Source organism: Chaetodon auriga, chromosome 18 (assembly GCF_051107435.1).
Source record: "Chaetodon auriga isolate fChaAug3 chromosome 18, fChaAug3.hap1, whole genome shotgun sequence".
Taxonomy (NCBI): Eukaryota; Metazoa; Chordata; class Actinopteri; order Chaetodontiformes; family Chaetodontidae; genus Chaetodon; species Chaetodon auriga.
Genome location: NC_135091.1, coordinates 17783548 through 17855636, shown reverse-complemented (window position 1 = coordinate 17855636; position 72089 = coordinate 17783548). Strand labels below are relative to the sequence as shown.

At 42.9% G+C, this 72089-nt stretch overlaps 2 protein-coding genes across 2 annotated transcripts; both read left to right on the top strand.

Annotated features, from left to right (window-relative positions):
• Nucleotides 1–24901: 24901 nt before the first annotated feature.
• Nucleotides 24902–47728, top strand: emilin1a (elastin microfibril interfacer 1a). Its single transcript, XM_076755497.1, has 12 exons — nucleotides 24902–25204; nucleotides 36417–36533; nucleotides 38295–38491; nucleotides 39144–39243; nucleotides 39738–39846; nucleotides 39939–40112; nucleotides 41367–42644; nucleotides 43638–44052; nucleotides 44380–44505; nucleotides 44689–44706; nucleotides 44806–44940; nucleotides 46019–47728. The coding sequence occupies exons 1-12, from the start codon at nucleotides 25089–25091 to the stop codon at nucleotides 46336–46338; spliced, it is 3105 nt and encodes a 1034-aa protein (XP_076611612.1). The 5' UTR covers nucleotides 24902–25088; the 3' UTR covers nucleotides 46339–47728.
• A 1026-nt stretch (nucleotides 47729–48754) lies between these two features.
• ankef1a (ankyrin repeat and EF-hand domain containing 1a) lies at nucleotides 48755–61732 on the top strand. The gene is made up of 11 exons (XM_076756661.1): nucleotides 48755–49018; nucleotides 49602–49809; nucleotides 50255–50416; nucleotides 54910–55109; nucleotides 55281–55430; nucleotides 55629–55752; nucleotides 56092–56914; nucleotides 58173–58399; nucleotides 58557–58705; nucleotides 60618–60773; nucleotides 61202–61732. Exons 2-11 carry the CDS (start codon nucleotides 49620–49622, stop codon nucleotides 61355–61357), a joined length of 2337 nt encoding a protein of 778 aa, XP_076612776.1. The 5' UTR covers nucleotides 48755–49018; nucleotides 49602–49619; the 3' UTR covers nucleotides 61358–61732.
• Nucleotides 61733–72089: the final 10357 nt, after the last annotated feature.

The following is a 72089-nucleotide window of genomic DNA, read 5'->3' as shown; positions in this document are numbered from 1 at the left end:
ATTTATCAAACCCAGTGTAACCGTATGATTATTTCTTTATCTAATACTGAGCACCTTGGGGCTGCACAGAGTCACTCTGGGTACATTTCAAATAAACACCAGCTTATTTTTCTCAAGTTAACTGTTGTCAGATGTAAAATGTGCAAAGTAACAGTGCTGCACTTCAGCTTGTTTTGTATCCACCTGTGTTTCTAAACTAAACTGAAGTATTGTGGCTGCGGTGCTCTGTCACCCTCTTGTGCCTGTAAAGTGGATGACTCCATTTTCCACCAGCCAAAGCTGACTTCATCATAAATCCAATGATCGTTACTTCCCCACCGCAGTTAGAGCATCCACTGCAGGAAAATATTTCCTGATGTAATAGTGATTACCCACAATGACGGGGTCATTACTGAGCAGTTTAAATAGGAATTAATCAAACACAGTCAGCAGTACGTACAGTGACCAGCTCCTCTGTCAGTATCTAATTGTATTTTGTCCAATGTGAGAATTTAATACTCCAGTGTTGCGGGAATGTACAGAATTTATACAGAGAGAGGAAAGTTCCTGTGAGAGTATGATTATGATGACCTAATTATATCAACGTGTTAGTAAAAGTTGTATTAAAATGCACTTTATGCATAGTCTCATCCAGTGAAAATGCTTCATAAAACTGTTTGGAATTCACTGAAAACAACACAAAATGACAATGGATGGCTAAGAAGCAGTTGTGTTTAAATGCAGTAGCCATTTTTAGCTCACAAAAGCTGTCCTCAAGTGCTTTTGATTCATCTGAAGGGAAATGTAAAAATAATTGTGGCACTCACGAGTCGATCAAATCCAAACACGACTCGTTAAATATAAGCAAACTACAGTAAGCACTCTTTGGTGTGCCCACAAGTTGTATCCACATGAAAAGACTGAGGGCCACTGCTTCTGAAGAGCTGTTTTCAAGCTGAAATTGTTGTGGAAAGCGTAGAGTATGAGTGAGAGAGCTGACCCATGTTGCATCAGTTAGCCATCACAACCACATGGACGCCATATGGATCGAGGCTCTCTGATGTATTCACAAATATAATGCTTTTTATTAGCCAGAGGGGCGGAGCAGGTCAAATCTATTTATATCCCTGACCTGACGCATTAAAATGCACCATGTAAAAATATGTTTGTGCATCATGGACTGAGCTGCTTCAGTCCAAACAAGCAGATCATAAATGTGCGATTCACAGCCACACCGCTGTGTTAAGACAAACTCTTCCACACACATGGAGTCTGCAGCTGCTTCTTTTCACCTGCCAGTGAGTAGCTTCCCCGCACCGTCTGCACGGGTTGCCACGGCAAGTCAGCAGGGCGTGACCCCTCACTGGCTTCCCACTGACCAACACTGCCGAAGCTGTGGACCAGGTGCTGAACCAAAAACTGAGCTGAACTTCAAAAAAGTGATGCAAACACAATGTTAAACTCACCGGCTAGCTGATAACTTCATCTATGTTCTGTTTCCTGCTGGGAGCAGAGCCAAAGCAGTGAAGCTGCAGCTGTAAAGCTAAAACAATGAGCTGAAAGACAGAGAAAGCTTCTGCAGAGCTGAGAGGAAGCGCAGAGTCACATGATGATTCTCTGTGGTGTTAAGGTCCTTTATGAGTGAGCCTGTCCACATTATACACAGCAGTTTCATCTGTTGCTGAGTAGAGCAGCTTTAATATCATAAAATAACACACAATCTAATCATCCTTTCATATCCTGCTCTAGTGAGCCTGACCAGCTGATCTGTTGTTTTAAGTGGCTTCGACAACAGGTGGGGCCTGCGTTTGTGTTGGTTTTAGGATAACGAGATGTGTGTTTTAGGCTAATCAATGAGGCTGCTTAGTTAGGAGGAGAACAACACTCCAGTGTGTCTCTCTGCGCCTGTGAGCGTCTGATGACGGCCTCAAGAGGTCCGCGATGCGTTTGAGAAGATGCACAGCGAGCAGAATGGTGAAAGGCTAACAGACAAACACCTCCCCACCGAGACTGCGACGCTTCTCTTTGTTCTCTTCCATCAAGAGACAGCTGACCGGGACGAGTGACGTCTGAGCAGCAGGGGAGAAGGCAAGACAAAAAGACAGAGAAAGAAAGACCGGACCGTTAAAAGACCGAGAAAGAGAAGCAGAGGAAGAAAACAGCAGGGGACAGAAAGAGAAGTGATGCAATGATAATAAAACCTCCATGAACTCACACGCGTACTCTCCTCCACCCCGGCTCCCACTATCAAACACAACAAACTGGCTTGTCAACTTGTTTCCCCCCCCCACCTCGTTTAATAAATGACTTCGACTTCCCCCCACCGAAACAAAGGCATATTTTAAGTCAGCGTCCACAATTAGAAACAGATCCAGGTGGTGACACACTGAACAAACAAAGAGTCAGGGTCACACTGGGCTCACCTTTGACCCCCCTGGCAAAAAGGTTTAACATTTTCTTCAGGGGATGGACAAGATCTTTTCTTCTTGAGGCTCAGCGTGTGTTTTGGGGGCTGCTGTCAAGGCTCATTTAACAAAACGTAGCCTCCATTTATGACTACTGTTAACCTCTTGTCTAGCGGCTGTGAGGGAATAATGATGTTGAACCTCAGCTGTGAAGCATGTTGAGATTCTAAACATGAACAGTGAACTGAGGGGAAATGTGGGAGCACATAACAAAGTCAGTGGGCTTATCTTGTATGATGACTCATGTTTATATATTATATTAAAGCTGCACTGATCAGTGTATATTTAAGCTGCATTAATCACGAGTTCTATATCAACAATGACTACATGTTATGTGAAAGGTCTCATTCATAGCGATAAACCCAGGAAGAATTACCGCCCGGTTCTACCCTCCGCTCAACACATTTCAGCTCATTGTTTTGGTTTTACATTCCGCAACTGCAGTGTTTTGGTTCAGTCTCACGGCTCTCATCAGTGTTGTTTCCAGCAGCAGCAGGAAGCTGCTTTCAGAGGAAAAGCTCTAGAAACCTACAGTACACTAACTGCCGAGCGCCGATCGACAGCAGTCAGAGACTAGCTGGTGAACACAGCGCAGCATTTAGCAGCTAAAGGGCCGGATATTTCCCCCAGACACTGGTGCAGACCAAAACAGAGCTAAAAGGAGAGCTCTAAATAAATAAATGCTCTAATCTAATGTATGTAGCTGTAAGTAGATTGAGGTTACACTATTATTCACAACTCTATTTTAATATCATGCTATTTATCATTTCATTTCTGTTTATCTCGTTTATTATTGTTAGCATTATATTCATTTTCTCACTGGCCTGATCTGTTATGTGCAGGATGCAGCTCCCTGCAGGGCCCCCTGCAGACTTGAGCGGTGCATCCTAAGCTGTTCTGTAATAAGCTCTGTTAAAATTCATCATTACAGATCTATTTGTTGGCAATTCCATGTGTGGCTATAGTAGTTTGCTAACCAGCAGTTAGCTAAACGGTTCAAACATGATTCCCTGTGTTTGTGTGTTGTGGAGCTGAATAAGCCAGAGTAGACAGACCAGAATAAACAGCTAGTTGGGGCAAAGGTGTGACCTTGTGCCTCGTTCATTACGTTGCTCAAGAGAGACTACGCAAATGCAACACTAACATGTTTGCCGTATCTACTTAATTATGATTAGATTATGTCAGCGTTGTGTTGGCAACGTGTTTTGTGCTGCAACAGACTGGCCAAGAAAAGCACAACGCTGGTTTAAACAAAAGACGGACAGTACATTAGATCAGACACTGGCCACCGTGTGATGAGAGACAAATGTGTCGCATTAAATTAGATGCACTGTGTGAGCTTTTATTTTTAGTGCAGATATAAAGACGAAGACATTTTAATGCTTGATTTGGGATTCGGTTACAATATTGCAGAGATATCGCATGCAAAGAGAAGAGAACAAAAGAAACCAAACAAATCCCCTCTGTATCTGTTTTTCTCCTCTCTCTGTTGATCATGTCTTGGTCTAAAAATATTGTGTTCTCCAGTGGTCCAGCAGTGAATGCTGGGTAGTTGGATCTGCAGTACAGTATAAGCAGTTCCAGTGTCTGGGCTCCTTTTCAATCATCTGCCCAATAAGTAAACTTCAACCTCAGACATTCCTCTGCTCTGTCAGTCAGGGGTCGGTGTTTTCTTTTTAGATATGATCGTATTCCATCAATTAACCAATTCAGTAAAAATCTATACCTCATCTTGTCAACCAAAACGAACTGAACTACTTCATTTCAGGTTGGCCATGTGGTCTGAATTAAGCATGCTCCTGTTGCTTTCGGCTCAATGGAACATGCCAACCTATAATGTTGTGCAACAACAACAGATATTGTTTCATAATGCGGAAGTGTGTCCACATCTTACCTGAATCTAAGCCACCTGAGATTAAATATACTACATTTGGCTTCTGTGAGAAAATACACAGACTTGGGGCTTATAAATGAAAATCACATGTAACTGACCTCCCATGAGTACAAACTGTTTCCTGTCAAAAGCACAAAGCCAAACCTACATAAAACTGTTGGCATCTTCTGAAAACACTGTTCCTTTGGGACAGCAATGGTACCGTATGAGGACAGGAAAAACATTTAACTATGTGGGTGATAACAGAAAGCCTTTTGAGGATGATAAGCCTCCCTAATTCACAGGAACTGGGTGACGAAGTCTGAACAGACCATTCTGCATTAGTTCAGCTCATTCATGGGGGCCAAACCCAGATGTGTGGCTGTGGAAAAGTGAATTCCCCCCTCTGATCCCGGGGTCTGTCAGCTGACCACCACACTCTCATAAACCAAGGCCAGACCTCTGCCACGCCTTTGATCACCTTACACCTTGAAGAAGTGCTTCACATTTATCACTGCTTTAAAGGGGCGCTCAGAGATCTGATGATCCGCTGCATTCCTCATGTGTTCCATCATTGTGTTCTCTTAGACGGTATTTCTGAGTGTTCCTTCAGCACAAATGCACCGTGCTGCAAACAAGCACGTATCAGCTTTGAAAAAGAGAGTTACCTGCTGTTTGGCAGAGGCCTTTCAGAGCACATGAGAAGGCCTGTTTGTTCTCCATGCTGGAACAGGACAAGCTTATGCTTGAATAGTTTATGTTTCCATGCAAAATGTTCAAAACTATAGCAAAATACATTCTTTTCACTTTATTGTTTCATGCTGCAGTTGCAAAATTACCCTCAATATTACTTTGCAATGTGAACGCTTTGGTTCATAGTGACAAACCCACAGAGAATTATCACCCGACTCCAACTGTTTTATTTGTGGTCTGTTTTGCAATTTTACTGTTTCGGCCCACTGTCACTGCTCTCCTCAAGCCCATTTTTGGTTGGAGGCAGCTGCTTTCTCTGATAAACCCGCTGCATGCTAGCGTCCCAGCACCTGACTGGACACAGTGGAGCATTTAGGAGCTAAAGAGCCAAGAAAGAGACCAAAACAGAGCTAAAAGGAGAGTAAACGTTGGACTTGTGCCTAGTAGAGAAATATGACTCTTAATGACCGCTTATGTTTTTCACATCTATAATCAGGTAACTGTTAACCATGCTAATTCAAAAAAGTAACAATATGTCAATAAGTACATTTCCATCAACCTATCTTTTTTTAGGGAAAATGCTGGCAAAAAAATAGTAAAAGTTGGTGAATTAGAACAAAACGCAAAATTGTGTAAAAACTTCCTTGAAGGAATACATGAAACATCACATGTAATGTTATATTTCCATCTCGGCGTGCCCTCTCCTTCGACAGCAGTTTAATGGAGTCTGATCATTTGCGTTTCCTTTTGCCAATTTTCTGGAAATTCCATTAAAATCTATGCTATGTATGGATGGAAACTTCATTAACGTGGTGCTCACAGCTTGTTTTGCTGCCCCCAAGTGGCCAAAAAATCTTTATCACTTAATATTTTTCATTCAGTCATTTTCCTTTCAGGACTGAAATACTATCTATAATTTGTGTTTGACTTTAGCACCATAAAGTGAACAACATTCCAGATGAACAGTATGAGGGCCTTTAGAAACTATGACCCCACTTTGTTTTTCTGAGTAAAGCCCCTGTTGTGTGTCTCCTAACATCTCAGATCTTACCTTTACAGGTCCCGGCTGGTGTTTCCCCAGCGGTACCCTTTAAAAGCAGGAAGGATGGAGGCCTTCCTCCATCCAGGGCCCCCCCCCTGCTCTCACCTCTTTCTCCTCATGCTCTAAATCACAGCAGGCAGGACCTGCAGGGGGCAGAGGGGAACATAAAATTCTGCAGCTCTGACATGCATGACAGACTGTGACAGTGGTGCTCAGTGCAGGTAGGCTGCTGAGAGGAGAGCCGAGACAAGACAGATACAGATGAATAAATGGATGAGGGATGGATGGATACCCTGAACTCATGCCCACCCCTCTGACTGGAACACGTGCAGGGAGAAAAACGGAAACGTGAGGAAGCCTGTTTACTGATCAAATAGTGCCTCAAATACATTTCTACAGTTTCAGTGAAGCTGCGTCATAATATTGTTTTTAATGTGAGAATTTGCAGCACGGATATCTTAAGCCTCATTAGGAGCCAGATATGAACATACAACAAATTCCAGAAATGTATGCGAGTCTTACCTGATAAAATCTATAATTGCTCCGATAAGCCTTCCCATCTGGTTGCCCGTGGAGCAGGAGAAACATGCTGAGAGTTATTGGCTGTTTGGCCGAGGCCTGCTTCGAATCACCTTCAAAAACACACCACTGCTTCTTCCCAGAAGTTCTCTGAGGCTTATCATATCTGCCTCGCTGCTTTTGTTTTCAAAGGCTGATAATTTCATTTTCACTCACTGCCTCCTTTCACCAGGCAGTTAAATGTGTCAGGACGGACACGGCAATCAGTAAGGACAGGAGCAGCACTTCAGTCAGGACAGCGTGTGTGTGTGTGTGCGTGTGTGTGTGTGTGAGCGCTAAGAATGAGGCATTACAGTAAAGCTCAGACACCTGGTATAATGTGAGTGTACCGACATGAAACACCACTGACAGATCTATGTGGATTTAGTGCATCTTATAAGGAGCTACAAAACAGATTAGTTGAACAAAGTGAAGGAGTGACTGCATGAGTAATAACCTAAACCGGCAATAGAGGTAAAATTAGAAACAGCTCGTGTTCAGCAAGTTCTTTCATGCTGCCAGGAAGTCCCATCAAGTGCATTTATGAGAATGGGAAAAACCACTCTGCCTTTCTCTATGTGCAGGTGACCTCATTTGATGTAATTTTCACCAGCTATATTTGTTTTATGTTGTTTTCCAGTCTGGCCTAAGTTGCAAGGTGCTCTGAGGCCCCAGATTCAAACCCAGTAAGGGACCCTTTTCTTCATGTCACGCCTGTCTGTCTTCATATTTAGCATCGCTATAATCAGGGATGCCGTCCTCCTTGGCGTTTCCATCACTGTCCTCCCCTGTATGGTAGATGATGAAGATGTCCCTGGTTGAGCGTCAGATTAGCTCTGTCCATCCACAGGTCAACAGCGAGCTTTGGGTGAAAATGTCTTTGTGGTCATCTTGAACAGATCAATGTGCACTTTGTCACACACAGAGGACGCAGCCAAGTGTTCCTGTTTGCTTTAAGGGCATCATTCTCTGTCAGTCTTCCAGGTGGTCTTTCGTGATGTCCACCAAAAGTCAGAGGACTGCAACTTAGCTCTTCACTCCCTGCTGGTAGTTTGTGGAACATTATCTGCGCTCCTCCTCACGTGAATGATATGCACCTCTGACATTCACTCTTTGCTGCTTCAGTAAAGCAAATCTTCAGCAGAGGAAGACACGGGGCATGTGTGCTTAACCTTATCAAATGCTCGGAGAAAAACATTACAGAGCTTGCTGTTGAGTTTGAAAGTGGCCGACTGGACTTTTTAGCTTGACTAGCTTGTGCATTAGCTTTAGCTTGTGCTACAACTGTGTGCTCCTTGTTTCTTCTCATGTTTATCAAATTATGGATGATTTATATTCTCTCAGCCTGGATAAAATGCATCTGTTTTGTCTTCCAGATGTGGATGCGAACTTTTAAGAGAAAAGTGTTTTTGTTTGCTCAGTTTCAGCTTGATGTTTCTTTGTGTACAGCTGAACGGAGAATTAGTACTAACATCTGTTGTTTTTTGGACATCTCTCATAGTTGCTTACTTCGTTTGGTAAATGTGTTGACAGGAACAAGAAATGCATGGCTACTGTCTTCTTCTTCGGATGATTTTCATGACACTGTTCAGTCTATAATCCAGACTCAATTCAGCTGCTGCCTGGTATGCAAAGACACCTTTTCAAACAACTGACATTACGCATTTCTGATTTTTGTTGTTTTTGAGTTGTGAGTAGCTCTGGTGAAGAAATTTACCCATTTTCCTAAATATGTTTTTGCCATTTTTGCCTACAGTTGACAAGGGAAAGTCTGTCATGCTTTTGGTTGTTAGTTTCGTTAGTTCCTGCTTTATGTTGAAAAGTTTTCCTCCTTGTTTCACTTCCTGTGTTTGCCCAACTTTATAATTGTTGATTTGTCTCACCTGTCCCTCATTAGTCCTCCCTCCCAGTGTATTTAAACCAGTGTTTTCCCTCAGTCTGTGCCTGTTTATCCATGTACTTTGTGTTTCTAGCCCTCTGGTCCTTTACTGGGTTTACTTGAATTCTCCAATGTTTTTTTTGATTATTGCTTTGTTTTTCCCTGAACCTCACCTGTTTTTGGACTTCTGGATTTTGTTCCTTTTTTTTTTGTTTTTTTGTTTTTTTGTTTTTTTTTGCCTGTTTGGATTTTATTTCTTTCATTATTTCTTCTTTTGCCTTTTGCCAGCTTAACCATCCTCTAAGCTTTTTTTTTACTGGCCTTTTGTCAATAAATATTATGTGAACTACATCTGCTGCTTTGTAGTCTTCTCCAACCATTGCTTGCTTGTTTCCCCCACAAGAGTGACAAAATTGGGTTGGAGTTTTAAGGGTTCTCTTGATCGGATGGAGAACGGCACTAAGCAACCAAGGAGCCAGAAACTAAAAGATAGACAAAGAATAATGTATTTCAAACCTAATAAAGCAAATAAAGACCACTAAACCCAGTTAATAGTACTGCAAACAGTGCTGCTCTTCCCTCCATGAATCTGTCACAGTGTGTTCATATGAACGCTGAGGGAGATACTTACACAAGCCATCACTGACCACCTGAGCCTCACCTGAACCGCAGGCAGAGCGTAGTGCTACTTCCCAGCTAAGCTGTTCCCCTTACTGAGAGCTCACGCCACCATCCTCTCCTGCTTCTCTGCTCTGCTCTCCTCTTTCCGAGGTCTGGAGGTCTGGTCTATGAGGCTATTATCGATGAAAAACTACTCTGCAAACTCTATTTGAACTTTTATCCCATAAGCTTGAACTACATCTGGCACATGACAGCTAAAGACAACGCTGCCGTTTTTAGACCCTGAACAAGTGACTTATTGGAGATTGGAGGTTTTCAACTGACAGCAACCGTAATTATCAAGTGACCATTGGCCAGGAACATGAATATGGCTGTTATTCAAACTGTCACCCCGGCAGCTCAGAGGAAGCGTAGAATGATTATACTGCACTACAGGGAGTGTGCTTCAAGCACTGGGTATTTATTGGGGAGAAGCTTGGGAGGACAGAGTGTGAAATGTGCTGGTGTGTGTGTGTTTGATGCGTGTACTAACGTGTGTGTACCAGTGTCAGTCAGATCTGTTACTCCAGCTCTGCTTTGTTGGCTCTGTGACTATTGTTGCGTGTGTGTGTGTGTGTGTGTGTGTGTGTGTGTGCTCGTGTGTGGTAAATTAACTTCTGTCTCCTTCCATTTAGTCTCGGGGCTAAACGTACATGACAGCCCCTCACTGCTGCTGCTGACCTCCACAGCCAACAGTCTCCTGCTTCTGATCCCAGACCAGCAGGACTCCTCTCCTCAGTGCAGCAGGGAGAAGCAGCCACTGAGGCTGCAGTCACACGCTTTAATGGCCAGACAGAAGAGGGCCTGTTCATATATTACTTCAAGTTTTTAAGTTAAACTTTAATATGGAAAATAATGCAAATATCCTTGCTTTTCATCACAGATCAGAATTATTGGAAAGGACATAAGCATTGCACTCAATTGTGTGGTTTCATTTAGTGACAATTTTCCTTTATTTCTTTTATTTCAGGCTTCTTCACAACTATCGCTGATCTTATCTCCATCTGTCTAGCTCAGCCATCACTTGAGACACCAGCTGTCTGCAGCTCTCCTCCTCCACACTTTCATGGCTGTGATCCTGATGTGAGTCAGTGGGACGCTTCATAGTAGCAGATGATTAGATGAAAACCAAGCTGGAATCCATGTACCAACTCCTGTGAGCAACCCACCGACTCAACACGAAAACAAATAGTTTGGCAGTCGTAGCACAACCGTACTTACTCAGTACAGTCAGTCTCAAAATGAGCTCCTATGAGTTATGATAAACTCAGACTTTGGAGACCACATGATGATTAAAATTGCCCGCAGCTGTAGCATCAGAGACTTGTTATAAAGACAAAACGTAGACATAACATAGTGACCCACAAAGAACAAAACAGCATGAGTTGTCCTTAGTGATGGCTGAATTTCTGAGGCCATGCCTGCAGGTATATGCACTTCAAACAGATAAAGACTCATAATTTCATGAACTCACCAGTAGTGACATTCATACGTGGACATGCTGCAGATGGAGGTACAGCTAACAGCTAGCAGCTGTTGGTCAGACAGAAATGAACAGCTTTGAATGAGGAGGGTCCACAAAAAGAAAAAATACATTTAATATTTTGAAAAATGGAATGCAGGACTTAAAGCTGCTATTATTGATGTGTTTTAGAGTGGGTGGAAAGAGTGTGTACGTAAGTGATGAACCCATAGAGAATGAACACTCTGCAGTTCTCCTCAGCTTTACAGAGCCTTTTAGAATCTTTTACCTCTGCCAAAGGCTGTTTTGGTTTTACAGCCTGCAACTTCACGGTTTTGGTTCACTCTCACTGCTCTCTCATTGGCACTGTTTTTTTTTTTTTTTTTTAGCAAAAAAGCTCTGGTAATCAAACAGTACACTACCTGCCCAGCACCAACCAGCAGACAAAGTCAGCAACTAGCTGTTGAACATAGTGGAGCACTCATCAGCTGAAGAGATATCATCAGAGATGAGATAAGCACACTGTCTGGAGATCACAGACACAACGAATGATTGCTAATGTTACTGTTTGTGAACATGGACACCACATCAGCTTAAAGATGATAATATCAACATGATGTCAATGTTGCATTTACAGCTTGCTGCATTGCCCCCAGGTACCACCCGCAAAATACCCCCAACTCTGTACCAGCTCATGCCGTGCTCATTGCAGTTTGCAGCCAACTGAACACTGTCTCACTGTCACATGCATTGGCTGCAAAACTCTAGAAACACAGCAGCACAACATGGTTGCTTCTGCTGAAGAGGACCCACTCCCTTTATAGAGCTCATTCTAAGTTAACAAAAACACTTATTTTCAGGTTATTGTAGACATGAAAACCAGCTAAATCCTACACACTGGACCTTCAAGTGTCCTACAACTATGACTTAATACTGAATACACTTCATATGCTCAAAATAGCCAGATTGGGAGCTAAATACCACTGACTGCACTACTTCTTATGATACAAAATAAGCCTTAGAACCAACGATGGTGGCAGAAGTTAATAATGCACTCGAGCAAATGAAATTCCTCTGTAAACAGTCTCACTGTAGGTCATGAGCAATTGATGGCAGGCCAAGGTCAAGTCAACAAGTTAGCTGGATTCCTCTGGCTCCCCAAAGAGTCAGTCGATGACCACCTGCTGCTAATCTGTTGGCTACTGGGCCTCTAGAAGCATAATAGTTTCTGTCACTGATGCTATATATGCAGAAACACATTAATTCACACTTAACTAAGCCTCCTTACAGAATAATATTTTGCATGCACAGCACACGCACACCCACATAATTTGCTAACCTTGTTTTATGTTATTTGTCGCCTTATTTTCCCTTGATAATAAATTAGTTAGATAAAAACGTTTGGACAATAAGTTATACCCAAACATCATCTCTCCACCACACCCACAATTTCATAAACCTACGCACAAAAACACACACAAAGATCCAATGCTACGGACTTGGCAAACGTTCATCAGCTGGCCCCTGTGCTGCTGACTGTGAAAAGGGAGATTCCCAAAGTGCAGCGTGAAATTAGAAAGAAGAAATAAGGTAATGTCAAAGGAATGTTTTACCATAACACTGGGCCTGTGGAAGGAGGTGCTGACTCAGTGTGTATATATCCCACAATCCAGCGAAGCATAAAGATAATGGAGTAGCTTGACAACGATGGACAAATTAAGGCATAGAAGTTCAAAGGGAAACTTAGCAGCACTGCATGAATAATCACCTAAAGTAGAAATGAGAACGTTTCCAACTGTTTTTATTCTTTCACTTGGACACTGTAAAACAAATTTATTTGAGATGTATCCGGTGTTGGGTGAGTCAGACGAGGTGATGTCATGGCGTTTCATGAGAAGAGTCCTTGATAAGCTGAGCTGCGCTGCCTGCCAGTTCTCAGAGATAAAAGGAAATCTTGGTCACAGATCTGTGAGCCCTGCCTATCTCTGACTTGTTGCTTGGGTCAAGGTGGCCGGCCTTCCCACACAGCTGGCACACACAGCGCTCTGCTCTGGACAAAGTTCCTGGCAGACACATTGAGGGAAAATTCTGATGCTTTTTCAGTCTGAAGGGCCCAGTCTGAAGGGCTATTCACGTCAGCTTTTAAAACAGCTAAATTTAGTTCAATGCAATGGAGTTGCCAATTTCTTACATAAACTAATCTAGTAGTCCGTAGTAGTCACTTCTCTTGCATGTACATGCTAAACAAGCAGCAACCCACAGCCTCACATATGTATGTAAACTAGCTGACGTACTGAAATGGTTAAAGTGGTAAGTCAGCAAGTAGCCCCGGATACAGATCCCTATGCAGCTTTTATGGCTAACCCTGGCTACTTTCCTCATTTGCTTTCGTTTGTTAAAATTCTGTTTATCTGAGAAGCTGACTGAGGCTCGTGCTGCTTGCTCTTGTAGAAGTTGTTTTGCTGTATGTAATAGCTGACGTGGTAAATGCAAAGTTAGCCAAAATGGCCAAAATTATGAGTAAAACCTGCTGGAAAGGGTCAGTTCCAGTTGCAATCAGCTGGTCTTGAGATTCAAAATCATCAGCTGAGAATCTGAAGAGGACATGGTGCTAAAACTCCCATGTATAAATCTTCAACCAAAAGCCTTCTTCACACTCTTCTCTACAGTATAAACAACTTTTTCTTCCACGGGATACACTGCAGTAGCAGTTAAACCTTTGCTTTTCTTGATAATTAAAAGCGGTGGAGCTTGAAACACTGGTGTGTTGTCCTAAAACACTACCCCTTCAGAATTCAAAGCTAAAAACTCGCCGCATTGAGGGGACTATTCATTCAGTGCAATTCATGTTTTTCCTTTCCATGAAATATCAGCTCTACGTTTCTCTCCATCCTGTTGGCTGCTGCTTTCTGTATGCTGTCAGAGCTGTGGGCGTTGAGGATGGCCGACGAACGTATGAATGCCGGGCTTTGTATGCTGGCATGTGTGGGCTGCGATCACCTCTAGTCTTACCATTTAGGTGGAGGCGTGAGAGGGAAAAAATATATGGTTCGCCTTACTACTGGTGCATAAAACCTTACTTTTAATAGGGAATTCTGAACATTTCCAGACTGGTGCTTATGATTTTCAAAGCTGAAATGGGTTTTGTTGAGCTCATTCACGTCAAACTGCAGGGACGACATGGAAAAGTTGTAGCTTAAGTAGAAAATATGGTGTTGCAGTTGGAGGTACAAGCAATAGCAGTCATTTTTATTTCACTGCAAAGCCTTGGGCCTCTCGTTTCAGGGGAAATTTTACAGGACGGAAGGCAGAGGAGGAGGTGTGGGGAGCACAGAAAGGTCTTACTGGCAGCTCTGTGAGGGCCAATAATCAACTTTGCTACTAATCGTCAGTGTGCATATTCAGGTGGCTGTATCTGTTTCAGCCAAACAGCCCTCCTGGGTCAGTTTTAAGTGAGGGCGGACTCCCACGTGCCTCACCAGATCAATACACATCAGTGGGGACAAAGAGCGCCTTTTAGAAAACAAAAATTCCAAGTAGCGGGAACCCGAAGTGAAACAGAGGTATGGTGGTGTTTGCTTTGGATGAGGTTTCACTGTTCCACCGCTGCCTCTGCAGCTGAACCTGCTGCGAAGGGCGGTGGGTGGTGTAGGTGGTGGTTTCTAAGATGGTGTACTCCTACAAACAAGTACACAGAAGGAACCAACACATTCAAGCTTATTTTCTTTCCCTTTTGTCTCTTTCTTTCTCTCACACACATCCACACACACACACACACACACACGCACACACACACACACACACACACAAAGGAAAGCTTTCTTCACTCGGGCCTTTTTGCTTTCTTAACTCCTACTCTCATTAAAGCCGCTGCTCCTGCTGCAGCCCGGCTTGCTGGTACATGAAGGACTCAGCTGAGCGATCAGATTGGGATGTATGCAGTCAGGCATGCGCTTGGCCGCAGATGACCTTAAATTCTCCAGGCTGGACATGTCCTTCTACGGAGTTTGGAAACAAAGCAAAGGGTTTTGAATCACTTCAGTAATACATTTTGACATGTTAAAATGGAATTATGCAGGATTAATTCACTTTGGTGACATCTTTGAAAGATGATCATCTCTTTGGTGTATTGACACAGTGAATATTGCACATTGTATGTCATTATTTTGTTTATCTTCTTCATTTTCTTTCCTGTTTTTCAGCTACCAAAGCCATAATAGCTATCAATGATCTGCCATATTCTTTTGATTATCCTGTACGGGCCACTGTTGTTGCTGCTGGAAACATAAAACATGTGACTTCCTGTGGGTATTTTTGCTGAGAAAGACCTACCTGTCACCAGATTTTGGAACAACAGTGTAAATGTTTTCCTGAACCGGATATAGGTGGAATCACAGCTGCTGTGTTAAATGAGTTAGCAGCAGAGAGCAGAAAACAGCGAAGTGGACATTTTCTATGAGAATGTCCCAGGTTATTGCTTATCTTTTGCTCAAGGACGCTTCTGCAGGACAGATCATCAGATTGAAGAACAAGCACTGCGTCTCCGCCACTAAAGAGGAAATGCAACACTGAGAAACAGTTCTCACCTCTTTCTTTTTTGTTCAGTACCCAAACTTTTGACCCTCCATCTCTATTTATCAGCACAACACACAAAGCAAAAATAGAGCCTTTGGTAAGTAGAGCACAGCGTAAATGTCAGAACAAGTTGTTACTCAGCCAAAACCTAGCTGCTGTTCTGAGTTCAGACTAATGTTTTTCCCAGGAGTGGTAGCCTCTGAATGAAAGTTCAAATGAGGGGCTGTTGCACTGAAAATGCACCTAACTGGACAAAATAAGTTGAGCACAGATAACAAAGGCTGCTTAGTTTCAAACAAGAGTAAGGCTTAGGGGTTTTTTTTTCCCATGGGAGAGCAACACAATGACAAAACCGCGGCTGCAAGATGCGTGCAATTGCTGCAGACACATGGTAAGCATTATGCAGCAAGTGGAACGCTCATAAATGTAGAAAATGTGAAAATCTGTTGTTTTTATTCATGTGTTATCACTGTGTGTTGCAGTGTTGGATTCCTGGTTTGGTTTCAGACTAAAAACTTTGCAGACGGGTACTGGACTGATGGACTCTCTGACCGGTTTAGTGTCCCTTGTCTTTCTGTTTCTCTCGTGCAAAACCTCACCATCTGGCCTCCCCTGCAGATAGTGTGAGAAAATTACTTTTATAGCTCAGTAATAGAGCACACCAGCATTAAACAAAACTTGTTAAGGTTATTTTACTGAATATAAAAGTGGTGCTGCTGAAGTTAAGGAGTGGTTTGTTCTTTTACTGGGCTTTGAGGATATACAGAAAGTCTAGTGTTGCACGGCGTGTGTATCTGTATATATACAGTATGTGAATGATCATGCTTGTGTGTGTGTGTGTGTGTGGCAATGGCCCCGGTGCTTAAACCCCTGCGGTTCCTAATTCATTCTACCTCACATCCCCATAAACATCCTGCTGCAACTCTCTCGTGGTTTGTTTATGAGCTCAGCCTCTTCAAACAAAGCCCACACAGGAGGTCAGTTTCATCTTGAATGACACGGGATTCGCAGCAGAAGCCATCACATCGTTCACACAGCGCACCATCACTGGCAGCTATTAAGTAGCTTACAAAGTGTCATAAAATAAAAGGAACAAAAACACATCAGCAATTACCTAAAACATGCAAATTCTTCATAGAATAGAAAGGTGGCCAATAATTGCTTTAATCGAGGCATGTGGCACTTATAGTAAATTGTCAAACCCTGAATCTATTTTCATTTGTGCTGCATGATGTCCCTCACGATCCCCTCCCTCCCTGCTCTCATACAATATGAAACCATTTGTATGATTTGCAGAGCGGCGTGTTGCAGAGCTGCTTTCTACTGAATAAACAATGAATGAACGCGCAAGTTCAGCTTACAAACCTCCTGAGACGAAACCAGTCCAAGACGTCTTCATTCTCACGAGGGATAATACCATCCTCATCCTCACAAGGACTGTGCTAATGCAGGATTTCTTCGATAAACATCCGCGATGATAAGGGGCAGAGGTAATGACTACAGTGATAGGGAAATTGTTTCCCCTGCACCCCACCCGGCATCGCTGGGACACCAGTTTCAACAGTGCAGAACAGAGCGCCCGGGCCAAGACCCAGGTCGGGGTATTTATTTCTGCACATGATAGTGACGAGACATTATCTTGGGAAAATAAACGGAAGCATGCCTGTGTTAGTGTTGGAGGGTATCAGATTTTACAAGCTTTTAAAGAGAAAGTACAATAATGAGTACTTGCTTGAATTTTTGGTTTGTAGGCAGTAAAAATCACACAAAAACCTGCTCCGATCAAAACTTTTCTAATACCAGTCAGCCAGATGAGTACTCAACTTTGCAGGGCTTTTTAGTGCCTTTCACCTCATAGGGCCTCACACATGAGCCACTCATACGAGCAAATTTGTTCTTAAGTGACACGTATGAGTTAGGAGTTTGTGATATTTTCTCATACTTTGAATTTGCTCTTTCGTGTGAATGACGTTTATGTGGGTCCAGACCCGTCGTATAAGTCGTAGACGCACACTGGTCATTAAATATGAAACTGAAATGAACTAAAATTAGATAGCCTATATAAGAGCTCAAATAAACATAAAATGCAAAAATAATATTTTTTGCATGCCAATTTTCTGACAAGTTTTTTAGGTTCTGTTACTTTTATTGCCATATTTTGGCACAGAAACTTCTACATTTCAGTAGTTTTTAGGGAAAATGATCTCACTCCAGCTGCCTGAGCGTCCACAGTGTCTGCAGTCTCTGTCCAGCATCAACACCAGCAGTCAAAAAGCTCTAATGAAGCCACCATGCACCACCTGCCCAGAGCCAAATAGACTGACAATGTTAGGTGCTAGCTGGTGGACATATTGGAGCATTTATTCTCCGTTCACGTATCATTCAAACCTTAATTACAAGCAGCTGAGTGGGAAAAACTGTCAGCCTTCAAGTTGTAATTGAGTATTATTATATATATATTGTGGATTTCTGACAGCTATGACGTCTTTGGTTGTACAAATGAGGGAAAATAGAAATTAGCCTCCATCTAAATGAAATCCAATAGCCACACTAATGCATTTTTTCAGTTAATTTAAAAGCAGCTAGAGACTGTTTGGATCTGGTTTCACTTCACTCTAAATATGCAACACAGAAAAGTAGCTAATATAAACTTTTTAAATGGTTCGACTACAATGCTAGCAGTGGGGTTTGCAATAATGTATGAACACTCCAGAGTCAGAATAATGGGGGTTCTTCCTATTCTTCTCATTCTGCCAACATTGTATTGATGCAAAATTAGCAGCTAAAGAGCCATGTGTCCCTCAGGAGTTGGTGGAAACCAAAACTGAGCTAAAATGAGATTGATACTGGACTATAAGTCAGATCACCTGAAACACAGTTCCAAGTAAATGCTAATGTTGCTTGATGTTTGGTCTATGTGTAAATAGGGGCCAATACATTTTTATCTTTGCTACACTTTGGAAAGTCTCTAAGTGCTATCAGGCAAGGCAGTCGGCCCGCTAGTTGCGGTTTATTATTTTATTGTTAAGTGTTACCAGAAAATGTCTGATCACCTCAGTTGAATTGAGCAGGATTAAAGAAATGAAACGTAACATTCATCACCCTAACAGCGCAGTAGCACCTTGATTATGGTCCAAGAACGCAGCTCAGGTTATGGATCATTACTGTGGGATTTAAATCATGCTGCCATTTGCCTCCATATCTCTGCATCATAAATAATTCCTGTCATCACACAGAGGCGAAGAAGTGAAGTTCAGGTTAATGAACTTGCGTTTTGCAAGGGCAGGGTGGGGGTGGGGGGGTCACTACAAAACTGAGTGCACTTACATTACCTTTGTTGGAATGTGAACGCACCACATTGTTATTGCCCATGAAACAGCAGCTTTGTCATGATAGTGACTCTGATGATTAGCTCTGAAAGCACCTCCTCAGTCAAAACATGTGACCACGCTCGCATCTAAGTTTGCTCCTTGTTTGTCTTTGTCTGACAAGGATTTAAAGTAAAGTAACTTTTTGTTGGAGGACGATGAAAGTCGAGATACGTTTCAGGGACAGTGGCTGCTGCCGTGAGTGGAAAGTCTGGAAAAGCATGAAGGTACTTTGTGTATAAGGGACCTGGGTTTGCTTAGGACTACTGTATGTTTGCAGCACACACACACTGCAGTGTGACTTATGAATGTGGGCTGTCTTGTAAGTACATGTGGTCTGGGCATTTAAGCCCCAGAAGAATAAAGTAAGCCAGTGAGTCCAGAGCTTGACTGTAGCCTGACAGAACTACACTCTAAAGACACCTCCCACCGAGCCTCAAGTCTTTTCTGTGCAGCCGAGCATACACACGCAGCAGCGGAGGCATTTTAAAGGTTCCTCCAAAGTGCGAAATAACAACTGGGGGTCTCCCATAATAGTTAAAGCAAACAAAACACCCTGACCTGCACAAATGTGAAATGCAGGCCAAGCCTCAAAGAATGTCAACATGGCAGCCGCAAAGCATCGGAAACATGCGTAAAACACACACACACACACACACACACACACACACACACACACACACAAACAAAGTCTAGATAAAGGCTATAAAGGAAGCAGTGGGAGTAGATAGAAAAGGAATGGGGTACAATGGGGACAATAGCAGGGCACAGAATTGAAGTTTTTCAAAGTACACACAGTTCAGAGTTGTACACTAACGGTTTAGAGGAATGGTGCCCTCATCGACACATATTGTATGTTGCTACAACAGAAAGCTTTGTTGTTTGTTTTGTTGTATGGCCTAATCCTGCCTATTTATAATGGCAGAGAAACAGTCCTACCCCCCCCCCACCCCGCAGGAATGTTAATCTTCCCGAGGACTTTGGTCAAGAGTCCAGTGGCCCAGCCAACAAACGCCACACAGCTGACAGGGTCGATCCAAGTACATCCCAATGCAAGTTGTCTCTTTAAGGGAGATGCAATTAATCGAAAGCCACAGGAAAGGAAAGAAATGCTGTCCAGTTGCATTCTTTCAAAGCAGCCTCACAGTGCAACCACATAAACCGATGAAAGTGCCAAAGATTCCAGTGAATTGAGGCTAACTGTGAGCAGGGAAAGCAGAAGAAAGTCATCGGCAAGTTTCCCCCTGCAGCATTTGCAGGAGAAAAGAAAAGTTAACAGCACATAAACTGAAAGAAATAGCCTGTCACACTGTCGAATGGTACAGAGCTCCCCTTGGACGGGGGCTCTTGGGTATCTTTATCATGAACGTTATCACCGCTTGGGAACTCGAGGAGGGGCAAGCTGTGTAGACCCTGAGAGACACGGAACATGGAGACAAGAAACACTTACATTCAAACGCTTTCAAAAAAGCTTATTTTTGGGCGTATTATTTTAGTCTTATTTTTATTAGCCATGCTAGCAGCGTGGCTATAGGGATGTCTGATTACTCTCTGAGCCGGTACACCACTTTGGTCCAACTAAAATATTTTCAGAGACTATTAGATGGATTGTATTGCACATTTTTACAGACATTCATGGTCCCCAGAGGAAAAAACTGTCTACTGACTTTGGTGATCCCGTCTCTCTTTTTCCATGACATTTGAGGCTTTGAGTGAAATATCTGCTCTTGTATAACTATTCCATGGATTGACATTAAATTTGGTTCAGACATTTATGAGCCCCTCTGCAGGCCTGGATTGGCCATTGGGAGCACTGGGAGAATCCCTTGTGGCCTGGCAACCTGATTGGTGATAGGCCAGTGTTAAAAAGAGAAAACAACCCAGGACAGTTACAGTCCCTCACAACTGTCAGCTGGAAGTGTCTCCAGAAGTCCAGTCAGAGCCCTGAGGAAATAACAAACACTGCAAAAGTGCACAAGAATGATATATGTAATCTTTATTCCTGTTGCCTTAATCATGTGCAATTGATGTACTCTGGAAACTGAAGACACTTGGCTGTTTTGATGTTTCTCTAAACTAAAGATGTTACTGGCATAAACAGGAGACAGGAAATATATTTCAACAAAACACTAACCGTATACATGATCTGTTGTGAATGGAGTGAATGTGGACATTGGCCTGGACTGATGTTAGACTCCCAGCCTGAGTTACCGTCCCAGTCAGGCTCTCTCTGGATGAACAGTAATATCTTGATCCATTAACTTCTCAACCAGCACCTTCAGCAGGTCAAATTTAAAATCTGTCCAATACTTCAGTTTATGCCCAAATACCTGCAAAACTGATGACAATCCCATCAGCCTCAGCTGTGCCAGTTATCAAATGTTAGCATGCTAACACACTAAACTAAGATGATGAATATGGAAACAAAATATCTGCTAAACATTGCCACGTTAGCATTGTCATTGTAAGCATGTTATTATGCTAACTTTAGCAATTTACCACACACCTGTGCAGTGCAGCCTCATAGAGATGCTAGCATGGCTGTAGATTCTTAGTTTGTGTATGAAATCAATCCCTTTTTAACATACAGTGCAATAGATGTCCTGTTGTTACCCTTTTTTGAACTGTGTGAATTGACTGACTGCAGCTTTATCCACTATACAGTAGACCTACCCTCAAAATGTTCAATGATACAAAATGTTGCATGACTGAAATCTCAATCTAATGCTCACTATTGAGTAAGCTATTCATTGTTGATCATATATGGAGTTCTGACTGAGTGAAGAAATGAGTGATTTCAGACACAGTTGCAGTCTGAGAGCAGCACATGGAATGACTTGTGTTACTGGTGTTACTGTACATTCATTCAGTTCAGTGTTTTGTTTGTTTATGATGGGTGATTTCCACACTTAGCTTGCAGGCAGTCTTATTATAGGAGCTATCATGCTCCTCTCGCATGGTAAAGGGAGTTAAAAGTTATTAAGTTGAAAACCAGCTTCAAAAAGTGCTCCACGCACTCTGTCAGCAGCCTCCTGGATGATGAAATAGGCTGTGTTATGCCCTGCACAGCTCACAGAGGTTGAATGAACTTCAGTTTGTTTGAAATGTGCAGTAGATAAGCTGGCGACACCTGTCTCTAATTGACACACAGGCTAATACCAGAACTCTCAAACTCCAAGTGGTACTAATTTCCACGTCTGATTCTGGAAATGTGACAGATTAATCTTGGCAAGCTTTGGCTTCAGAGAAGGAAGTCATTTAGGGCAGGAATTTGGCTGAATTTGAACAGGGTGTGACAGTGTCCATATGTATCTCTCCAGATTCATTGCTTTTTTTCAAGATCTATTGTTAACAAAGGGGAAATGTGAACAGCAATTTGAACATTCTTACAAGATGAATGTCACCCTTCTTCACAGCCTTCATCCTTCACCCCTTCTTTCAACTCACCCCCATCTGAGTTCTTCTTCTATCTGGATTTTGTCACGGATCACGTGGTTCGTGAGACTTCCCGTGTATGCTCAGCCTTATCACTCACACTACAGCTCGGCCAGCTTCTCACACAAGGCACAGATCATTTGAAAAGTGCAGCAGCCAAGTAGCAGCCTGTAGCTACACTTAATGAGCCATAAGCCTTTTGAACTAAGTACAGTGGGCCTCCGTTCACCAGGCACAGGTCAACACTTCCCAATGCGCTTCATATATTCCAACTTTTGTCTGGCAAGCATTTTAATGCATTGTTTTGTGTCGACCCAAAAGGGTCAAGGGTTTGTGTGCTGGAAATCCACTTTACGAGTCCTAACTTAATGTGTGCGCCAGATACTGTCAATCTGTCAACTAGATTTAGACTGATAGTGGGTTACCTGCTACAGTGGATATAAACCACCAAGACAAATACGGCAGTCATGAGCAAATGTGGCTTCTACACTGGCACTGTAATGTAATGTCTTGGGTTTGTATAGTTGAGGAATACTGGAATTAGATACCAGATAACTGCTTTACATCATGCATGAACGGGTAGTGGTCGAATGCTTCGTTAACGGTCTCATCCTCCTCAGTATGCCTGGATATGCTCTCAGTGGGGAGTCGCAGAGTCTGTGACAGAGCAGCTGGGAGAGCTGATCTCATTAGTGGGCTGATGGGAGGATTGCTGAGCTGGGCATTCCACTGTGGCAGCATTGGAGGAGATGCACAGCTTTCTGTGGGTAAAACGATGGAAATAAACTGGGAGAACAAGGCAACACTGGGAAAAGACAATAACCCTGACAAAAGTTCTTATAAAGGTTGGTCATGAGGAAAAAGAAAGTGCCCAGGCCTCTATGAACATGAATAATGAAACACAGTGAAGAGTCAGCCGGTTTGTCTTTTTGTTTCCTTTTGACCCACAGAAAACTACCCTGACACATGGCCAGATGTGGTTTAACATGCTGTACTTTACTGAAAATGAACTGGAATATCAAAGAATGCAAACTGGCGTTGAGCACTGTATCTCTGAACTGAGACTGCAGTAGTCTATTTTTAACTTTTTGGCATGTACGCTATATTTGGATACAGATAATGACAGGAAAGAGGTGCAAGGGGAACTGAAGAGCAATGTAAATCATAGCAAGGAGTCAAACTGTCTCTTGGCTGCGGAGCACAGCATCAATCACACCTCGGGAACAGCCTCTTTATCCAGCAGATAAGAAGTTGCTACTACGTGCTGTGTGTGTCTGTCCCATGAGCGGGGTCGTTACACGTCGTCCACTGACTGAAATCTGCTGTACTGATCAAAAGGGAAACAGGGCAGACAAGCTGATTGTGTTAAAATTGACTGTGATTATGGACACACACACACACACACACACACACACACACACACACTCCTCTCTTTGCTAAATGTATTTGAATCTATCCGCTGCTCAATGCTTGCACTTTTGGTTTTCTTTTTGCTGAATTATTCACCAGTGCCAAACTCTGGCCACAGTAAAAGGAAATGAAAGTAAGTTATTGTGAGTCTAGAGAAAAAAAATATCCACCGGAGGTTGAAAGTTCATTCTTGAGCTTTGGTTCACATCACAAGATCATCGTCAGCAGATGGAGTCTGACCAGCTGTCGTTACTGTAGATGGTAAAATTTACGTATCTTTGTGCATTTTAATGAATTCTTGTCCACATTGATTTAAGAGTTGAGACTGATGGTTTACTTGGTTTAGAAACAGCAGTTGACGAAACAATCTCATGTTGACTTGTTGTACTTTTAAAGTGAGACTGTGTTACTTTGAAAAGAAGAAAAAAAAGGTTCGGTACAGTCAGAGATTCGGCTCTTAAAGCCGGACCTGGTCTGGTATGACCAGTAGCTTCTGTTTGCTACTGTTAACTAGCTCTCCATAGATATAGCTGTGGGAGTGACTTGATGGCTCTCCTCCATCTCTGTTACATCTAATCTACATTTTAGGTTAGTCAGCGCTGATGTCTCTGAAATGCCTAAATCAAGCAAAGTCACATAGAGCCTTGCTTTAAAGTTAATATGTGACAAACCCCTTAAGTGCTCTGAAAAATGGAAATTTAAACGACAAGAAATAGTATCTTTAATTTAAACTACCTACATTTCTACGACAGCTGGGCAAAGTCCATCTGCAGAGGAAGATCATGTGACACAATTGAAAGCTGCAGAACATCTATAGACTGTGCTGTTTTGCCAATATTGTTCAGAAATGCATTTGAACATAGACTCCATCCACAAAAAAATAAACTCTGGACAGCACATTTATGTCCCAAAATCTGTAGATATAAACACTGAGAGGAAAGAAGCAGAGGTGGACACATTCAGGCTGAGTGTTATGGAGTCAAATATAGGAAGACACATGAGACCTGAATTATTCAACACAATAAAACAATACAGATGTCATTGCTCATAACAAAATATATAATACTACCACCCTAGCACACCTGGACAGTTGGAGACAAGAAAACATCTCTCATACAGAAGATGTGCAATGTTCCCATAGTGGAAGTTTGTTGAAAGTTGTTGAAAGTCTTCTGGAGTTTCCCTCCTTCTCTTGGACCATCCTCTTTGTTATTTGTTGTAAAGTTGCTTTGGCAGAGCCAGAAATGACCTGACAATGGCCAGGAAGCATGCTCAGTGGAATGGAGCTGAAATGAGCTGAGCTGAACTGAGTCTTTAAGAGAAACAGAAGAGGTGAGGGTAGAGGGAAGGAGAGGGACACACACACACACACACACACACACACACACACACACACAGAGAGAGAGAGAGAGAGAGAGAGAGAGAGAGAGAGCCCCTGAGCGGGCATGAGTGCTGTTGGAGCTCTGACAGGAAACTTTCCTCTTGTTGCTGCTCTCTGCAGCAGCAGTCAGACTCTGAAATGCACTTGACTGGACCGAGCGGAGCGTCTCACCCTGTCCCCCAGCCATGGCTCTCCATCATCCCCTCCGGACAGCGCGCCAGTGAGGACGACAAGTAGTGCCCGGGAGACTTTTCGAGGATCAGCTTTGGGACTAAATGACATTTGTTTGTTTTTAACCCACGCTGGACATGAGGATGGAGACGGTGTTTTACCTGCTTGCCTTCGCGTTGGCCCGGGTTTGTTGGGGTCTTGGGTATTCGGAGTCCAGTATTCAGGCGGGACAGAGAGCGGCCAGCCGACACAGGTAGGATCAACACGTGTGGAACTGTTATGAGCGGCGGCGCGTTCACTTTTAGCCGTGTTTTTACCAGAACAAGAGCATCGGAAGAAATGTTTATTTATGAAGAATTATGATTGGTGATGAGGGACCCCCTCGCTGCTCCTGTCACGTGGTTCCCAAAGTGCGGACCCTCTGGGGAAACAGCAATTAATTAATTTATAAAGTGATTGCACGATCCAGCTACACACGTGAGGATTTGCTGTTTTTCCTCAGTTTTTAGATAACTATAATTGTGTTATCTTGTTTTGGACGTTAGTCTGATAGAAAATGATATTAAAGACGTCTGTTGTTCTGGGAAAATTGACGGCGTGAATGAAAATAATCTTTAGTTGCAGCCTTAATGTGTTAAACTACTAAGAGTGATATTATCAGCACCTACAAAATCTGAATGGGTCCAAATATGTAGCAGTAATATTATCATATCCTGAATGAACGTCTTTGTGTCCATAATGTAAAAATATCACTGATATCAGAGGAAATATTTTGTTGGTGATTACGTCCATTACTTATCACGGGGCCCCCTCCTTGAACTGGGGGGTGATGGGTGGGTCGATGGCTGTCTGTGATGATTCAGGGGGCCCAGAGCTAGACAGGGCTTACAGGGATTATAGATATTTACTGTTTCAGGGCCCCAAGTGAAACATTTTCAGGGGGCCTAGAATTCTAGCAGCACCCCCCAGCTTCAGCCTTGTCAGAGGGAAATTTATCATTGTGGCAAACAGCATCTTCCAGTCAAGTAAAGGTGAATGGCTCTGCGGGCGGGTGACAAGTTGCAGGGATACTGAACTTGAACTCATAGTTATTAATCCAGGCGACTGATAACATATAATGTGGAGTTTTAAATTGAGTGACTCAGATTTAGGAGTCTTGAACTGCCATCTTGACCTCTTTTATGGGACAGTAAGGAAATCATTTAGATCTGAGTAACTGTTGATTAATAGTCGCTCATAAATCGGTGACGGCCGTTAGAGCCCCTGCTCATAAAGCTGTTAATATTGTCAGTGAGCCAACACATGTATATTTTTATTGTGCTGTTGCAGCCCCATAGTGTGTTACTAGCATGTAATTGAGCTTCTGCCTGAGGGCCCCATGTGTGGACGACCCCTTCACCTCAATGGACAGATGTGTGTGTGTATTTGTGTGTGTGTGTGACTTGTTTGTGTGCTTGAAAATGAATGAATGAGGAAGTTTTGGTAAACTGAATGACTGATAATGTATGTGTGTGCACGTGTGTGAATAAAAGGGGTCACAACAGAGTGAATGAATGACAGAGCCTCTCACATGTGGTATATGTCTGCCCGCATGTGTTTGCACTTAGCGTGTGTGTATGTGAGTATGCAAGGCAGGCCAAGCTTCTGGGAGCTGAGCTCCTGCAATATGAGCTTCTATCAGGTTTCTCTCCACATCAGAGCCCAGTGTGCTGCTGCTGCTGCTGCTGCTGCTTTGGCTGCCTGAGTCATGAGATGACGACGGTTGGCCTCTTTGGTGTATGGTGAAGCTGAACTGTTAGCTAAAGGAAGTGAGCGATAAGAAGTCAAGAGGAGGCACGGTAGAGAATAGAAGAAGGAAAAACACACAGTATCTGAATGAGAGAGGGCTAGATTAGTGAGAGGAAGATAAGGAAAAAAGAACAACGATGGGGAAAACTGGCAAGACAGTAAAAGCAAGAGAAGATCTGGAGAGGAGAGGGAACCCGAGCAGGCGTGACAAGAGAGGATGAAAGAGTGAGAAAAGATGGGGAGGAGCAGCACGACAAGAGAAAAGACAGGAGACTGGATCTTTAAATGCCTTCCCCCTGCTGAAACCAGTAGGCTATGAAGGAGTCGGCATGGCTGGCCTATGACATACACACACATACAAACCACACACGCACACACAAACACAAAGTGACGCAACTGGGAGAAGAATGCGCTGGCCCGTGGCAACGCGGTTTGCCCCTCTGACATCTGTTTGAACTCAATTGATCTGTTTTGACAGATGTGTGAAGTATTCCATAAGTGGTAAAGGCTGCTGAATGAACTGAAGACATCCAGCAGGGGCCTTACCGGCAGCTCAAGAGGACCCAGAGCTGTCCGACACATCTCCTGCCAAAATGTCAGAGCTGCACGTCATCCCGTCAGCTCCAGACAGTGACGGAGGAGAAGGGACGGGGCAGTGTGTTTGGGACTGGATGAAGGTTGACTGGTGATCTGCTTTGGCTCATGTATAGTGTGAAGGAGAAGACATTCGATCGCCACCGGAGGGGAGAAAGGAGTAGATACAGAGCATCTCTTTCTTTCTCATTAATCATACTTATTTCCCCTTCCACTTTTTTTCTGTACATTAGCAGGGGCCATAAATAAATCCACACACATTACGCTTAGTCAGTCACTGGAGTTCCAGATGTTGTGTTGACGTGGATTTTTATAGTTGTTTAAAATATAGGCTGTTTTTATGGCCTTCTGCCTTACACATTGGAACGGGAAAAACAGGAGAGCCAAGGAGGTGATTCAGGCCAGTCGTCAGAATAAAGTGTTGGCTTTCTATGTTTCTGCAAGCCATGGACACATTAAATATATATGTTTCATATGTATCATATCAACGTTTCTACGAGAGGCATCAAAGTGACATAGTTTACAGTCAGATGATCGCCAAGCAGCAGACTACTGTTTGAGCCATGTTTGTGGCCAGAAGACCAGCTATTTTAAACCAAAACATGACGAGCTTTTGTGCCTAAACCTAACCAGACCTAAACCACGCATTCATAACTGAAAACATTAAGAAATGTAGAGTTTGAACATAAAGAAACAGAAAAGTTTCAACATTTGCAGAAACACACAATGCCAACATTTATTCTGGTGAGTGGGTTTGGGTGATGAGCTCTGACAAACAGTATGTTGTTGGGCCATTAATGCAGTTGTGCATGTACACTATGTGGACATGCTCACATGATTTTGGCTAGGGCTTAGTTCAATGAGTGAATGCTATACGCTAAAGCATGTATTTGTATATAACAGAATGCTTCCAGCCTGTGGAAAGAGCTTAGAGAAGACCTGTTTCAGTGTGACAGTGCAACCGTGCTCAAAGCCAGGCCAAAAACAAATGGTTTTCCCACTCTGGTGTGGAGGTAGTTGACTGACTGACACAAACTCCTCACATCATCATCCAACACCTTTGTATGACTGTATCACCAAAAGTCAGGGTACACTAGCCTTTGTCGTACACTATGTATCAAAGTCCTGTACAGATAGGTCTCCTGAACTAGAAAACTTCAGTGACCCTGATAACACCATAACATTTGTTTCAGTAAGAATGTTAGAAATATAAAATCACCATGGTAGACAATCTTCTTACTGAGCTAAAAGCTTGGAAAAAACAACATCAGGGGCTTATAAAGTACTAAAAGACACAATTTATCCTGACGGAGAAAGGAGAAAAGTCTCTTCCACTGAAGACAGTCCAAACCATGTCAAATCAAAGATGCTGCAGGACTTTTGACTCTTTGCAATCAAGTCTCTCCAGACACTCACTGCTCCTCTCGTCTACTCTTTTTGCTGACTTTGGTAGATATTTCCCTCTCTCTGCCTACATCCAGTATGATCAATGGCACTTACCTCATGCCTTTTTTTTCTTTTTTCTTTTTTTGGTGGGGGGAATGTAGGAGGTCAGGAATTCATATACGCTAATGGTGATAGAGTATCTAAGGAATTACCCTTGAGAATCCAGCAGGGTTAAGCAATCTGTGAGCGAATAATTGTCCGTAATTAAGCTTCTTTTAATAATTGCTCTGGAGCAAGCTAATTGACCCCAATGGCTCCAGCGCAGCACAAGTAGACTGCTGGCGCACAGTCTGCTGTCGTGGAAGCTCAGACTTTAAGCTTTATTGCATGCAGAAACCTACTGTGGGTCACCTAACAATGCCTGTAAATTCGCTTTGTGTCCATCACAAGAAAAATAGTGGACCTTTATCTGCACTTCAGGACAGTGATTCAAATGTCAGCCGCATTTTTTGGCTCTATGGATGATAATGTCAGTCTGTCAGCCAGTTGGTTGGTTTGGCCACCCCTTCCACACTGAAATATCTCAACAACTACTGGAGGACCACCATGAAGTCGAAATGTGTGGTTTTTAGTGAAATGTCTCAACGACTGTTGGATGGATTGCCATGAAATGTACTATAGAAAATCATCCCCTTCTGGGTGAAATGTAATAGCTTTCATGATGCAGATTACAACCAACTAAATACATACGTTGTGAGCATGTTAGCATGCTGATGTTGGCATTGAACTCAAGTAGCTCAGTAAGTATAGCCTCAGGAGGTGTTAGCATGGCTGTAGACTCTTAGTCTTGTTTCTTAGCTTTCCACAAGACGCAGCTGTGGCAAAACTTTGAGAGCATTAGCACCCGTATTTCTCACAACTCGCTATAAGATGGTGCGAAAGCCTGGTCACTACAATCGCAATAGCACACCAAAATGTGTCACCAGGCAATTAGACTGTAATAGGATTGTCCTCTTCTTGACCAAACCTTGGAAAGTATCCAAACTCACTTCATCTGTGTGATTTTCTGCTTTCTGCTAATTAGGGCAGTGAATAAATCTCATTATATATGGTAATGAAAATGTGGGAAAAGGGATCCTGTTCAGGCACAGCCATTGTGCCCTGTTTGCCATAGTTCCAAAGCATGCATTTCATTTGGAAGCTTTCTTAACTTGTTTAAATAAGGAGCACTATTAGACATTTGGATCCCTTCCCAATACTCACCCTGTCCTGCCACATGTGAACAACAGTAAACCTCCTCTGAACTTACTGGTTTGTACTTTAGAGCGACTAATAAAGCTTTACCTGCATAAATAGCCTGTGCTATTTTGAGCAGCTGTGATTTTAAGGCTTTGGGGGAGACTTGTGTTTCAAATGCACAGGCCTCCATAAATGGTTAAAATTCAAGTGAGCCACAAAAAACCCTGCAGACGTCGGAGCCCTGACGTATCTGGGCAATAATGCTAAAGCAAATGGCAGTATCGTGGACATTCAATGTATATCATTGTGACCGCCAGGCTAAACAATCAGAGAGAAGTTTACACAGTCACACTGTCCACCGAGAAAATGGCGTGTGTGAGCGAGTAAAGCTGCATTTTAAGACAGCGCAGAGAGCCCGGAAGAATGCGCGTGTCTGCCTTTGTGTGTGTTAGTCTGTCGTTGTGCGATCGCTCAAGCGTGAGTGAGTGCACTCGAGTGTGCGTGTTGTCGTCTGTGACAGTCTGTGTGCTTTTGGGTGTGTGTACAGGGGTATACCTTTACAAGGATGTTGGAGGGGTGCTTGACCTTTGGGTCACAGTTCAAACAGTGAGACACACCCCCTTCCATCCTGCCATTCAGGCTGCTGTCGAAACCTTCCCTTGAAGCTAAATGATAGATCCCTCAACAATAGATGCCGCCAAGTGATTTCTTTGTTTAAGTATTAAACCTTAGCCCCCCCTTTATTCTTTCTTTCATTCTGTCTTGCACCTATTTACTCACCATGTTTTGTCACTGGCTATTACCCACAATTCTTCTCTGCTGGGCTCATGCAGAGACACTGTTGAATAAAATGAACCTGGTATGTGTGGGTTGAGATGTCAGACCGCAACTTCCTGCCTGACTATGAAGTGTCTGTCTGCTGTTTTATAAGGTGGGGAAATTTATTGGGAAATAAAGTGATGCTCAGACAGGTGCAAGAGTTCCACTCACGCTGAGTAATGGCCCAATAAATAAAAATAAGACGTGTACAATGGAAGTTTCACTGCTTGGTGCCCAGCAGAGAAGTAATGAAAACGTTCTTTGTATGTATGTGTTGGTAGGTGAAGGACAAAGTGTATGTGTATTCATTAACATGCATGTAAGTGTGTTTAGGCTTGTTTCCTGTGCTTGTTTGCGCATCTGTCTGGGTGCACTTTATCATCATTTTTACATGGTAGGAAATGCATTCAACTCAGTACTTAGGTCTCAAAGACATACACACAGTGAATTTAGGTCCAAAACACTGAATGTAAATATTAATGTGTTCACAATTTCTGAGAGGTGTTGATTACATCTCAACAGAGTTCAAGTTGAATCAACACCTTTCTGAAACAGATTCAACAAAACCTCAACATTATAACTTTCATGCAGGTAAGATTCAAGTTGGGACAGGAGCATCTAAAGACTGGGAAAGTTGTGGAATGCTCCAAAAACACCTGTTTGGAACATTCTACAGGTAAACAGGTGATAGTATCATGATTGGGGCATCCTGGAAAGGCTCAGTCGTTCACAAGGAAGGATGGAGCGAGGTTCACCACTTTGTGAACACATGATTGATGTCTTCCCACTTGTAAAACTACAACATGGTGTTAGACAACCCTTTTGATACAAATTGTTTGGGTTTACAAGAGAGAAGGCATTAAGAAGGAGGACTAACCGGCTGGTTTGTCAGTCCATGTCTGGTTAACTTTCCCTCCTGTGATAAAGAGCAGCACACATCTGCTTCCGCAAGTTCTGTAAGGTTAACATGAGACGGTCCCAAATGGGGCTAAACATCACTCCAAAATTCAGCCTGGTGTTTTTGGCATATTTAGAAACTTGGCATCTTCACTTGAATTTCAAATAAAGTTCTGCAGGTTTTAATGATGTTTGGTTGCACAGCAGGAGTCTGAAATGAGCAGTCCATGAGTGAGTCAGTGAGGTTCAAAGGCTTAAAAAACTTTAAAGAAAGCATTGTACGTTGTAGTTTTACATTTCTGTCTTTATCTGCAGCTGTCTGATACACATTCTACAAATACATATTGTGGTTAGAAACACGCAGTAATATGTGCAGGAACTGGACTGTTTATGTGCAGTGTTTTCCTGTGGTGCTGATATAGTAAAGGAAACAGGGAGATTAGCTACTGAATGTGCCGTGGAAGGGAGAAAAACACACACACACGAACACACACACTCTCAGATTTCTATTAAGGTTTGATTTTGAACTGTAATTTTCATGTTTAATTGGCATCAGTGTATAAAGGTGTATGGTTTTATGTTTAAGTGAAGTGTGTGTCTGCTTGTGTGAGTCTCTTGTGAATGCATGAATGTGTTTTGTACTGCGTTCTTTCTTTTAAATGTTGTGTGTGCGCTTGTAATTGTATTTTACACTTATTGAAAAGATGCCAAGTCGGGTTAGTGGACTTTCATCCGAGCAAATTCTCTGCTGCCATTTGGATTAATGAGATTTTATTGGATTACTGTTTGGAATGCTTAACATCACGCCAGTTAGACAGAGGGACAGAGGGAGGCCACAGGGTTTGGAGCAGAAATGTTCTGAAGGTGTCACCCCCCTGGTGCAACACAAGGCGTCCAGGGAGGCACACATAAACAAACTCACTGTAGGCTCTTTTGTGAAGGGCGTACGCCTACCCGCAAGCACACACACACACCCACAGACACACTCTTTCAAAACTAACACTTAGTCATCCTCCTGCAAATATAAAGGCTCCTCTTATGTATTTCAGCGGAGTGAGAAGCCCATGATGGAAAGATGGAAAATGAACCAGCAGGGAGGGCGGCATGTACACTAAGTGGGTGTCTGGAGGCTGCAGAGATGGAGGAGTTGTATGCATCTGTGTCTGCCCAGTAGTGAAAAAAGAGAGATGGTTAGGTTTATTTATATGTGACACAGTGCCTGTGCTCCATCAGCGGAGATAGGGTGTGAACGTTGCCAACTTTATGCTTTATCTGCTGTGTCTGTGACCCCGAGAGTTAGTAAGTCATGATAATAGATCGGCAGAGCTGCCCCACTCAATCACAGTGACAAAAAACCCCCCACAAAAAACAGCGTAGCTACAGGGGGAAGAGGCGGAGTTGTTTTGATTTTTCACCGCTGTCTTATTTTACATGTTCCTGATCCCTTCTGTGTTGGTCCAACTCCTGATGGAGACGTTAGATTCCCGTTTCTCAAAATCTTTGGGTCCAACATACACAGTGAAGCATAACAAACCGCAGATCAAGATAACCCAGCAAACCCGCACAGGGTATAATGCAATAAGGATCACTGCGATGAACCGCAAGACTCTGGAAAGACATGAGGGGAGAGACAGCTGTGTTTGGAAGCACTGACGTTGGCTGATTTCAGATGTGAGGCTGTGAAACACCAGCGCACCAAGCTCTGATAGAAACATTAAATAGAATACAAACCACAGACCAGCAAAGCACAATGTAATACAGTCCAATACTAAGCCAGAGGGAGGCCATGCGGAGCTCTGGGAAGACGCATAAATCTTTGCAAAGGGAGTTACAGAACTGCTGGATACTGCTGGACGCTGGTTGTTTGCAGCCAAATGACATTTACCTATGCTCGATTTGATATGACTCCAGGCTCGGCTGAATCCCTCCAAATTTCATGTTTATTTCAAATCAGCTCAGAGCAATACTGTGCATGCTGTGAGTATAGAGTTTCAGGAAGGGATTTTAACTCTTTAAAATGTGAACATCTACCAGCCAATGACAGGCAAATGTTCAGTCACTCAATAGTAAATTGTTATTTTGTGATACTGTTTCAATATTTTTCTAATATCCCACCCTGTGTGTGGACATTGTTGATAGGAGACAGACAGACTGTGTGTTGTTATTGGCTGTAATAAGCTCAAAAAGGAAACACAATCTAAATAGTACAGTATTGCAATTTACTCCTTTGCCACCTCGACAGAAAGTACCAGACTCCCTTAAGAAAGCTTTGAGTTTTTTGGAGTTAGGGGAAACTTTCTATACGTTGTGAAACGATGTCAAACAAGCTACGTCAAGTTCTCAAGCATTTGTCCCCTCTTGTCGGCAAAGTAATACATGATGTTATTCCTTTGTTTGTGTAAAAATTTGTCTCCCGGCATGTTGCTGTGATGGCCTGTGGGCTCCTCTGCTTCTAAAGTATGTTTTAACGTTACCTGCCAAGATACGCAGCAGATATTTGTGAGCACGCTATTTCAACTGATGTTTTTTGAAAGGATCCAATTTTCAATGAGGGTAAGATTGTCACATCTGACAAAAACAGTAACTGCAGTTTGATCTTTTGTTGCGCAGGGATAAAGTCCCCACACTCCCTTAAGAAACTGTGGAGTTTTGTGAGTTGTAGAGGCAGGGGAGACTTTAGCAACTTTGTGAAACACTGCCTATGACAAATCCTGAAATATGTGCCTGCTTGTATAAATTCGGCACTTACTTGAATGCTGACTTCTGCTCTCTGTCTTTGTTTTCTTCATTCATCATTCATTCATTTGGTAGTGCCAGAGGAATACTTTCTCATTTGCATCATATCTTACTTTAGCAGCATAATGATTGATTGGACCTTTGCTGCAGCACTTGTGCCAATTAAACCCACCCACGTCCATTGAAATAGGGCCCCCCTGTGTCAGGCTTGACATGATTTGTCCATTGCAGAAGTGCCCCCCTGTGCTGGGTCTGTGGGGGTCTATTTGTGCAGTCAGCATATCAGGCAAGCAGGCCCTGATTGGGGTAGAGGCAGAAATCACTGAGGCAAACAAATTCTGTAAAACCAAAGCTAACTGTGTGGCTAAACCAAGATCGACCAACCCTTTGAATGTCCCTCGTAATTCCTGAGACAAACCTTTACAGGAGAGTCTGACAGTTTATTAGTCCTGTTCACTTTCCCACGTACAGTAGCAACAGGAACAGGAGGTCATGAGGGGCAGGGGAGGATCGAAACATGATAAACTCTTTCTGTCAGTCGGACAGGCTGTGGAATGAAGGGGAGGATCAGGGTCTCGGGGGAACAGGGCAGAGGTGTAGTCACACAGGGGAGATCGAGAAAAAAAAAAACAAGTGGAAAGGACGAGAGGGGAGGACGAGATAATAAGCAGAGATGTACAGGGAGAAATGCAGGTGGACAGGGATGAAGTGAAAGTGACAGCAAGGGTGAGAAAAACAGTGAGATGGGAAGAAACTGATCCACACAGACAAGGAGAGCCTGAGAATGAAAATAGAATGAGTTCCACGGGAGACGAGTGACAGAGAAAGAGACATAGAGAGACAGACATGAAGACGGACAAAGAGGAGAAAGCTGCTGATTGAATCTCCAGCATGAAGGAACTCCTTGTACGCTCCAACTTTTATCTCTAAAGCCTTCAGAGTTCTGCTCAGATGAATCTGAGAGCGACACTAATTGGCCCTAATAACCACCGGGGAAACGGCATTGGATGGGGGATTCTGGGTAATATGACAACGATGATAGAAAGGACTGAAGGACGTCTGTGTTGTAAATCTCTCCGCAGTTGTTATTAAGAGATATCTGAGGGTCAAGGGCGGTCAGAGGGACGAGGACAAACCGGGCAGCATGTAGACTGAGGAAGTGTGTGCGTGTTACTAATTCTGTCCCTTTGAGTTTTACAACATGTTTATATGGGCATTTTTGTTATGTTGCTCATAATGACAAACTCACCACGATTTCAGGCACAACAGGCAGCTGTTTTTAAATGAGTATTATACTAAGACGGTCGAAAGCACGTGAATCTGAGCTATAACACACGTGTTTGATATCAATCTTCTGCTCTCACTCTTGAACGGAAAGCAAATAAGCATGTTTCCCAACATGCTGAAGTATTCCTTTATCCCAGCGGCCAATCCCAGACACACTCTTATTATTTCATTTCATGTAAAGCATCTCAAATGTTTGAAGATTAACATGGAATTATACACATCTGAGAGGCAAGACATTTTATTCTCACTGTCATGTTATTTTTGAAATGAATGTAACCAATTAGACATGGCTATGCGGCATAAACACTGGTGTGTGTGTGTGTGTGTGTGTGTGTGTGTGTGTGTGTGTGTGTGTGTGTGTGCGTCTTTGTGTGGTTTGGGGAGGCATACAATGGTCACCATTGTTGCAATCATGCAGTTATCCTGAACTGATCTGACATTTGCACCACCATTCTCTTGAATGTTGTACAGAATAATAATCAGCGAGGGGTTTGAGATATTATCTTGAACCTCCCTGTGGAGCCTCACAGTCAACAAGTGACCACAGTTTTCATTATTATTTTTACTTTTTGCCTGGAAACAAAGAGCAGCGGCGGAGTGAGTAGGAGGGCTGCTGTGTCTGTGTCAGCACCTGACTAAACTGACGGTAAACTGGCAGTCATCACACAGTTATTCATTTGTCATTTCCTTTTTGCCTGCTTGCGTGTGTGATTCCACAGGAACTGGTGTGCTTATGTGGTGACACGCACTGTTAGCTGTGTGATGGAGGATGGGGTGGAGACGTACATCAAACCAGACTATCAACGCTGTACCTGGGGCCAGTGTCCCAGAGTTGCGTGAGTATTTTTTACTGTCTTCTTTCGTATTTCATGTCTCGTCCGGTTCTTCCTCTCTGGAGCTGGAATCTGATCTGTATTCAGCCTTGCTCCTCCAGCTTTCTGCCCTCAGTCCTACAGAAGTCTGTATCCTCTATTCATCCGTGTTCTCCCCCTGTTTCCTGTCTGTGGATACTGAATTCACTCAGCTGTTTTCATTTTCTGTCCGTCCTCTCTCAGGAGAGTCTGCTCAGGAAGGTGTCTGGTTGTGTCTGGGCTTCTGCTGCAGAACATCGCTACAGACATAATTACAGCTCAGTATTTGGCTGATCGAGTCCAGTAATGACGTACTAGTCTCAAACTCACACGTACCACTGTGGTAGAGCTCCAGTAAGCCTGGAGCTAAGCCTGTAACAGATTTGGGGATATCCAATATTACAAGCATTGCAGCAAATTTACTATAGATGTGATTGGTTGAATGAGTTTTCCAAATGTGGATGTTATGCTAGCAAGGCAGCATTAATCAAGTGCTCCTTTTTCCCCCTTTGAAGTTTTCGCCATGTTGTTCGACCCTGGCTTGGCTGCTTGATCCCCATGCTTGCCAGGGGCCTTGGCCTAAACCTGGGCTATGCTAAGAATGAAGCCAACAGAGGTTCCAGGCACCACAGTCTAGTCTCCTGCCCTGTAAAAAAAAAAAAAAAAACCCTCCTTCTTACTGTCTCTTTTCCTTTTTATGACTCTCCTCCTTTCTAGCTCGTTCTCTAGCTCTACCAACTCCTCCTCCATGCCCTGTTTTTGTTTTTCCTCTGAGAGTACGTCGGATCCCTTTTTCTCACGCTCTCAGAGCAGGGAGCTGGAAGATGAAATCTTTTCTATGGCACAGAAAAGGCTCTGGGATACCTACAGTGATGTTTGCGGGTTGGCGTAAAGGAGAGCAACGTGCTGAACTTTCATAGTCAGGGCTTGTTAATGTGCCTGTGACGCTGCCATAAATCTTTATTGAGACTTCCGGCCAATTCTGGTCTATTTATTGCATCGTTACTGTAACAGGGAGTCGCTTCACTCTCAGAACTAAATCACACATTAATGATACAACTACAGAAGAGCTATCCAAATAAAACATTCTTGTTTTTTTCAGATTGCTCTGTGAATAACAAATGAAGATTTAGTGCTCGCTGAATGCAGCTGATTTCTTCTGGAAAATGGGACAAGAATAACATTTAAAGTTTACAAAGCACTCCTAATCCCATCCATCATCAGTAAATGATTTGCAGATATTTCCAGACATCGAATGACTCAGTGTACATTAATTTTAACAGTGCACAGTGGTGGTATTCAGCACGGGGGTCAGGGGCCGCTATAGGTCCTTGACTTGATCGCTGTACCAATTTGAAATCTCAAGCCTAAAGGATCTGCAGACATACTATGCTGTGAGGCTGTGCTTACTGTACGCACAGCAGTGCTTTGAGCTGAATGCAGACATCAGCATGCTAATATGCTCAAAACGGCAATGCTAACACAGTCATATTCATCCTGTGGCAACCATGACTGTAGGAAATGTCATGGCAATCCATCCAATAGTTACTGAGATATAACACGATGGCTAAAAATTATCATGAGTCTATCTTTAGAAAAACAGATCAAGTCTTAGTCGTGTCTCCTTAGTGTTAAATCTTAAGCCAAGTCTCAGTTTTTAAGTGGAGAAAATCAGGTCTTATCAAGCCAGAACAAAATAAAAATCCAAATGACATTTTGTATGTGAAATTTCCATTTCATCCTCAGCTACCGGACATACAGGAGGCCAAGGTATAAGGTGGCTTACAAGATGGTGACAGAAATGGAGTGGAAGTGTTGCCATGGTTACTCGGGGGAGGACTGTCACGATGGGCCAAGGGTGACCACTGACACTCAGGTCAATGGAGGGCGACCCCGCGTGACGCAGACGGGCTACAACACCGGCAACGGACAGAGAGGAGAAGGTAGAGATGGGAAGGAAATCCAGACTGCTTTGACTGGAAATACGTTTCTTTTATGTCATCAGGAATTTATCCATTTTGTAAAATAACATCAAAACTGTAACATGCTCAAGATGTTGATATTTTCTTACGTGTATCTTGTCAGTATTTATACCTCAAGAATGAATGAGTGACTGCTTCTGACAAAATGATTTCAACAGATCTAAGATGATACATAACTGTCGAGTTATGTGGTGTGTTGACTTCATTTACAGCCCCTGAGAATTTGGTTTCAACTGTTAAATATTCATGACTAGATAAGCGGCAATCAGAGTTAAAGTTTGGGAAGAAAAACCGTTGAACACTCAGGAACTAGCTAATCAGCTTTATCAGGACTGTGCGGATCTGGTTTCATCGGCACTTGGTGGACTGGGAACATAAGTGAACAACCCCCTCACCTGTCATCACATTTTCATTCAAATGTTGCTAAACTGATTGATGCACAAAAAAAAACATGAGTGCAAATGAGTCCGTTCCCATGTTGGATGGTTTTCCACTGAGGAAAGTGTAGACAGACACACAAATACAGAAATGTTTTCATTTCTCAAGCATTAAATATAAAATCTGAGACTTAAACTCTTTCATATTGGCTGTTAATCCTTTTCTCTGGTGACAGGTGACACTGAGAAGATCAAACAGCTGGAGGAAACCATCCGTGGTCTGACCAAAGACCTCCACAACATGCAGACGACCATTCATGGCATAAACCAGAGGCTGTACGTGTTGTTTTCGATATGTCGTGTACATGTTTTATTTCATGGAGGGCATTCACCTGCACACCCAAATCCTGTTTATGGTCGGGAAACTCAGACTCGCTAGTTTTTGTTTACTCACATCTCCCAGAACACCTAATATACAGCACACTGTATATCATTTCGTGTTTATTGTAGTTTATTTCAGCAAGTCCGTTATTTGAGAGAGTATATGCTTGTTTATTAATGCATATAGAGAGATTTGTGTAGGGTAGGAAGATATAAACAGTCAAGCCTCAACAAGAAGTTAATAGGATGCTTCATAAATTCACTGAATATGTCCAATATGTTTGACTTAAACTGCACATGCAGAATTGATGAAAATTAGACTAAATCTCTTCTATCCTCCCATCCTCTCCACACACTACTTTGATGTCATATATTATTGAACACATGCTTCTTTTTTATGAGACATGTTAGCCAAAACTTGAGGAAATCTCAACTCTCCTTCTGTGTAGGCCTGGTCTGAATGGGGCCATTGTCCCTGCTGACTCAGCTCAGCCACACATGAAGGAAACCATCAATAGCATCCAGACCAAGCTGGACCATCTCTACAACAGGACCCAGGTAAACAGCACCTCTCTTTTCACAGTCTTTATATTTAGGATTTAAATGTAAGGATATACCATTTTACTTTATGGTGCCATTTGCTTGTTCAGGTCCACGACCAGACACTGCTCAACATCAACAACCACCTGGTGAACGGAGGGGGCAACGAACTGGATGGAGTGGTCAGAGGAGGGGGAACTGGAGGAAACCAGCTGAACAGTCTGAAGGAGGAGATACTGACAGAGCTGGAGAGAAGGGTGTCTCTGTCCTGCTCTGCCTGCCAGGTGAAGCTCAGCATGCAAAAAATCAGATCCGAGAACCTGAGACACAAAAATGACTCTTGCTTTGTTATGGCCATTTTGGGATGTCAATCTGTGTAATTTCTAGTTGTTTTCATAGCTGTGAAATGTCCATGTTTTTGCTTTGTGGTGTCTGCTGCCTAAAGCAATAAAATATATTTGCAGGCGGTGAGACAAGAAAAGAGCATTTCTGTGTAAGCCATTGCACTAAAAAAAATAGAATAAAACAAAAAAATACTGCAAAAAGAAAGAAAGAAACAAAGAACAATTAGAAAAGGAAAAATAGCAAGGCCAAAAACAGTTTCCAGGCAGGGTTTGGATTTAACATAAAACAAACAGTTTTATAAATCAAGGTTTTATTTATCATAGGCCTCAGGGCACAGACACATAAAATGGCTTTTTCTGCTACTTACCACCTCCCCACCCCCCCTCTGCTCCTCACAGTTGTTTTGCATATTTTTTAATTCTGTTGCTGCTGTTGGTTGAAAACTGTGTTTAAACTTCAGTATTCAGATCCATATAAGAGATGAGGAGAGGCTGTGTCAACCCTTTCTGCCCTTTCCAAATCTCCCTACCGTATCAGATACACACTGAAACTGTTCTCCACAAATATTTTACAAAGTACTTGAGCATGTTATAAAAAGTATTATGGGAAAGTATATTTTTCTAAGAAAACCTATCATATGGATTCTTAAAGCAGAGCATGTTTAACATAAACATACAGTACTTGTATTTCTTTTCATTCATTTGCTTTCACTTTGCTGTAGGTTTACTGTAGCCTCAGTATGCACTGTGCAGCTGTATTGTGTTGCAAGAAATATTATAAAAATAAGCATTTCTCTTGGAGAACTGGCAAGGATCAGGAGCAAAAATACAGGCTTACCTCTTAGATTTTTAAATGGGAATGTTAAAACCAGTAACTTGCAACAGAGGTCTGGTCTTGGGGCCCTCTGGCTCCTTGGGCCCAACTGTTCAGTAATCCAGCCATGTGTGCTATATAAGTGCTGTGCATAAGAAGCAAAACAACCTTACAGTTAAGATTAAATTGGCCTCTGATTTAGATTAGCCATTTGTTGGCACACATTGTAGGTGTACAGCTTACTCACTTGAGGCACACAGGGGTACTTTGAAAAAGCTTAAAGGGCATTGGTCATTTGCAAGAACCTTTGCATGAGATAGCTGACATCATAAAACAGAAGAAAAAATAAGCACACTTCTTTCAATGCCCATTTCTTTTAGGCTGGTGTGGAGGACCTGAGGCGCCAGCAGCAAGAGGACAGGGAGCGGATCCAAGCCCTGGAGAAGCTGATCAGTTCCATGGACCAGCACCTGAGGCAGAGCCTGGACGTCTCCCGCCGTGAGACTGAACGCTTCCAGGCCTGCTGCAACACAGTCACTGAGCTGGAGAAGAGGGTGTCTGACGTAGAGGTCCGTGTCACCTCCACAGCTAACAAGTGTGACACAATTAAAGGGCGGCTGGATAAGGAGCTAGCTGGAACAGGTGGCGGGAAGGGAAGAGTGACAGAGGACAGGCTGAATGGCAGACTGAGAGAATTGGAGAAGAGGGTGAATAACACAATGAGAAAGACGGAACAGAGGTGTACGAACACTGGGAACAACATGAAGGACAACGTCCAGAGAGACGTCACACAGCTGCGCAACATGGTCCTCGGTCGGCTGGATGACCACAGCTTTAGGATTGGCAAGATAGAGCTGGATGTGGCTGTTCTGGGAGATACGGTCACTGACCACAGCCGGCGTTTAAGTCAGGTGGAAAACATCACAATCTTCCTGGACAGAAGGCTAACATCAACCACAAACATGTGCAATGAGACCTGCGGGCCTAACGGTAAAGGCCAAAAGACTGAGGACACTGTGAAAACCTTACAGTGGAGAGTCGTGGCCAACCAAGACGAGATTAAGAAGTTTAACACCAGGTTAAATGATTTGTCTATGACAGGGGACTCGCTGATTGACAGAGTGATCAACCTAACGCACGATGTCAAAAAGATAAAAGATATGACAGGGGAGAATGGCGAGCATTTCAACCGGATTGTCACAGAGGTTGAAACACTGGGCCGTGATTTTGAGGACTGCTCTGTCTGCAGCAGCGTAGAGGAGGACTTGCGCTTGCTCGCCAACTCCACCAACAGCGGCCTCAGCAAGTGCCAGGCAGAGCTAACAGATCTGCGCAGAAAGGTTGACTCAGGAGAATCTGTCTGCTCTCAGGTGTGCTCCAACCTTCAGGAGGAGGTAGGGCGACTCAGAGAGGATGTGGAGGAGTGCACTGAGCAGTGTAGAGTCAACATAAATGACCTGAAGAAACGCCTGGATGGTCATAGTATCCATAATGGAAGATTAGGAGGGGATCTGAAGTCCATCCAAGGAGAGCTGGCTGGGGTCATGGGCACTTTTAACTCCATCAACAACACTCTGAAGGGCCTGGGAAGGACTGTTCAGATACACGGGGACACACTGACTGATCTGACCAACACCAAGGACAACATCCTCTCTGAGGTAAGATGATGTGGTGATGATACTGCTGCTGCAATTGCTTTGACAGGTATAATGTATGCTAAATACACCATCTTGGTTTAGCTAATAAGCTACTCAACACAAAGCACAGTTGATGCAGATGAGAATGTCATTAGTTTTGCAGGTATGTGGTCATAAGCCAAAGCACCTCACAAATGAAATTGACCTGGGTGTGGTGGAAAAAGTGAAAACTTCTTGGATCACCAAAGTTATCACAGTTCATCCTGAGGGTGATTTGGATGTCTCTACCAGATTTCACAGCAATCCATCCAATAGTTGTCGAGATATTTCAGTAACACCCAAAAATATCAAACTGTTGCTGCTGCTAGAGGAAGAATCAAGTTCACCAAAGTCAGGAGGATTCAGTAAAGGCTGATATATATTTTCAGTGTGGACCAAAGTGGTGGACCGATCAATTGCAGTGCATAGAGCCATTCTGTCTCTGTGGCTACAACAGCAAAAATTAGAGAAAATAACCAGAAACTGTCTACATAATATGATCTTGTGACCCCTCAGATTTGTCTTTTGACCTCTTTTTGGGTTCCGAACCCCATGTTGGGAAGCACTGTGCCCCACAGAATTAAACAGAAAAGATCCTGCTACTGTTTTGATTGTGACGATTGTAACTGTGCTGATGATCTGTTGTTTTATTAAACTGTATATACTGAAATCTAACTTTTCTTTATGGACTTTTAAAACAACATTATGTCAATCAAACATGGCTCATGCTTATCTTGGCAACAGTGTTTTCACATAATGTTATTATAGTTAGGAAAATATTTGGGCATATTACAAACATACAAGTCTTCTTGTCAGACATGGCCGTGATAATATGCTTACATTTTTGTGTGTATAAGATACCATAGGAAAATAGATTGGAGCAAAAATGGAAAGAAAGTATATTTATACTTGAAATTTGTCTAAAGAAACTCAAACAAAATACACACATTAACAAGTATTTATATTCTCTACAAGGTGGACAATTTGCAGAAGGAGCTAACAGAGCACGTCGATGACTCAAGGATTCGATTCGGCAGTCTGGGCAAAGAGATCCAAATCATAAGGAGCAACTATGTGACAGAAGTCGGGGAGTGCCGACGGTCCAGCGATGGCCTGGACCGAAGACTCTCCAAACTGGAGGGAGTGTGCGGACGCCTCGACTCCTTTTCAGACAGCCTGGAGAGGATCAAGGAGGGCCTGAACCGACATGTGTCTGGACTGTGGAGCTGCGTTAATGGACTCAACGTCACCGTACTGTCTCAAGGAGATCTTATCGACAACATCCAGAACGTCCAGCTGGAGAATGTCCACTCCAACATACACAGACTGAACTCTTCAGTGGTGGACTTGGTCAAGGAGTTCCACACTTTCATCGAGCAGGACTTCATGGGTGAGTCGCAGAGGATGGAGGGCATGGGATTTGACTTTTGGACAAGAGGCAGCACTCAGTGGAAGGGAGGCAAGGTCAGGGTGAAAAATAGACCAAAGAAAGAATCCAAGCTGTCATCATGAGAAACATTCACTTAAAGAGCCTCTGAAGTCTGCAATCTGTCTGAAAGAGCAGTTTTAGTAAACATGAGGCTGAACGGCACATCCTGAGTCACCCCAGGTTAAATGTCTTAGCATTCTTGGCTGACTGTGCAGGTTTTTAGAATTCTTCTAAGATGCTTTTCATGACGGTGTCTCCCACATGTCATGATATATTCTTCTTCACCAGGTCCACCTGGACTACCGGGCCTTCGTGGAGACAGAGGCGAGCGTGGACCTCAGGGTCCTGTGGGACCCCAAGGGAGGGTTGGGCTTCCAGGCAGAGAGGGCAAGCCGGGACCAGCTGGACCCCCAGGTAAAGATGACAAACTTTGTCTTGGAGTTATTTAATCACACGTAATTACTGTTTACAAGGCGTATCTTAGATCATTCTTTTCTTCACATCTAGATATGCTGCGATAACAATGAAAAATAAACAGCAAGAATGACATTGTTGGATGATTAACTCACTGTTTTTATCTTTCATCTTACTTCTCAGGTCTCAGAGGTGAACAGGGTATGTGTTGTTCTTACTAAGCTGCAGTTCAAAGCGCTCATTCCTCTTTGATCTGTGTTTCATGCTAACTCCTACTCTCCGTCTCTCCTCCACGGTCAGGTCTTGCAGGGTCCGATGCGCACGTGCCACGCCTTTCTTTCTCTGCTGCTCTTACTCGCCCGATGAGAAACGCAGGAACCATAGTGTTCAACGAGGTCTTTGTCAATGAAAATAATGCCTACAATCCCCGAACAGGTGAGCTCTAGATCGGCTGGAATTTGAACAAGTACCTGCCAAGATCAGGACTCTCTCGTTACACCGTTTCTTTTTTAAGATCACCTCGAGGAAAGGCAGACATTTTATGTGAATTTTAAGGGTCAGTTCGCTCACGTTTTGAGATTCCCCTCTGTGAAATTTCTGCCTACACCCAAATTCAGCGATGAATGGAATTTTGTTTGTGGTGGCACTGTAAAACAGTTTCCTGGTTATTCTAGATAGTCCACTTACTGCTGCTCCCTGTGAGCAGCTTTCATTTCAAGGAATTTCTTCCAAAGAAATAGTCCCCTTTTAAACTTTTGACAGTGAGGTTTGTACATTGTTTGTACATTGAGTAACAGACATATTGATTCTGCAGAAAGGCCTGATAACCAGCCAGACCTTCTATTTTTCCCTTTATTTGTTCAGCATGACATCGTGCTAATATTCGCTCATTTCTTGTCGGGAGGAGACGTTATTTTGTTTTGTTTCACCCTAACCAATGAGTAGTGAGTGATTTGTCCAACCTGCAACTTTTCAGTTGATATGGAGGCTGCTGTTGCTACTAACAGTTGCCTTCATTCATGTTTCTCGCTTGGTCATTTGCAACAATGTAGGAAGAGAGCGTCCCTATTCTTAGTCCTGCTTCTGATTGGTCAGTTGTTTCTTTAACTGGAGAAAACAGCCATCAATGAGCACAAGACCAGACTGAGCTAGACTATTTCATTGACGTGAGCACCACAATCAAAATTCCACTCACCTCCATTGTATTGTAGTGGTGCCAGAAATCTAGTGAAGAGTATCTCAAACCAATAGTTTATACATGGCTAGATACAACTGGAGGTAAGTAAGAAAATAAGCAGATTTTTTTAGGATCACTTGACCCTTTAAAGCAGCGTTATTTCTTTGCATTAACTTTTGAATGTGATCTGACAGGTATTATTTAATTGACCTCTAAAGTTCATGACTTATCAATCAAGAAATCTTTGTCAATTGCGAAATACGGAGGTCTGAGCTCTTCATTACATAGTAAAAACGCAATATTAAGTCTTCCTTGTAACCTGCTTCCATCCTCCAGGTTATTTCACAGCTCCAGTGAGTGGGAAGTACTTCTTCAGTGGCGTCCTTACTGGCCATAAAAACATGAAGATCGAGGCCGTGCTGTCCAAGTCCAACACAGGCGTGGCCCGGGTGGATTCAGCTGGGTATCAGCCTGAAGGCCTGGAGAAGCCCATGGCAGAGGCCAAGCACATCCCTGGAGCCCTGGCTGTCTTTAACATCATCTTGCCCATGGAGGTGGGCGACACAGTCTGCATCGACCTTGTCACCGGCAAACTGGCCTACTCGTCTGAACCGTTGACCATCTTCAGTGGGATGCTGCTGTATGAAACCATCTGATTGGACACAGTCTCACTGTAATTAGTCTCTGTGGGTGAAACTTTCAGCACGAGAGTATTTCATTTGTCTGCTGGACTGTAAGAGACAGAGCCGCTGGCTGAGCAGTCAAAGAGACTGAAATGACTGGACTGGATTCAGTCAGCAAGGAGAGAAATACATTATATTTTACTCTATGTCCGAAGAAGGAAGGAAAAAAATCCTTCACAACCACAGTCATGTTTTGTGTGTTTCACAGCTTTAAGGAAAACAATTTGAGCAAAGAGCCATTGTGTTTTTTATGCTATGATATGAAGCCACTGCAGGGTTATCTTATAATTCCATATTTCATGCCGTGCTATAAACTTGAATTCTTTACTGATTACGTTGAGTTAGCCTCCGGGTCTGACTAAGTTAATGAAAGGAGATTTGGTCAGACAATTGGGTTCTTTGGTTTTTGTATGTCATCCACCCACAGTATATCAAATGTTCAGAGTTTCTACTGTTGTTTCTTTTCTTCATGGTCAAAGTTTCAATTTGACCACAAGCAAATTCCCAGAAACACAACACTGAGTGCCAGTTGTCTTGGAAAAAATGCAGAGTGATGTAGGTGGAGGGGACACAGTCCAAACCACTATTCTTTAGAAGGAAATGCTCAAATGAAGTCACTGACAGTTCAGTCGGGAGACCACAGGATTTTCTAAATCATACAAAAGCAAAATAAAAAAGACCTTTTTAGGAAATTAGCTATGCCCAGAAACATGCAGGGAGATGGAGGATGACCAGGGGAAGAATAGGGATTTTTTTCTCTGTCCTAATAAGGACCATCTAAACTTGGTGAAAGATCAAGTATTTAAAGTTAAGAAGCTGTTACTATCAGTCTTACATTGGAATTCTTTGGAGAGCTAACAATAACAAATAATGAAGCTACACATACCCTTGTCTCTATGATACAAATCCCACCTCTTTTATGAACACACAGACTTCCTGCCTTTAGAAGTTTAATTGAAATGTCTGTTGGAGTAAATATGGGCATGATGTCAAGTTTGTAGATAATATTGAATGGATTTTAAAAGGAACATTGCGCATTTTCTGTGGAGACAATACAGCAGATTCGGTCACATACTGGATTATTTTTACATTATGGTGGAAACAATACATGAAGTAATACCAGCATATCAGGGTTTGCTCACAATGCATTCTTTTTTGTGTTTTTTTCCTCAGTGTTCAGTGTGGGAATTTAATTGTATATGTTTCTATGCATTATATAACCTTGACAGAATGTAAATATTTTTCATAAGTTTTGTCTGTATAAGATTTTTACGCGTTACCACTTCACCTTGCCAGGTACTGTATATGTTTTGTATGTTTTTGCAACATGTGTGCCTGAAATACAGATACCCAGTTTTACACAGCCGATGTACCGAATAGTCTCACTTTATCTGGATCTTGTTCCTTTATTAAATGAATGAGTATATGTTCCAGTTTTTACACACTGTTTAGCCTGCTCGGGACTTCACTTATTTAATCTGGCACTTTTTTGGCCTCCACAAATACACACAGCTGGACTGACATTATGTTTCTGGCTCTGTCTTATACCTCTCTTATCTCATTCTCTTGACTTCAGTTGGTTAACTTAAGCTGAAGACTTCAGAGAGAGTTGGAAAGCCATTTCTTGTACTGCACTTCAGTGACACCTTGTGTTCAGTATCATTGCCATCAAGGCTGTGATGTTGCTGCTGATGAACCACGAAGACTTGAAGAAGCCCCTTGAAGGAAGGAGTATCACTTGTCTTCCATTCTTTTTCGCATTCATTAGTTATCAGTGGGTATTACTGGTCTCTTTATAAGCCCCTCTGCACTCAATAGCTGCCATTCCACTGTCACTCACACAAACAAAACTATGTAAGTTGATCTATGCACTGGCGGTCAAGGGCAAAGAACCGGTAATTCTACCTTGGCTACTTAAGGATGTTAAGGATGCATGATAAGATGGGAATAGATATGTACATGGTGTTTATGCTGGTAGTGTTGTGTGGACTCTAGGAAGACTAGTGATCACTCTGTGGAGGCTAATGATAGAATAAATAATACATTTATAAAGAATGATGAATCCAGAAATGTCAGGTTACAACACAAGTGGGACTTCTCTGACACCTGAACGTTTCTGACATGTAACGTTTATGGAGCAAAGTGTGGCTGGTGTTCATTCATGCTCCTCCATTATCTTAATTTTACTGAGTTTAATTTTGAGAATATTTCTGTTGTGCAGTTTTGCTGGGCTCTTCAAAATACGATATATTTTACTGTAACGTACATCTTCCCTGTCTCCAGTTCATTTGGTTCCGTAATATATGTATTAACCGAGCACATCACCTGCACTTGAAGGCAGCACCAGACACCACCGAAGCACAAAAAGTCCTTCCCGGGATTTTCACGCGTTCCGTTGCCATGGGGAGTTTGTTTTCTTCCTACGCCTTACACAGAGTTATAGGTTATGCTTTAAAATGAAGGAAGGACTTTGTGGGGAAACTCGGGATAAGCGTAACTGTCCTAGCTGTCCAGACGTAGCGGGTACGTGAATAACCAAGTGTAAGGACTTTACTGGACTTTAAAGGACTTTTTCCAGTTCCGTAACAAGCGCGTGCCAAACAAGGAAACGCCGGTGGCTGTGGCTAACGTTACCCTTCACCTCAGTGTGCAGGTGGGTGGAATGATGACTGAAGACCTGTTTATTGTTCATGCTGGCGAATGTTTAATTTACAGCGACAGCATAGGGTCAGTATGAGTCAAAGGGTCAGTAGTAGTGAAAAGGTAGCGTTACCGGGTCAGACGCAATTAACTGTAGATTGTCACTTCGTGATTTAGGGGGGCACACATGCTAATGACGTGACCTAGCTTCATTTACTGCACTACTTGTCAGAGAGGAAAACGTCTCTGAATCTGAGCTCTGTTCACGTTAAATTGATGTCAGACCTGTTTGTTTTCTGTGAAAAAGTGTGAAAATTTAAAACTACAGTGCTCAAACACAGCGAAGCAGGTTTGCTGCACTGGCTGCTAACTATAATGGCTCCACAGGCTGTTGTGTGACTTAACAGTTATTCTCTGTGATGATTTGACAGTATTGAGTGAGTTCAATTATGCAGTCCTTAAACCTAAACCTTAAAACCTACCTAAATAAAATTAGTCACTTTTAAAAACGCTACAGAATTGCTTCTGTCCTTGGTCATTGGCATCTGTACCTGCATATATTAACTTCTGTTGCCTTTTGTTTTTGTTTCCACCAGCTCCTGTCTGATCCCATAATGAGTGGCAGGCCGGCAGAGGGCCGCCTGCAGGTCCTTCAGATCTATCGGCTGCTGCAGTGTGTCCATGAAGGGGACAAGGCGCAGTTAGAGAAGATGATGAGCCTCGGGGTGGAAAACCTCATCAATCTCACTGAGCCGCAAGATGGCACAGGGGTGCTTCATGTGGCAGTTTCAGCCAACAATCAGGGTGATGGACCTCATCTTTACTTTACTTTAGAGTAGAAGGTGCTCCGCTGGCCTGTAGGACAGCAGTAATTTGATCATTTTCAAATGAGGTCACATTTGGTCGTGACCAACATTTGAAGGCAAAGGCTTTAGACAGTCAGTTTGTCTACATAACATGGATCCTGTGAATATCCAGTCTACTGCAACATAATTTAAGTGTTTACAACTTCCAAAATCCCAGTTACACATTAGATGTTTATTGGATTTTCTTTAACTAATAGATAATCTTAATGCAAGGCTTTCTTACTGTAATGTTGCCTTTGTACACTACTGTCCAAATTGTTTGTGGCAAGAGCCTTTTAAACCTCTTCTAAAGCCTAAGAGAAATCAAGCACTTCATTGAATGTACTGGAAACCAAAAACTTAACTCCCCTGACCGTTTCTCTACTCATCCTGACTCCTTACAGACCTGGTCAGCTTCCTTCTCTCCCAGGGAGCACACCCCGACATCCAGGACAAGAAAGGCCGCACCGCGGTCATGTTAGCTGCTGACCTGGGCAGTGATGCCATAGTGGCACTGCTGGCCCAGAACCATGCTAACCTGCGGCTTCAAGACAGCGAGGGTAAAGGTGAGCAATAGCAGGCATAAAGCATGTGCAGATGGTGGGTTCTGGATAAATGAAACACGAGCAGATATTTGGAAAAAGCGGTGTAGTACTTGATAGATGCAATACTTTATTAAATCAAGTAGTTTTACAGAGATTGAAATCGCAAGTGGGACCTGAACAACCACAAATCTACATAAAAGTGACAGACTACCACAGGCCAGTCACTTATTTAACAACTGAACAGCAGGTAGAAATGAACTTTAAAGGACAATGGTGTGAACTACAGAGAGTTTATTGGCTAAAACAAGAATATATAGTAACACTAACGGGAAAATATCGTAAAGGAATGCAATGAAATAAGAAAAAGACGGTCGTATCCCTTTGCACATCATTCTGTTTAGAAGGCAGACAGAGATCCTGAGATACAAGACAGAAAAAGTAGTAAAGAAGTTGGATGAAAGTGGCCAGATCTACATTTTATGGCTTTAGTTTAGTGTGGTCTCTCTGTCTGGTTTTGTTCAGAGCACGTGCTATGGCATTCTGTCTGAGCTGTAACTAACTAATAGCTTTCTTAGACACACCAGAAAGAGGAGCGTCACAGCAGTCAAGCCTGCTGGAGATAAAAGCATGTATTCACTTTTCTGTGTCTGTCTGGGAGAGGAACAGTGTGACTCTCGAAATATTACTTAAATGATAGAAGGACACTTTAGTCACGTTTTTAATGTGATGTTCAAAATGTAGGTCTGAGTCAATGATAACACCAAGGATTTTGACCTGTTCCTTGGTTTTTAGTGTGAATAATTTTAGGCAGTTGAAGAGTGTTTCTCTCTCAGCTTTGGCTCCAATAACTAGGATCTCAGTTTTGTCTTGATTTAGCTGGAAGAAGTTCTGAGTCATCCACTAGCTGATGTCTGAGATACACGTAATTCAGTTGGTGATGGAACTGTAATCATTTGAGCTGGGTATTGAGCCCTCTGGGATACCACGTCAGGACTATTTTAACGGACGAGTGATCATCCTTGGCCACATAGAACTGTCGACCAGTTAGATGAGACCTGAACCATTTAAGGACTGCGTCAGAGAGATCAACCCAGTGTTTAAGTCCGTCCAGCAGAAAATTTTGATCTATAGGATCGAATGCAGCTCTGAGATCTAACAGGACCAGCACAGACAGCTTTTTCTCATCACTGTTCATTCTGAGGTCATTCACAACTTTGACTAGAGCCCTTTCTGTACTGTGCTTTCAGACAGTGTTGTTGCAGAGGAAATCATTCAGCTGTAATATTTTCTAAAATCTGGAGATTGGGGCTTGGACATAGGGCTTACAGATGACAGAACAATCTGTGTTGTCTTTTTGGAGCAGCGGTTTAATTAACGCAATTTTAAAAGCTGTAGGAAAGGTTCTTGTTAGCATTGAGCGATTAAGTATTTTTAAAACTTCCACCGCAGAACAGTTAAAAAGCAATTTTAAAAAAGTGGTGGGAATGGGATGAAGAGCACAAGTAGAAGATTTGAACTCACAGACGAGTTTCTTGATCATTTCCAATTCCACTGATCCGCATGGTGGATTCAATATTTGGAGCAATACTTTGTGGTACATTGTCCTGCCTTTTCTGAATAATATTCACTCTGATGGCTGCAATCTTATCTCTAAAATATGCAGAAATGCAAATTCATTGCATTTAGTAACGCTCAGGTGATTTGTGATTGCTCCATTGTATTCTGCTAGGAGTTATTTTAAGATACAGTAGCATGGTGGACCTGAAGTTTTGTCTTTCGCCACCTCCGTTCAGCTTTGCAACAGTCTCTTTTTATTTGCTTTTGGGCCAGTGCGACTGGGCCAATATGGTCAATAGCTATTTGTAGTATTTCTTTTAAATTATCCCCTTGATCATCAACAGATGATGGGAGTGTTGGCAAACATGTTATGCAAGATAAAATGTTCTGCCATTTCAGAGGCAAGCTATCATATTTTTCCAGTATGTTGCAATGCAGCATACGAAGAGAGACAGTGAATTCACTTAAGTAACGATGGGACAGAACCACACCCATGACTGATGAAACGTCTACAGAAAGTCCCCTTGTAATGACAAGATTTACGCTATGATTAGTTAGAGCTGATAATGGATAAGAGCTCAGAGATATCAGACAAGAAATTTGGCAATGCTTTGGTGGTCTTTAGACAATAACTGCAAGAATGTGTACATGACATTTCAGTATGACAGCATGATGCTCAAATGAACTCAAAACATCAAAAGAAATATCCCTTGGCCTCAGAGCATTGGTACATATGGTGGTTCCTCCTCCGCCCCTCTGCCCTTGTCGAAGGGAGTTGGAGAAATTCTCATTTTTTGGGGCAGTTTCAATAAGTTGTATTTGTGTTTAGACAGGTTTCAGTTACAGAGATCGTTCATTTAAAAAGATTTATTGATGAGAGACCTGATATTTAAATGTGCCATTTGCAGATTCACTGTCTTGTGGCAACAGCCACTAGATGCAAGGACGCACACAAGGTTATTCAGATTAACTCTGCTCTGAATTAGGAGTTGAGACTGACAATTTGTTAAATTATATTTTAAAAAAAGTCTATGAGGTCTTTCAGTTACACTGGACCGGACACGTAAAGTGTCTGTAGAGAGTCACAGTCACTTTTCAATTGGTCAGTACAATGTGTGCAATGACCTTAGTCATGATCGGTTTGTTTGTGAGGATTTTAATAGCTTTGTCCTCATGTCGTTTAACATTTCTGATGTAAAAGTCACCCATGACTATAGATGTGACGGGTGTTGTCTGGTGGACTTTAGGCTATTCACCCTGGAGATGGAATGCTGGCGCAGTCCACAGGGACCTGAAGCTGCTGGTCGAGGGGCTCTGCTCCCTTGATCTGGCTGTGATGTGCTGAAATCAATGCAACAAACAATGATTGGATCAAATTTGTTTCTAAATGGTCCATAAATTTGTGCAGGCAGACGATAAAAACAAATTGGCAAATAAGCCAATGATGACAAGAATTTGTTAAAAGTTAAAAGCGATTAGCGGAACAAGCGAACAAACCATCATTTGGCAGCCTTACTTGACGTTTGAGAGGTGAGAGGTGCAGTAATGGAACAGCCTCTCATCCACTAATGTATTCTCATTTGAGCTTGAAGTGTCAATTTCTCAAATAGAGGTGTTTTCCATCTCAAGTTAGACCAGCAGGTTCACGCTGAATACCTTGCCTTGTCTTACAACTCATGAAAATGCATGGTGCTTCTGTTTAGATATTGATGAGGTATCTGGGACAGCTCCAGTCAGCGTGCCTCAGGTTTTCCTACAGGTTCTTTTTAATTGTGATAATGACCCCAATTACAGTGTGTCTGGGACATCAATTACTGCAATTGGGACTCTTTTGAGAGTGAGTGAATGAGAGAGGGAGAGAGAGAGGTTGAGTTAAGCAGAAAAGTATTTGCGTGTGCGCTTTTGTACATGAATGCACGCTTATGCATAATGTGTGTAATTTATGTTGCGTGTGCGCACAATTGTGTGTATGTGTGTGTCAGGCTGCGTCGGTACATCTAATTACAGATCAACCACTAATAGTGATCCTTTCCTGTGAAAGGTGCTGAGTAACCTGATATCACCCTGCACTCCCCAAGGACTGGTTCGGCCCAGTCTCAACACTCACAGCCAAATCGTTTCTCCAGTAGGCTGAGTGTCAGTGGCTGCACACTGGCCTGCATAAGCCTCAGTGTTACAGTATGAAGGTGGGGAGAGTGGGGAAAGAGCAGCAGCTGTAGCACAGATCAAACTGTGGTCTTAGTGGGCAGCTTCCAGTTGTGATTGCGTGTGAAAAGAAATGAAAATAAAGTATTGCTGCCTGTGAAACATTGAAAAAGTGTATCATCATCTGGACCGGAGGTGTCCACCCTGCATGACGAGTTGTGGATTTGTTGGTGCAAGCTCAGATAGGCTTATTGACAAAACTAAAACCACGGTGTGTGTAAGCTGAGATAAGATAAGCCTTGACTGATCCCCAGAGTGGAAATTCATGCAGCTCTGTCTCAAACAAAGTGACAGAGCTGGCTGGTCAGAGTGATTGGCATAGAAAAGTCATTGTCAGATGTGGGATTCGAAGAGACTGCACCCTGAAAGCAGCCCCTTACGGCAGGATCAGACTACACGATTTTGCTATAGTCCATCCACAGCTGTTTTTTTTTGTTTTCTTTTTTTTTCTGCTTAGATCTGCTTAGCCCTCCTGACATCTCATTTGCTATGAGGACGCTTTTGGCACTCAATCCCAATCGTTGTACTCTGAGAAGATAACAAGCTACATTTCCTGTCTGATTTTTTTCTTCAATCTGTTCCTGGACTGCTCTAATCTAATCAAAATTATTTAGATAATGTTGATTTTAAGACTTTTTTCTGGAGATACAACTCAAAAGCTGAATGCTAATCACATATCCCCCTATTTGCCTCAATCCCTCTATCGCTCCCTTTTTATCAACCTTTGTACTTCTTTCCTCCTCTCGCTCCAGGTGTGCTGTTCTACTGTATTTACCCCTCCAAGCAACACACCCGCTGCCTGCAGGTGGCACTGAAGTGCCAGGCAGACGTCAACAATGTGTCGGCGCAGGGCAGCCATGTTTTCCAGTTGATGTGTGAAAAAGCCCGGGGCTGCACCCCAATGTGTCTCTTCATGCTGGAGGGAGGGGCAGACCCCAATGCAACAAATCAGGTTAAAAATTGGATTGGGGGGTTGACACTGTGGTATTGTGGCATGGACTCTGTCAGAACTGGTAGTTTAAAGTTCATAAAACATAGCGTGATGCTGAAATATTTGCAGCTGAGATGCTCTTCATGCTGTTTTTGTAACCTAAGACGTCTCTCCTCTCCTCTTTTCCCTCAGAAAACCGGCGTCACGGCGTTGATGGAGGCAGCCAAGGCCGGCTCCCTGCAGCTCGTTAAAGCCATTCTGAAGAAAGGGGGAAACCCCAACGCCCTGGACCGAAAACGCTTCACAGCAGTGCACTATGCTGCCATGGGGGGCTTTTTTGAGGTGTTGTTTTTGCTCACCCAATGTCTCTTTGTGCTATTATAAAGATGACTAAACTATATGAAGTTGCTGGTTGTATAGATTTTTTAAATATCCAATTCAGGCCCTCACTCAAAATTACGATAGTAAATATCTGCACCAATGGGATTTTACATTTAGGATTGTGTGATGTTTTGCTCTGTGGTGTTTCGTGTCTTCCAGGTGATTCAGGTGCTGTCTGCATACTCGGCAGACATGGGAGTGATCAACCTAGAAGACTGCACCCCCTTACACTATGCTGCTGCCACAGGCGATGCTAACTGCTGCAAGTTCCTGGCACAGAGAGGTGCTGCGAGAGAGAGAGTCTAACAATAATAGGCATCCTGATTTATGTGCAGTCAATTTCTGCTTTTTCTGGCATTCAGTGATAGCTCTGTGATAAAAAATCTGTAAGGATTGCAGTCACAGGGTCAATACGGACTTTATTGGTCTCTTTTTGTAGTTGTGTCTTGTCATCTTTTATCTCTCTTGTGATACATGAAGACTCAGGAAATTCAATTTTCTTCATGGTCAAGTGTTTGACAAAAAGTGGTAGAATATGCAGCTGCAAACACAGTCCCAGATTAGATTAAGTAAATCTGCGGTGTGTTTACATTTCTTCCCTGAAACTGTGCTCTGTGATCAGGTTGTAACCCCAAACTGAAGAACCAGGAAGGTTTGCTCCCACGTCAGATTGCCAAAGACGCCGGTCATAAAGCAGCTGCCAAGGAGCTGAGGAAAGCAGAGAAGCAACAGCGAAAAGGCAACAAATCCAGCGGTGTCGGCCTCATGTCAGATCTTTGGGGCCTGACCCTCCATGACTGGTCTCATGAGTTTGAGACTGAATTACGGCAAGCCTGTGGGGACAAATCAGACACAGTCACCACCGACGTGTTTATTTCAGTGTTGGAGGAACTGAAGGCTCCAGTTGATCTCGACCAGCTCGATACAGTCATCTCAGCCCATGACAAGGGAAGAGAGGGCCGTGTCAACATTAATGATTTCATCAAAGGTGTCAAGTACATCAAGAAACCGTTCCTCCTCTCCTCTTACATGACCAAGAAGAAAAAGGGAGAAAAGGGAGGAAAAGGAGGTAAGAAGAAAGGTAAATTTGTTCTCCCCATGCCAATTTGCACCCTCCTGCCAGAGCTTATGCCCCGGCGACCAGACGGAGGCCCACCACACTTCATGATTGAGACATACTACAACTGCTCAGACATCCGTCGATTCGACCGCGATCACCCGCCAGAACATCCCATAATGAATGACTCAGGATGGTACATAGAAAAGCCAGAGAAAGTGTACGTCAATGTCAACTACTGTGTAAAAAGTGGAGACCTGGAGTCTCTGGACCTCGCTCTCAGCCAGGGGGTTCCTGTGGATGTTCAAGATCAGTTTTACAAGACCCCGCTGATGGTGGCCTGCTCCAGTGGCAACTACGAGGTGGCTCAGTACCTCCTCAGTCGTGGGTGAGGAAGATTGTGTTTTCTTTTGGTTTTACACTTTGGAAACAGAGATTTCACCACTTTTAGCAATACAGACCTACTATTACTTTCACAACTAAATGAACTAAAAGTAGATGAACAACAATGCCGTGGACAATGAAATGCAATGAGAATTATATCAAATGACAATGTGCAAGGGGTCGCTCATCGTAATGAACCTACAGACCTACATTATGTGATTCTGCAGCTCTCCTCAGCTTTACTGAGCTTTATAACATCCTTCAGCTCATTTTTTTTTTAGCTGTCTGTCCCCAAACTTTGCTGTTCTGGTTCACTCTCACTGCTCTTACAGCGTTGTTTTCAGTTCCAGTGGGCAGCTTTTGTCACTCTACACCACCTGCTAGTGTTAATTTCATTAACCAAAACTATGACTACTAATGACAAACGACAGACAAATTTCAATTGAATATCCTCAGTAACTTCCTCAAAAATGATAAAATTTAATTAGAAATTAAATGTCTAATCCTTAAAATGTCACTCCTAAAGTGACTTGGTGACTGGTGGTAACAGCAAGGGCAGTTTAACACTCGCTGAGCAGCTGCTTTGCCAGAACAACAGAGGATACAGCAGAGGAGCAACTAGAGTATGTGTTTACAGTGCAGCCAAACAAACATGTAGAAAATTCCAATGTCTTGTTTTGTAGATGCATTTTGGATGAACTGTCACTGTCAGCGCTAACCTCAGTGACAAATGTGTTTCCTGTAAATGCTGCACAGTGAAAGCCAACACTTCAACACTTTTAATATGAAGCAGCTGCAGTAAGAAAGGTTGGCTTCGCAGTACATTGGCAGTAACTTCATACGGCTCTGATACAGCTGGAGGAATGTGAATGTAAGCAGTGAGGCTGATCAGTGACATAGAATTACAAACAGTAATCCTGTGTTTCATGCCTGCATTGTTCCTGTGAATCACTTGTGGGTAGGTAGGCAATTTGAGTCAGCACTAACAACGAAAACCAATGGAGACGATAACTGATTCTAAACACACTGAATGGCTATTGCAGAAAAATAGAATCAGAGACGGGGTTCGAGTTCATAAAATGATTAACTCGAAATGCACCATAAAACACTGAGGGCAAGTTAAAAAAATAGATTTTTGTTAATAACTTGTAAAGTTAAAAAGTTTAGAATAGGTAAGTTAATCACCAGTGAATAGTTCAGCACATTTCTGTTTTGCATGTCAGTGAACACAAACACACCGTGACCATGCCTTTCTCTGACAGGGCGGACGTGAATGTGTGTGACCAGTTCTTCTGGACGCCACTCCACCATGCGGCTCACGCTGGCCAAGTGGAACTTATCGATCTTCTGGTGGAGGCCGGGGCCAGCATAGACGCCCGGGCCCTCAGTGGGGGCACACCCCTCATGAGGGCCATTGAGAGCTCTCGACCCTCCTGTGTGGACTTCCTCATCAAGGCGGGTGCCAGTGTTAATGCAGAGAACAAGAAAGGTTTGACTGTACTGCTGAAATTATATCGAAGCTGTTTATGAAACTGTCCTTTGAGCCAAGTTTACCAATAAGCACCAGACTTCTTGTGACAAGCTGTCCCTCTTTGACGGTTAACACTGTGACTTCTGCAGTGACTGTGTGGTTTCTTCTCCTGCAGAACAAACCTGCCTGGACATCGCCAGAGCTTTTGCAGACTCCAGGATAATTGACTTGGTTAAAGACAAGATGGATTCTCTGCCCAAGCTAAAGGAGACAGGGAAGGGAAAGGGGGGCAAAGCACAAAGGCCTAAACCTGCCAAACAGAAGGTACCCAAATAGTCACTACAAACATATTAAAATCTTGTGGCTTCAAACTTTTCTGTTTTCTGTGTTTGTGTATGTGTGAAATGGAGATTTCACTCTGCTCAGTGTTCACCATTCACTGTCCACAAAACCTATTCATGCAGCCCTTGAGTCATACACTTGAAAAGGTAATTTTTTGCAGATATAGCAGGGTTTTGGTCTGAAACAGACCTGTACACAGTATATACTATACTTATGTACACAGTTTTCTGTTATTATGTTTTACAACAGAGTGCAGTCATTTACAAATTAACTGTGTTCACCAACAACGGCTTCATGAAGTATTTCTGTGTCCATGCAGTAATATCCTTCAGACAATCATGTGTTCACAAAGTGGTGAACCTCGCTCCATCCTTGTGAAAGACTGAGTCTTTCATGCCCCTTTCATACCCAATCATGATACTATCATCTGTTACCAGTGAACCTGTTTACCTGTGGAACGTTCCAAACAGGTGTTTTAGGAGCATTCCACATCTTTCCCAGTCTTTAGTTGCTCCTGTCCTGACTGGTTTGAAATGTGTTGCTGCATCAAATTCAGAAGCTGATGAGGTCAAACATTAAATATATTGTCTTTGAACTGTTCCCAGTTGAATATATGTCAAAAGATTAGCAAACTATCTCACTGTTTTATTTATGTTTTACGCAGTGTCCCAACTTTTTTGGAATCAGGGTACTTTTACAGCAGAATGTGACCTCTAGGCCCTTTCAACAGTGAGTGCAGCTACCGCTCAGTATCATCTCATCGCATAGCTAAATATGGATGGTTGTAACTTTTAATAGAGGAAATGGTTAGCAATATGACATGGTGGATATAGCAGGTCTTGCTAATTGGTATCGCAAACATTGTTTATTGTTCCAGACAAAGATAATCAGTTAATAATACTGTTTGTCTTCATTGAACTCTGAATACAGCAGCAAATACACCAAGTGTGCTCGTTCACCAGAGCGGCAGCCACCATCCTTCTCCTTGCTGCTTACTGCCTGAACACACCTTAAATGATGTTAATGTAAAACTTAAGCAACGTTTGACTGGAGGTGATCTCCCACCTTGCTTTTCCTCTGTGTACTCCAGCTTCTTCTTTCAGCATCAAAAACCTAAGCCTCTAAACAGATCTGATTGCTGTAAGGCAGCAACTGTGTTATAGCTAAACCATGCCGGAACCCCCATTTGCATTTAGTGTAGGATTTAGTGTCATCTAGCATGGAGGTTGCAATTTGCAACCACCATCTTTTAACCTTTTTTAACAGTGATTATTTTCTGCTTTACCAAGTCTTTGCTGCCAGACTGATTTGCACATCAGCTAAATTTTATGGGGTTTCAAAATTCTAATGAAAGCCACAACAAACACTTCAAAAAAGTTCGGTGGTCTTTTATAGAAACAAAAAAACACCTCTGTGCTCGGACATTATCAGTAAAAACATGCAGTATGCTTCAAGTAGAAGTCTGTAACTTCAAGATCTGAGTGTTTGAAAGTGCAATCTTTAAAAACGGGACATAGCTGAAACACAGCTGAAACCATCAAACTGCAGAGGCAGAGGACGTTCAGCGCCAGTCCGCTCTGCACCACCTACAGCCAAGAGAGTCCCAGCAGCAGCAGGTTAAAAATGCACATGTAAATGTCTGGATCTGTGCCATCTACAGGCAAGACAAGTAATAACCATTTCCAACTTTTTTGTAGCTTGTGTTTGTATTTGTGTTTGTTATTTTAGAGAGGGGAGCAGAGGAGTCCTAACTCAGCCGTTGTATCCGTTTATTTCTACAAAAGTCTGCAGCATTGATGTCCACCTGTCTGATGGTCAAGCATCTGAAAAGGCTTAATGTTTTGGCCAGCTCATCGATATTTATCAAATCTGAAAAACGTGGTGCCCCCTACAGGACGTTGCCGCAGAAGGAGCAGTGCAAGCAGAGGCATCAACTGCAACAACGGGAAAGACTTCCCCTCAGAAGGATTCAAAGAGCGTCGTCTTGCAAAACACCAGGATCACAACGGGGAAGACCAACACTGTGGACATCACCTTCGTGCCAAAAACGGTCAGACATACATATGTATATAATGTAGCATCTGCGTTCTTAGCACCAATTATTACTTCCTGTCTTATACCATTGAAAATACCCCATAAACTGCTTGTGAAATATATATATTTTGATCAATTTTCAGAGACTTTGACATTTTGACCTCAGTCTTATTAATTCTAGATGTAGAAAAAGTCTGTTTTATCCAAATGTTTAAAGGCCTTGTTAGTTACGTTTATTGCATACTAAAGTCATTTTATTTCCTCACCTTATTGTTGCAAAAGATCAATTCTGCTGTCAAAAAGGAACATTTCCCAAGATAAACATGTTTCTTTTCCAGATCCACACTTTAGTCTTCTACAGATATGTTAACTGGAGCACGCTTGTCCAGTGTTCACACCAGTGCCATTCAGTTCAGCCCAACTAACTGTGTCTGTCTGCCTCAGGTTTGGGGGAAGCCGCCCACCACCAGCCAGCTGATGTCAAAGATAGAGAGACGGAAGGAGCTCTTATCCCTCGAGGTGGACTTTGACGACTTCATGATGCCTTTCAGCCAGAACATCCAGAGGAAAACCCTGGAGATGACAAAAACCACAGTGTAGACCTAACGGAGGTTAGCCAGAGAGAGACACTCTGACATTTAGAATTCTAGTCTGTTACTGAGCAGGTGACCTGGACTTTGGATTGATTTTGGATTCTTGTCATTTGGAATCTGAACTCGAAATGCCAATTCATCGTAGTCTGAAATTGTCAGTAGGGTAGTACATGTATAATTTCATCATGCTAATATCAAGGGTAGAATCTGCTTGAATTAATCATCAAATGTTTCTGCTTAAAGATATTTCTTTTATACACACCGATCATGACTGTATACCTGCAATGTTCATCAGGGTCCTTTAAACAAAGTAAAGATCTAACATATATATCTGTCAATACACTGGAAGCTGTACTGGATATAAAGAGTTTGGACATGAATATAGAACTGATGGCTTCTGTGCTCACTGTGCTGTCAGCCTGGTTCAAACCCAGAACCATGATGCTGTCTAAAATCCCATGACCCTGAAAGTTTCAGGACAGGCTCACAGTTTTCCAACAGTCAGGTGCCTGTATGAACACCGATCAGATTTCTCATTTTAGAATTATTCCTCATGTTTGTTCTGGCTATTAAGAGTAAATTTAAGTAAGACATAAATCACTTTAAGCTTGCTTAGCGCAAGTTCGATGGATATCATATTCAGTGTGTAAAGAAGGCAGTCACTGAATTAAAGCTGGGAGACGAGCACAGGGACAAACCTCTCCTGTAAGTACACACTGTAGGTAGGAAGTTGGTTAAAATCCTCCCCTGACTCTGCAGTGGCTGGAGCTGCAGTGAGACACTGTCTGTTCAAAGTGGCAGCAGGAAGCTGCTGAGGAGAGGAGAGGGCACAGGCTAACAGCGGCTCATGAAGGGAAACCTTCTCTTTCTTTCTTTCTTTCTTTGCATCCTTTCTTTCTCTTTATTTCTTTCTTCCCTTGCAACCTTTCTTTCTTTCTTTGATTATTCCCTTACAGCGTCTATTTTTCTTTCTTTCTTCATTATTATTCCCATGCAACTTCTTTTTCTTTCTTCCTCCATTTCTTCACTCTGTATTTCTTCCTGACTGTCTTCATGTTTGCATGCTCTCTTTCTCTCTTTCATCACACCCTTTCCTTCATTCTTTCCTTCTTCCCTTGCATCTTACTTTCTTTCTTTCTTTCTTTCTGTCTCTCTTTATTTCTTTGTGTTTGTCCTCCAGTCTTGGCATCCTTTCTTTGATTCTTCCCGTGCAACCTTTCTTTCTTTGCATTCTTTCTTTCTTTATGTCCATCCATCTTGCATCCTTTCTTTTATACAAAACACACACTTACTCATTAATTAGAGAGGACAGACATGTGGCTCATGGTTCTCTTTATGTATACCAGCTCTCTTTTTCCTTTCCTTCTTTCCTTCCTTCCTCACTGGAACTTTCCTTACAGTTTGTGAATTATGCCTTTAGACATGTCCTGCAGTCACACAAAAGAAACCCATTTGCTCATGAAATGATGAACTCTTACTGGTTGTGCAGCCAGAGACTCAGTTAGCGTAGCTCTCATTATGCCTCCTTAATGTTGCTGTATTTGATTTCACCGTTGGTGGTCCTTCATGTTGTTGGAACTAACTGCAAAACATCAAGCTCCCGAAAGGAAAAAAAAACTGCTCTCCAGCAAATGCATTTCCATATTTAATCCACCGTGTGGCACTGTTTGGCAAATTTAGTAATGCAGGGCTCTGGTTGTTTATTAAGCCGGGAGAACAGAAAACTTGGAGGGAGCTCTTGTGTTTGTAGCACAGAAAGACATCAAAATGGCAGCCATGTATATGTACTGTTTTCATGTTAGACTGTCTTTGAAACAGGAATCTGCATTTCACATGCAGTATTAATGAAAAAAAGATGTCATAAGATGTCTTGTCCTTGGTGAACTGATAACATGAATGGCTGTAGGGTGGCTGACTGCAGCTGAGCAGTGTTTCATATTTCGTATTTCGGCCATATGTTAATCATTGATGTCCATACCAGGAGTGAAATAGACGTGCTTTTCTGTGTTAAATGTCGCATTGATGCACACTCCCATCATCACCACCACCACCATCACCAGATAAAATTAGATTGCAGTGTCCTCAAGGTCCATGGGGACGCAGTTATATAATCAAATATACAGGCAGAGGGGGGCGGAGGGCTGCTTTGAGGTTCGTTATACAGGGTCTGGATTGTTTAAATATACATAGTCACAATATCATTGATGACAAGGATGTGAGGAGAGAGGCAATGCATGACAGTGTTGAGAAAGAGAGGCAGAGGAGGAAAGAGCAATGAAACTAGAGAGCGGAGGTGAAAGGAGGCACACACATATGTAATGATATACAGAAAGAGAAACGGAGACAGTGACTAGAGAGTGAAAAACCTCCCCGAATGCCCAGCAGAGCCATTCATAATGAGGCGAGAGAGATGAGGGAAGGAGACGACTGACAGCGAGGGAAGGGAAGGCGAAAGGACATGAGGAGAGGAGGGGGAGTGGTGGGTGGTGGTGGTGGTGGAGAAAGAACAGTGTATGGTGACTCAGAGGATGGGGAGGGAGCACGGCGGAGGGAAGAGAGGGGAGCGGAGGAGTGGGTGGGAGGAGAAGATGAGGGCTTTTCTAGCACAATAAGTGGCACACAGGTTAGAGGGAGTAAACAAGGCTGCTGGCTCTGATTGTCGACTGTGACGCAGTGTGTCTGTCAGGGCGTGGGCTCGGGCTTATATGGTCTTGCAGTATGAGTGCTTGACTGTGTGTGTTTGTGTGTGTCTGTGGATGGTTGTTTTCCCGTTGTACAACCAGCATGTGTCTATTTTAAAGAGCACATCAAGATATGTGTGGCTGTTTTTACACAGAGGTGTGCTCGTTTTATTCGTGACGTGTTATTGAAGGCTCTATAAGATGGGCAGATACTAGTTTTCCTATGTGAACATAGTATGTTTATATATGTGCATGCATGTGTGTAGTAGCACATGCATGTTGTATTGTACCTCTATACATAACATAAGATAATCCTTTATAAATCCCACTGAGGAAATTTGCAGTGTTACAGCAGGAAAGGGGGCAATGCAATAGTAAGAAGTATTGCTAAAAAGCAAGAAATGATACATAAATAAACAAAATATTGAGTAAAACAATGCAGTGGATGAGTTAAAGATGAGACAGCGTTGGCCACCACAGTTGTGTAACATCTGCAGAATCTTGTTGCAGATGTTGAAGCAGGGCTCATCCAGGATGTGCATATATTTATGTGTATGTAGGCTTTTGTGTATTTGTGTTTCTGGATGTTTACATTATTCTGCTGTTGCTTGTTTTCACTATGTGTTGTGTTTGCATGAGTGGGAGTGAAGGCGTGTTGTGCTGAAATGTGAGTGTACATACATGCTAATAGTGCACGTCCAAGGGTATTTTTTTTTTTCAAGTTTAGAACCTCCTCTCCTCTCCTCTCCTCTCTGCTGAGTATCAGTCTGAGCTCAGATTAGTGTGTGTTGCTGCCAGCAGCACTGCAGTCTCCCAGCTCTGGTCCTGCACCGCTTACTCAGCACTCCAACCCTTCACTTCCCAAAACAACCCACTGGGACAAACACAGACATGCACACACACTCAGTATATTACCACTGTTTACCACATTATAGTATGTTATTATCACCATCTATCATTGCATTACTCACAGGAAGTATGCAGGCACACAGATTTGCTCACACATGCATACAATCCAGTAATTATATGCTGTATGCAAGCAAGCATATACAGACAGATACTCTAGACACAACATATAAATGGACACACAAACAGATGCACTGTCACTACTGTCTCACCCCCACACCCACCTCACCCGCATCAAGTCCAAGTTCAACACCACTGCCCACTGCAAAAAATAACACCCATCTGATCTTGTCCAAAACTCAACTGTAATATTTTCATAAAGTGGAATTTATGGCTGAGCTGTTTTAGTGGATTGCATCAGATTTTACTGGGGTACTTAAAAAAAGTATAGAAAATAAAAACTGAAAGTAGTTGCCAATTAATTTTCCTGAGATCAATTCATTGAGCTTAATAGTTTCAGCCCTAACGTGGACACACACACAAACTGTACAAACACTACACTGAACGTAAATAATGCTCCTAAAATACTGCATTTTTCCCCAAATGCACTAATGCACTTAATTGAATTAATGATAATCAATACAGCACATGTCCATAACTTAAAAAGTTAAATGACAAAAAAAAAAAACATCTGTTTGCAGTTTCGGATTTAAAGAAATCTATTTGTGTAATTTCATGCTAAGATGGATTCAGTATCTCTGTTTCCTAAAAGAGCCAATAACTGTAAACACAGTAGCAGGGGATGGAAATGCTGTGTCTAGTGAAACAATGGCGGCATTGTACAGATCCTGGTTTACCATCCATTATTGATGCGGGAGTCATGTTTCACACCAGCCTAACCGACTGAAGGTGTGTGCTCTGCATGTGTGTGTACATATGTGTGTAAACCTTTTTTGTGGGTTTGTCTGTGGATGTTTGGTACCTGTGCAGCTTTACTGAGTGAGCAAATATGTGTGTGTGTGTGTGTGTGTGTGTGTGTGTGTGTGTGTGTGTGTGTTGCAGTGATTCATCATTCATTAGCGCAGCCTTGGCAGTGCCTTAGATCTCTTTAACTTTCCAAGCTATAGATTCCAATTTGCTGCAGGCCTGGGACTTTTATGATGAGGATATTGATTTGAATTTCATAGTGAGGCCAATAACGCTGGGTGGTAAACAGAGGACTGGGCCTTGGCTCAGATAAACAGACTAATTCCTGGGAAAGAGACCAGAAACAGATACAATGAATATCTCTCAACAGACTACAGCTGCAGCACTTTACTGACTGTACTTCCTTCATAAAAGTGGGATTTGAAATTAATTTCAAACATCAGAAAATATGTTTCACGTTCTATCTTTTCTTCTATAGAGCGCTCTCGAGCAGAATAGGAATGGAACCCCATCACCATTGTTGAGCGTAGGCTGGTTTAAAGCAGACTTGGATAACTGAGCTCTTTGATGTTGTCATTTTTTATGCTGTTTAAGGTAGGGATACATTGGCTTTACTGGGCTTTTCTTTGCCTGCCTTCTTTAAATTGTAAGAACATAAGTTTCCTCTGTGCTAAAAACAGCTCATTAGTGTTGCTGGCAGTGATCATGAAAACCAGCGGGGTGCCATTAGCTTAAAAGCACGTAGTTTCTGCTTCATTTTACCTTGGCCTTCAGTGCAGTTTTAGTCTGCAGTACCTTCATACAGCATCGATACCTTAAAACAAGTCGCCGTGTTGCCCTCAAATCTCAAATTTAATACAAAAATGTCAAACAAAGACACTCCCACGCATTTCAGAGCATCTACAGACACTTCCTTTTGTTGACCACTGAGACTAAACCATTTGTTTTACATAACAAAACCTGTGCATATCATCCATCAAACAAATCCATATCATTTGTTTACAGTGTGCTAAATTTTACTCTTCAAGCACATTTGGATGTATTAATTAATCAATCTTCAGTTGCTTCGTTAATCTAACTAATATAGTACACTATGATTTTCAACATATCATTTCAAGATATCCTGAACAGGTGCTTCACAGATCGTAATATTTTATTAATCTAAAGGAAACAGTATGATTGATATTTAACTTTGGAAAGAAGTACTTTCTCTTTTTTTGTTATTGTACTTTCTTTCTGTGTTTAAAGCTGCGCTAATTAATATTTTTATGTCAACAATGGAAATGTCTGTGTGTAAGATGAAAGGTGTGACTCGTTGCGTTGAATCCACAGAAACCAAACTCTGCATTTCCCCTCAGACATTTTAGCATCTTTCAGCTCTTTGTCTTTCAGCTCTTTTCTGTTTTGGTTCACTCTCACTGCGTCATTTCCATCTCCGGCTGCAAAAGCTCCGACAACACGCTGTATGCTACCTGCACTGCACCAAAGGGCAGACGAGCAAAGGTGGCTATTAGCTTGTCAGTGCAGGAACGGAGCAGCTAAAGGGTATTTAGCATTTAGAAGGATGTTTTTATCAGGAGTTGGTGGAGACCAAAGCAGAGCTGAAAGGAGAGTGAGCAAAGTGACGTATGGGGTCAAACGCCATCATAGAGTGTTATTAATCTGTGTTCATTTTTACCACAGTTAAAGAATCAAAATGAAGGCGTTATTTTGACGACCCCAGAAATTTTTGACTGACGGTTTAATGAGACGCTCCTCCAGGCTGCAGCATGTCCGCGGTGGTAGAAAAGTTTAACAACTGTTGTTATGTCTGTGCGTTTGGCTCTGCTTTATACTGCAGTATCATCTGCACCCTCCCCCCAAACCGACTCCTTCAGTCTGCTGGAAAAAAAGGAAAGGAGAGACGGACTCTCTCTCGCTCTCTCTCTCACTCTCTGTCACACACACACACACACACACACACACACACACACACACACACACACTTCCTGTTGATTAAGGCTTCCTCAGTGGCCAATCGCTCAGCAGTAGTTGGATTCCTGAGCAAGAAAGATGTTTTAATCAAACTTCAACAGGAAACACAGTCATAAAATATGGATGTTATATAAGGAATTGTCAGCAGGGCTTTCTGATAAGTATGCAGTATGAATAATATCGTGATGAATGTTATGGAAAAGGGGAGGGTGACGAGAGAAAAGAACTTTTCCGAAATCCTCCTGCCACTCGTGCATCGACGCGACGAGCAATTCTCAGGATAAGCAATAATTTGAATTCATTTAATTTGAATTTTATTATGATGGGAAGTAAAATGTTGAGATTATGGATGCACTATTTTAGAGAAAGACACTCCTTCTCCTCCTGTGATGCATTTATCTTGTAATTTTTACAAGATCAATTAAGCCTCCTGATATTTTACAATGTAAAATATCCTGGGGCCTGATGAGGAGTCTGCAGAGTTTTTGTCACTTCTGATTAAGTTTCTCATTAGCATTATTTCCGTTAAAGCTCTGCACATCGTATTCATCGCTCTCACTGTATTCTCTCACTGCATGGTAATGATGCTGCAGCCATAGCTGCAGTTTGCCACAGCCAGAAAAGCGAAAGATGCCAGGAGAAAACAATTAACTGAACGCCGAGCTTCCCTGAATATTCATATGCTCCTGATGTTATCATGTGTGCCTGTAAAGATAGAACTGTGCTGCAGGGTGGAGAGTGGGTGAGGGTCGGGCTCCTGACAGCCTGTGGAGCATAACCAGGAGTTAAAGCGAGCAACAGAGGAGAAGGGGGAGAGTGAGGTGACTGAGAAAGAGGATCTGCATGAGGGTTATGGTAGGTCAAGGGAGAGGAATGGTTGTTTTTCAAGCCAGACACAATAGAAGGTGAGGTGAGATTTAACAATTCAGAAGTGTGGTTGTGCGTATGAGTGGGTGTGTATGTGTGAGCGATAGAGGGATAGACCCGTGGATGGAGACAAAGGAGAAGCGGTGAAGGGGTGTATTCCAAAAAAACTGGCCTGTCATTGCTGCATGGAGGAATATGAAGCGGTGAGAGAAGGGGTGTCAGGGAGGAGATACCGATTTTGGAAGTGTAGGAGGAGTGAGAACGGGGGAGGTGGCAGTGATTTGTGGTTAGGGTGGGGGCGTGAGGAGTGGACGCAGCAGTGATGGCGGGGGGGGAGAAAGGGGTGTTTTCCCAAAGCCAGGCAGGCACTGCAGAGCCTGAAACTGAGGAGATTTTTTTTTTTTGGTAGAGATTTGTTATGCTGCTGCTGCTGCTGCACCAATGAATCGATGAGGAGAGGAGGGGAAGGAGAAAGGGGAGGAGGGTCAGCCTGGTTGAGCTTGTTTCACTGCAGTGGAGCCTTTTTGTCCTCCCCCTCTTGCTTCACATTGATAGACCCCGTCTCTCTCTCTCTGCTGTCATTCTCACTGGAGTCTCATCTGTCTGTCTTTGCTTGACTCTCTGTCCCTTTCTGTCCTCATCCTCATTTCCCTCCAGGCGAGACCGTTTTCTGATACCTGGCGCCCCGCTGTCCAGAACTAATCTGGCAACCTCTGGCGAAGTTGTCTCAGAGTCTTGCTGTGCGCAGGTATTGCACAGCTAGCCAAGACCTACACTTCTCCTTATTAGCTGCATCAGCATCTGCCAAATAGAAACTTAGCACAATTGCACAGAACTTCCTCTGCTTGAGTTTGTCTTTGAGATAAGTTAAAGGGGGGCTGCATGCGTGCTGGGGGTCACCAGCATCAGTTGTTTCAGTGAGTGCCCCAAACCGACTTTTGTTTACTTGCAAATGACAAAGCCCTCTTTTTTTTTTCCATGCATGACCACAATCGTCCCCTAACTTTAACCAAGAGTTTATTGCAAGCATGACAGTGAAGCTCATGGACGCAATGTTAACCAACATGGACGTTACATCTAATTTCCGAAGTGTAAAAGCAGCTCCTTGTTGTTACAGGGGTTATGTGCTGGACTATTTCTTGGCGACTTTTCGAAAGATTATATAACCCCCTGTATAACTCCAACACACTTTCCGCCCATGTGGGTCATTATTCACAGCCCCGATGATGATGAAGAATCACTGTGTTCTTGGTATGAGCCACGCTGTTTCCTATTGCTGGTTTCTAAAGAGCAGCACATCTGTTTGAAGCATAAATAACTGTTGATCAAAGCTTAGCTAATTCTCTTTTAAAAGACTACAGAGTAACATTATGTTGTTGTCTTCCCTGAGAGCCTCGTGTGTGCAGTATTTTTCATATTCTGTCTGGTTCAGTGTGTGTGTGTGTGTGTGTGTGTGTGTGTGTGTGTGTGTGTGTGTGTGTGTGTGCGTGTGCACCCTACATGCTTAGTCTATAGCTTGGCTTATGCAAATACTCATATTAATTAATTTAGGTTATCAGAAGACTTCAGGGCTGTGGTTTGTGTCCTGTGCTTTATGTGTGTGTGTGTGTGTGTGTGTGTGTGTGTGTGTACCTGTGTAGTTCTGAGATACTACTTTTAGCTACTTTTAGGGACATAATACAGATAAAAGGCCAGTTAAGTGGGGACATCTTGTCCAATTGGGTACAAAAGGAAAACAGCTGATTTTTGGGTCAGTGGTTGTGGTTAGAGTTAGGCCAAGTCTGCAGGAAATTAATGGAAGACGATATAATGTCCCCAAAAGTGACTGAAAACAGCATTTGTGTGTGTGTGTGTGTGTGTGTGTGTGTGTGTGTGTGTGTGTGTGTGTGTGTTTCTGTTTCAGCAAATGCGGTTTGGACTACTGAGAGAGGGAGAGAGACACAGACAATAAATTAGGACGAGAGAGCGAGAGAGAGAGAGAGAGAGAAAGCTGATAAAAAGGAGCAGGAAACCAGACCAAACATGGGCACAGGTGACGCACAGAGGATACCCAGTTTCCATAGCAACAGGCAGGTGCAAGACACTGGGAGCTAATCTATCTTTCGATCTGTTGAGGTGAAACATTTGCATGCACATCGCAGTGTGAGTAGCCCGATATATACACACACATAAATGCACACCAACACGAGAGCAGGGCTATGTATGTGATTCTTAGAGGCAAGAACATAACACACACTCATACACACACACTTACACACACACAGAAGATAAATGTGAACAGCATGCTGAGCACACACCAAGAGCAGAGCACAGCACGCACCATGACAAACACATGTATGATCATGGAACCAATGAAAGAGAAAATGTGATTTGCCAACGAGTATCCTGACCTTACTGACCATACACACACACACACACATACACACACAGTAGCAACGCCCGCCTCATTGAAGATACGGAGGGATGGGGGGAGGAGGATAAAAGGGAGATGACAAGAAGGGGTGAAGGATGAGGCAGGAGAGCGAGATTAAAAGGGAAGTGGAGATAGGGGGAGCGGAGTGTTGATCCGTACCCTGGGGGTGAAATACATGATGAGGAGGAGGGTAAAGGCAGAGCAGGTAGAGGAGGAGGGGGGGGGTTATTGCATGCCGAGGAGCAAGTGAAAGAGAGGAAAGAGGTTGAGAGGGGAGGAACGGGAGAGGAGGGGCCGAGAAAGTGAAGTGGAAAAGAGGAAAAGTCAAGGGAAGAGAAGGCAGCTATGTACACACCGTGCAGTCCAGAAATTTCGGCAGGTTCTCTTGAAAGAGAGCAGCACTGGCCTCTGAAGCACACGCTGGCTGGCTGAAACACATTCTGTATACCAGCCTCTATCTGTGTCACCATGTAAAGTTTCATGTTTGAGTTTAAACTACGGGTGAGGAGTGTCAGGATGCCCCCCCCCCCCCCCGGCGGCGCCCCTGGCCATGCTAAATTATTAAACACATATATTACACACACCTCTGCGATGGCTGGAACTGCAGGTAGTAGGTCATTGCTTTGCAGCTCAGCGATTTGGTGCTGAAGGTTGTCAGGCATGTCGGCTGGTTCCACAGCAAATATGTTCACTTCCTTTTGTTTATTTTGAAACCTCTCACTGAATGCCAGAGGGGGTTTTCACACTCAGCCACATACTCAGATGTCATAGACGGCTTTTGCTCGGCAGAGTAGGAGACGGCGCAGTGTTTCCTCTTTCCAGTCGCCCTCGCCACAGCTTTAATTTGACTTCAAATGATTTCACATGTGAAAGCAGGGAGCTGAGGAGCAGGCTGGAGCTTGGGGTTCGGCTCTGAGAGCTGCTTGTTAATGTAGCATGTAGCATGAAGGCCAGATCACACAATTTACATGTCAAGTTTTCCTTCATCTCTATGAATTATTCCAAAGAAATGGACGCTTTAGATCAATTTC

What these genes read in the sequence shown, in the direction of transcription:
- emilin1a (XM_076755497.1), top strand. Translation starts at nt 25,089, where the DNA reads ATGAGGATGGAGACGGTGTTTTACCTGCTTGCCTTCGCGTTGGCCCGG. An exon ending in AGAGCGGCCAGCCGACACAG is followed by an intron (nt 25,205 to 36,416) that starts GTAGGATCAACA and finishes GTGATTCCACAG; the next exon opens with GAACTGGTGTGCTTATGTGG. An exon ending in CATCGAGCAGGACTTCATGG is followed by an intron (nt 44,053 to 44,379) that starts GTGAGTCGCAGA and finishes CTTCTTCACCAG; the next exon opens with GTCCACCTGGACTACCGGGC.
- ankef1a (XM_076756661.1), top strand. Translation starts at nt 49,620, where the DNA reads ATGAGTGGCAGGCCGGCAGAGGGCCGCCTGCAGGTCCTTCAGATCTAT. An exon ending in CTAAACCTGCCAAACAGAAG is followed by an intron (nt 58,706 to 60,617) that starts GTACCCAAATAG and finishes TGCCCCCTACAG; the next exon opens with GACGTTGCCGCAGAAGGAGC. An exon ending in TCACCTTCGTGCCAAAAACG is followed by an intron (nt 60,774 to 61,201) that starts GTCAGACATACA and finishes TGTCTGCCTCAG; the next exon opens with GTTTGGGGGAAGCCGCCCAC.